We start from the raw sequence: 71,853 nt of genomic DNA, 5'->3' as shown, positions 1-71,853 counted from the left end.
ATTCATTCATTTACTCTAAAGTATAGTTGTTGTGATTTTTATCTACGGCAATGTATTGGGAAATGTGTTTCATCCACCTACACAAATTCTCATTACTTTGGCTTCAGAATTTGTAAAGTTCCTCACTTTCTGTTACAGAGGGGAAAATGTATAATGCAGAAGGACAGTGACTCAATTAAGGTCAGGCCACTACTTCTGATCCAGCCAAGAAGGAATAACACGTTAATTAACCACAAAGATTTGACTGATGGTTCTTTTTGTTACAGATGTAAAACGCTACTGAACAACCCACCCCTTATAATTAAACATCGAGTGCTAGCTTGTTCCCTGCACTGTGGCACATGGGTTGAAATTCTGCCTACTGAGTCAATGAGTTATACCAATGTCAGAAAAGCCAAAGTTTCAGTAGGGTCCACACCTCACTATCACATCCTGCTGCCCTAAAACAGGGCACGAGAGTTACTGAAGAGAAGACCTGGGCTCCTTGCAGAGCTGCTAACATCTACATGAACAAAGACGTGATATTCTCTTACCCCCTGCGTACTCTCCTCTCAATGGGAACATTTAGGAGCCAGTGTTAATATGCCAAGGAAAGGGTTTGTTCTCACCTCAGGGAATCTATCTTTTCCATTCCTGATAGTCATCTGAAATAATGGTTTATCTACTGTTCTTCTATTTTCTCTTAATGTTAATGACTGCGGAGAAGTTGGATTTTTTAGGTTTGGATATTGGGAGATATTTCTCTACTGAAAGAGTTGTGCGGCATTGGAATAGGCTGCCCAGGGACGTGGTTGAGACACTATCCCTGGAGGTCTTCAAGAAACGTGTAGATGTAGAGCTTAGAAGCATGGTTTAGAGGTGGACTTTAGTACTATGATAAAGGTTGGACTAGATGATCTTAGAGGTCTTTTCCTACCTGAGTGATTCTATGAAGAATTTCAAGATCAAGAGTTTAAACCAAAGAAAGTCCACAAAACTCTCTCAATGTGTATACAGAATAAACAGGGGGAAGGATGTAATTTCAGGAGCAATTCAAATTACAGATCATTTTAAATTATTTATTGATATTTAATCAATGAGTGATACACACTGTTCCATTACTTAGTAACTTATTGTAAAGCCTATCACAGAGTGTCTTAGCAGAGAGCTCTGTTGAAGGGTTTTAGATCCTGTAGTTGTTTTTGGTAGTACCTCTACTTTTTTTTTTTTAAGGACTAACTACTTAGGAAATGTCCACTGAATTGAGTATAAACAGTGCTTCTACCTTCTAGCTGACTTTTTTATTCTGTTCAGCTACTTTGAATCTATTGGCCACTAACCAGGTATGTACAAAGAATCTAAGCCCACAGTAGAAGTTGAGACTGTCCTTTGACTTAGCCAGATTTAACGTTAAGTGTTAGGGCCTTTCTAATCTCTCAGCTACAAGAGCCACAGAAAACTTGCTCCATTTTCTGAACAGCTCTGCTTTCACTAAAAACAAGTCCTCATGGTGACGTGCTGTATAGCATTCATGTGGCATCTGCTGTGAAATCCCACTGGTGGATGCTTCTACCTTTTACCATGTTTTTGACGTGTTTTAGAAATGTGGTAAGCTATTAGTGCAGAATAAGCTCATGGGTTTTTAGTGGTTCTCCTAGAGTCTGTAAACATTTTAACCCAAAATACCACCCCCACCACTGCTGAGCTCCAATGCTATGTGGTCCCCACAAGTAAAAACTACTGTCAGACAAACATCACAGATAGCTCACAAATATGAGAGCGTTACCAGAAAGCCAGGTTTTTGGGGGCTTTTTTCCCACACAGTCTGCTTTAAGCTAAAAAGAACATCAGGGTGGTTGTGTGTTCAGCATTAAAAAGCATCTTCTGCAGCACAGTACTCCCGAATATGTTAACGAATCCTTCTTCCCAAACCCTTTCCCGAAGAAATTGCATTAATGTGGAGGTTATGCTCCATGTGCCGTGACCTTCCAGCCCCCACCCTGTATCATTCTTACTACTTCTCTACAGATTTTTCCTTCCTTGCTTCCTTTCTTGCTTCCTTCCTTTTCTTTCTTTTCTTTCCTTTCTTTTTCTTTTTTAATTTTCCCCAAGAGAGGCAAAATTTTACCATATCTCTCTCCTTGCTCTCTTCATTTTACACCACGCCTGGTCCTCTACCCTAATTTCAAACACCTTTTAGGCCCCAGTTCTTGCAGTACTAATGGGGTACTAGTGATCCTCAACCATTCTGTGCAATTTTTCATCTCATCATTGCCTACACGCTCACATTGCATGCTGCTTGTGCACGTGCTTCCCAGTCTCTGATTAGAGATGGTTTGGTTATTTTTACAAATGGTGCATTATAGGAATTCTCATATTTTAATATTAAAATAAATAATTCATCTTCCTCACAAAATGAGCAGTTTTATTGCTGCTGATTAAATAATATACCTAAAATACATCATCTACAATATTTTTTTGCCCATCAATCATTCCATGTGTTATTCAGAAATATTCATTATTACACTCTGTCACTGGTTCTTTGGAGTAAGGGTTATAGATAAAAATATACTTTTAGCATAGTTTCTCTCAGCAGAGACTTGGAGTGGGAGTCTGTGAGGGAGGGGAAGCACCTAAAAGTTAAAAAAAAAAAAAGGAAAAAAAAGGAAAGAAAAGAAAAGAAAACAGGAAAATGTAGATAAAGGAATTGGCTGGAAAAAAGAAAAAAGGCTAAGATCAGGTGCTTATGATTCTATCTACAGTGTGACTTCTTTTTCTCCTTCCTTTCAGAGGGGGGAGGTGCTGCAGTTCAGTAATGAATTTGCTGTACGCTGAATCCAGACTGAATCTCCAGGAGAGGGAGACAATGAATAGGACAGTAGGAAGGACTGAATGCTGATGTCAATTAAACTGAAACCATGGAATAAATGAGGGGTTTCAGAGGTTGTTCTTCACAGCCATTTCAGTTTGGTATGCAAGGGACTGCTTCCGTTTTATTGCAATAGTAAATTTCAGAGTGCCGCGCGCGAGAGAATATTGGCATTTCAATCAGGGCAGCTTCACACACACACGCACAGCCCACTCAACTCTGTGTTGAAAGCTTTATGAAAGAAAGCCTGTAGGATATCCAAGAGATTACTTACAAGATTCTAAGGGATGGAGTTTTACAAAATCCTTATAACACAGCCTGGTGCCCTTGTTGAAGTGAATTTGAAGTATGCCCCTGAGCTCCTCAGAGTCTGCAGACAATGCTCACAGGTATCAGGGTATACATGCATACCTACATTTATTACAACACACAGACATACACTCGTTTCAAATACGAAGATAAGGTGTCAATCTTTGTGATTTTAAAAAATCAATGGTGTATGTAGGGGCTACTATTAATTTTCATTACCCCATCAGTCATTCAGCGAACAAGGTTTTTCCATGTTGCTCTAGCTTCTGAAAAGAGAAAGCAGCTATCACACAGGAATGAGGGTGTGACAGACAAAACAGGATTTTGCATTTTCATGTAACTGCAAGCTACACCATCCTATGTCTTAATATATTCTAAGAATTTTCTTGAGAAGCTAATATTGCATGAGAATAATATGTAATCTTCAGCACATTAGTAAAATATTTATAAACTACTTTATTTCTACTCAAAAAAAAGGGACCTATTCCACATGTGCAAAGAGGATTCTCAGAGGACCTGCAGATATTCCTTGGCCAAATTATTAAATCACAGTATCTTTAATAAACTGGAAATGCCTTTGCCAAATGTTGTGATAAAGGATGCTCCCCAATAGACTATGATAGAGAATATTTTCACTCTCACTAAGAGAGAAAATTAAATTAGTTACATTATTCAGAAAAAGATCCTGGCACATAAAATTCTGATAAAGTTCTGGAAACAGAAATGACAGTTAATTTTAAATTATAGCATGTTTATAAATAACAGGAATAGACCCTGATACTAATAGTCCACAGACTGGCAACATTCTAAAACCTTACACCCCATTGTAATTGCTACACAAATTAAATTATAATAGAGCTCTCATTTTAAGATGTATTTTTCACCACAGTTGAACTATCCAAATGAAGCTATTGCGGTGAAACAGGTTTCTCAGAGTAATTTGATAGCTGTATGGGAGTTAGGGAAAGGACCGGAATCTGGATTTAAGAAGATATAAAATAAAGCAGCCCATTTCTGTAGAGAGCCTTTTGCCACCTCTGTGCACAAATTGCCTCAAATCAATTTTCCTTAAACTTCTCCTGTAACTTAGAACACCTGTCTCAACGCCATGGGTTTGACTCCAGACTTCAGGTAGTGCTGAATTCCTTTTGATTTCGCTGTGCAATTGCTGCATTACTTGTAAAATTGTTTAGTCACAATTAGCCAGCTGATGCATCCAGTCAGTGACAAAATGCCATGTATTGTTTCCTGAAGGTGTGGATCTCATCTGTTGAATAAAACAGAAAACTAGTCTGAGGTTCATGTTTCCTAGTTCTTTGAAGACCTTTGAAGTTGTTTACGGCTATTTAAAAGATGAGCCAAGCTTGCCTGCCTGACATGAACCACTGAGCTACTCTACTCATTGGAGCTTGTGGATGAGCAAAGGCGGCGGCTTTGGACTTTGAATGTATCATGCAATTACTCTAAAATCCAAGCCAGAGCTTGTAATGTGACCACTGTTGTTTCAGTTTCCTTAAAGAGCTAATAAGTCTTCTGCTGTGAAAATCTGATGAGAAAGTTCACCTCCTCTGTGATCTTGCACACTGAGATCCTTGCTCTGACTGCAAACCCACAGGGCTCAATAGCTGTCTGAATAGCAACGTGCTTCTCTGCAGAAGTCAGTGTGGCAGACACTGGACCATAACAGTTCAAAAAAAAAAAAAGCCTAATGTTACTTGTTTAGATTTTTTATTTGTTTGTGTTTTTGTTTGTTTGTTTTTGTTTTTTTTTCTTGTTTGTTTGTTTTTTTTTTTTGGGGGGGGGGAGAGGGTGGAGTCAGGGAGGTAAATGAACTTTATTGGTTTAGTCCCTAAAAAAATACAGTGGCAAAGTAAAGGCAGGTAACTGCATGTAAATGTATATCATAATTGCATGTAGATGTATACAGTTAAGTCCTGCAAAATAAATTTGGAGTAATTATGAGTAATTATGATTGGTCTTTTCTAGACTAGTTGGTCTTGTTTGCATTGGTTGGTCTTGTTTAAATATCAAAATTCCCTATTCTTTTAGCTGCTTGGCATCTCCAGTTGGTGTTGAAGATATCACTTTCCATTGACACTGACAAAAATATGAAAGATGATCATATCTGTACTTACAGATCTGAGAAAGCAACCTGGAACAGTGGTAAGATCACATTCAAGGGAAGGCAGGAGAATAAACTTCTGAACACTTAGCTACACACTGTCACCTCCAGGTGGCTGAGCATAACTCAGAGCCAGAGCTGTAATCAAAGTGGTACTTCCCCTCCAGCACTAACTGAAGGATAGGATTAAAAATGGGAGGAGAAGAGGAGCAAGGAGAAGGGGAAGTCACTGCCCAACTGCCCTGCCTGGGGCACAGCAGTAATGTCTAATACCCCACCTGGCAGCAGCAGCTGTAAGGAAAAAAACGGGCAAAAGTGGGTATAAACATTTTGCTGTTCCCAGCAGTACTCTGTCCTTGGAAACTGCTTTTTGCTTTGTGACAAGTGCAGGTGACAATGGCTCTGCAGGGGGTTGTAGCTCCCGGTGGGAGGGAGCCTGCCTCCCTCTACATCTGGGGCACAGAGAGGCCTAGTGATGCCAGCTCGCTTTCTATGACAGCCAAGGATATGAATTGCCCAGCAGCCTTTGTGCTAGCACAGCCAAACAACCAATTATAAGCTGCAGATATGGCATACATGCTGTACTGGTATTGTTCACAATCCACATGCAATTCAAAAGCCACCATTTAACCACCCTTGTCATAACCTCAACCTTTCAGAGACTGTGCATTGTCACTGAAACAATTGTTTTCTCGTGGTTTCAGGTGCCAAAGAAATCAGCGCACTCCACAAGTTTTATGCCTTCTAGCAGTTCCATTCACTTCAGACAATTGGATCAGCATTGTACAGCTGCTATTCCTGCAGTTTTTCATCATTTGCCTGAGTTTATACAAGGGATAAAACAGAGGGCAATTCGTCTCTTAGCCAAAGGAAAAGAGCTAGCATTTCTCTCCTGTTGAAGCAATGCGAGTGTGATATAAAGTCTGTGGGATTTGAACAGAGATGCAATTCACTGGGGAAATTTGTAGGTAGAATCCAGCAGTTTCCTTGGACCGATTACATTTACAGTAATTGTTTGCACATTACAATCAATTATTATGCAACCACAAAAGGCAGCTCTGCATCAAAAAAAAAAAAAAAAGGAAGCAGTAAGACAGAAAAATCTAATTGAAGGATATCTGAGTCACAGAGCTATGGAGTCCTGATTTATTGATGATGGGAAAGGAGTCACACTCTACTCATGTTACAATTTCATTAGAAACATGATACAGCTATGCAAATAAAATTTGTTTAATGTAAAATCTATTATATTTTCTTGTCCTTATTGACACAACATTTTTCTGTTCATGTGGAATTTCACACTGCTCACTAAAAGGCTCACTATCAACAGACTGAAGATCTTACCCCACAGACAATTAGGAATATTCCTTGCATCTCTGTTGTATAGTCTAACAGGCACAGGGTAGTCCTATATTATACTCTGTCAACATTAATCTTGAGATGGCATATATAGCTTGTTTTGATCTCAGCCATACCATTTTTTTTTCAGTGTTGGAGTTGTTATTGAAGTTCCAGAATGAAAATATGGACTATGTCTGGTAAAAACAAACCTTACTCATTTGAGGCACAAACCAAGGAAAATGACAGATGGAGGGGAACTGCATCAGGGTTAATAAACTGTACCTGCTGCTCTGTTTAGTACATGACAGTTCAGAGTACAGTATTTCAGACTGCAAGCCTGGCTTCCCTGGGGATGCTCAAAGCAAGCCTGGGGAAAGCAGGGGAAAAAATATTCCTTTGCTTAACCACTTCCATTTAGTATTCAGTACAAGCCAAACAGCTGGAAATCCAGGGAATATTCAGGAAAGGTTTCTCCATTAGCCAGGTCCTGAAATGGTTATGATTCAACAAGTAGGAAAACTGCCCTGCTATAACATTTAACTATCAAATTTCTGTACCTTGTTAATTCAGGGGAAGGAAGAGGCAGGAAACTACCCTCTCCCTTAAAAACACTTGTGTGAGAAGTAGTGGCAAAATAGTCATTAAGATTCCTGTGGTGCTTTGAAGCAAATGTTAGGCATTAACCTTTGATATATTCATTAATTCTTCCATATTCTTCCATTTTCTTCTCACAGTAAATGAGACATTTTGACCTAAACAGTTGTGTAATACTAGTGTATGTTATTGAAGAAAAGGGAAGTGATTTCACAAAAACAGGGAAGTGATTCCTATGTATTACTTACCTTCATCACAAGAGGATGATAGGGCTTTATTAGTAAATCATCCTTAACATCCAGAATGAGAGATGTTATAGGAAAACACAGAAATGTATGTTTATTACAATGCCCTGGTAATAATCACAGGTCCTAGGGGTTTATTTTGACCCACTTGTTTAATTTAAGGTCATAGTAGTCTCCTGTGCTGTGAGCTGTAATGTTTAAATCCTCATTAAGCTTATGACCTTGCAGTTTACCTGCTAGCTCACTGGTTTTGTCACGTTCCTTCTCTGTGGTGGGTCTGGAAGCCAAGGTTTTAAGCACCGGAGGTCACTATATTATTACTGCAATGTTCAGCAGGTAGTAGAGAACCCCACCAACCCTAGCATAAAGGGAAAATGCGCAGAACAGACAAGATCAGGACAGACATAGGCTGTATGTGAACATGAATAGGTTGTTCTTGTTTATGTAGGCAAGCCTACTCATGCCCTGTTCTTCAAAATATTCAAGGAAAACAGCCTAGAATCTGGACAGTCAGTAGAGCCAGATACCTGGAAAGGAATACAGATCTGACCATAGGCAGAACACATGTCTTGGGAGGGACTTATAGTTTAAGACTCCTCAGAAACATCGTGCAATGTTTGATGACAATGCATATACTGGTTTTATGAAATATTGATAGTCTTTATTCAAATATCTCACTCCTTATCCATTATGATTTAATCTTGTTTACTACAGAGAACAAGTGAACGGTGATTTAACAGTGTTCTTGAAATCCATCCAAATACCATCTAAGAGATGCGATTTCTTAAAACAATTAAACTACTCCCCAAATTAGAGCCAATGAAACGCATCTCTGTTGTTTCATGACAACAAACATTGTTCTGCCAGAGTATAGCAGTACAGAATAACTGACAGTGTAATCTCATTGTAAGTAGTCTTCTACCCTGGGACTTTCACAAGCCTTAGCTCAACTCTGTCGGAGACAGCAGTACAGTACAATGGAAATTGCCCTAGTGAAGGTTTGATAATCCTGCCTCTGAGTAGCCCATATACTACACAAGTCCTTGCTATGGTAATCAACCACCCTTCAAAAAAGCCTGAAATCCTGAGATGTTCTTGTGAATTATGAAGAAATCCATTGGCTGCTCTTGTAAGGTTGGGTTTGAGGCCCTGCTGACAAGGGCATGTAGTACTGATCTGAATGGCAACAATCCTTTATCTGAAGCAGTACCTACAGTGGTAACTGTGTAAAGGAGCAGCCCCTGTTGGTACTTTCATATATTTTACTTTTGGAGATCACTGTTGGTTGATTACTTAATGGCAGAACTTAATAAGACCAGACTCACAGAAATCTTTCTTAATGATCTCCAACAATCTCTTGGTAGCCCTAGGCTCTGCACGATCATGTAAAGGTCCCCTGAAACCTCCCTCAGATTTTAGCCAGATAGGTCACAATAAACTACTTGTTTATTTTTAAAGCCATTTGGGGGTAACTCTTCTTATAGATTTATTCTGCAGAAACGCCAGAACTGTTTTGTACCCTGTGAAAGGCTCCTGTGTTTTGATCCTTCAGAATGTGACAGAACAAAATGTCACCATAATACACAGGCATTGCTTTATTTAGAACACACATACGTGTGAAAAACATCCCCACTCTGAGGCACTACACCTCACCCTCGAGCCCTGCTAGCAGCCCTGTCAAGGCCATCATCATACAATCAATTTGTCTGCAGCAAGTGTACTTCATAACCCAATAGTGCTGCTCTATGTACACAATATGAGTCATCAAATTATCTACCCACAACTTCTAAGAGAAAGAGGTGGGAATATGACCCTTCTTCATTGTTTCTCATAGTCATAAGGATTTATGTTAAACAGACATATGTGTGGAATGATCAACCATGGTAAACGTAAGGCATTTAAACTGAGATAGTTTGAATTTGGGAAACTCAGAGTGAGTCCAAGTCATGACTTGTGCATCTATTCTAGAAAAGCAAGTGGCTGAGGGGAAAGAAGGTGATACGTAAGGTGTAGAGCTGGTCCAGCTGCACAGGGAGGGAGCATTCATGTTTAGTAGTGCCATTATGACCAGTCATGAGGCTCATGAGTTTCTGTTGCTATAAGGCTCTTCTGTGATTGCATTTGTGCATTCAGGCTGTATTCAGCATTGTTGCCTGTTTAAAAAAATGTCAAAACAAACCTCTACCACATAGGACATGGAAGTGATAGAACTGGTCTAGGAAATCAGCAATTATGGCCATATATAATAACTACCAATGCACAGATATACAGGGTTCTGGCCATCCAGAGGCACCAGTGTTGCTTCACCCCCTGACACATCAGTTTCTAGACATATTTAGGCTCCTTGGCCACTCATACCTCAGCACGCAACCAGCAGCGAGTGTCTGAGAATGGCTGTGAGCAGGACAAGCTGTCACTGCACAACAAAAAGGACAAAGGGAATGAGTGCTGTGGCTGAGTCACAGCACGGGATCATTCATCTCTCAGTGCCTGCGGTGCTAGGATGGGCTCTGCTGTCACCCATGGCAGCGTCCCTTGCTCTGCCATGGTGAGTCTCACCAGCCTGGTGGGATGCCTGGCAGTCACTCACTCACACGTGAGTGTGGCAGCACAGCCAACTCAGCTAATGTCAGTCTCTCTAGATGGGGATCGTACGTGTACTCCCTCTCAGGAGCCTACAGAAGCACTCACTACATGGGGGCATTTACTTGAATAGGATTTGGTAATTTTTAAAGACACATGCTATTTGAATTGAAGGTTGATGTGCGGCATGCTTATTAAGATGAACCAACTTTAAGCATAAGCTCATATTCCAAATACAGCATGTACCAAGAAAAACACAAACTAATTGCTGTACTTATGTCAAAATGATGTTGCTGTTTGCTCTAATAGAAGCAAACAATGAAACACTTGACTTCTGCTAGCACCCTTGTTATTAAAAAGGATTTATTACTGTGACGTCTAAATCTTGTGGCTGTCAAGGGCAGTTTGAGGGCATGCCTGACGTGCAAGGCCCTTGAGGTTTCAAAAACCGAGGTGGATTTTTTTTTTTCAATTCCACAATTTATGACTGACAATAGTCCTAAATCCCCACTCTCGGGGGAACATGCTCCCTCCGGGTTAGCCCCGACACGTCCCTCACTCCAGAGGGATGGAGAAGAAAGGGTCACATTAAGCATCCCATTCACACCCCTTTCCCCGCTACTGCCCAGCCCCCTCGGCATGGCAGGAGAGCCCGGCCTCCCCGTCCCGCCTCCCTCAGGAAGGAGGCTGTAGGGCCGCGCCCGCACTCAAGATGGCTGCCGGCTTCCCATGTGTGGGACGGGCTCTGAAGCCGGGCACCAGAAGGTTAAGATGGCGGCTCTCTACCGGCGGCCTCCGCGGGGCCTGCCCTCGGCCAACATGGCTGCCGCCCCCTATTGCTTCCGTCGGCAGTGAAGCCAGCTCGCCCTTAGTTAAAATGGCGGCGCCCTGGTGAGGGAGCTGTGGTGAGGGGTCAGGGCGCGGGGCTGGCAGGGCGGCGGGGCCGGGTGAGAGCCGGGGACCGGTGAGCAGCCGGGGATGGCTAGGGGAGGCCGAAAGCTTCTTGCAGCGCGGTCACCGCGGCCCGGGCCGAGTGGGGTGGGCCGCGGCCCTTGCGAAGAAGGCGGCGAGGAAGGGTGCAGCGGCCGGGCGGCGGGCCGGGGGTTAGTGTCCGCAACGAGAGCGGTCTGCAGTGGTGGGCTGGTGCCGTGCCGAGGCAACGCCTTGCGAGTCTTGGCGTGGAGAGGGCTTGGGAGCTCACCATGCGCCTGCCGCAGGGGAAGTCTGAGGGTTTTCAGGAGTCAGGTGTATAGCTCCGTCTGTTCAACTCATTTTTGATACACTCAACAGTTTCTTCCCTTTTCCACACATACAGAAATGCTCAATTGCTGTACTTTGTTGTTCCTTCTACGCCCTGAGTTCAGGGGCTATTTGTGATACCGAATTTTAAGAATTCACCCTGGAGCTAACAGGCTGTCACTTAATAGAGATGGCTTAACTAAATATGAATCTGGTGGCAAGTGTTCTACCATGCCAGAATATATTTCTTAAGCCTGAAACACTGTTGTAAAGTTGTAATAATTTGGATGTTTTCACTGTTCCATGATTGGACACTGAAAGGGATAAGCGATGAAGCAGTTCACCTTAGTGATCTGTGTGAACTGTAAGAAAAGCTGAAATTCTTGTACCTGTCGTTTAACTGCTTAATCTCTCCTTAAAGATTGAGTGTAATAATAATAGAAATTGTGAAAGCTTTGCTGAAGATAAAAGTGGTGTATAATGATCCCAAAAGTGAGAGTTCTTGTCAGTTCCCTGTACTGATTTTAACAAGTAATTGCAAGAAACAGCATTCTGTGGGTTGTAAGAATTTCTACCAATTTAATTAATTAGTTATGAATGGCCTCTTAAATTTTTCTCAGTGCAAAAAATGAAATAATCTCATAATTCTTAAATAAAAATATTATTATGAGTAAAGAATTAGCAAGTTCTGTTGTAAAGGGAAGAAGACAGAATTGGATTATGTTAAGCATTTGGCATAACCAGGAAACTGAAAATCAAAGGTGAAAGTCCTTGTAAGTTATCAAGGTCAGAATACGGCGGGCAATTAGATATGTGTAAAACTTAAAGCACTTTGTGGAAGCTGTATGGGATTATTTGTTGGCTGCTATCAGAATCAAGTTATAAATTGTTCCTGCCTGCTGTTCAGGTACTAGCAACATTTAGATATGTTAATTTGATATGTGTGTTACTGCCAGAAGAAGAAGGAAAGAAATTACTGTCTTAAATTGTCTTTGTAAATCAAGTAAGTTGCTTTACCAGTGATAATTTGTCTGTCTTCTTTTGACAGATGTGTCCCAATGGTAAATGATACTCACTTTCCATGTGGAAACAAGTGTACAGGTTGAATAATCAGCTCCTGAAATGGCTTCTCTTCAGACCTCACATTTTTTTTGCCTATACTTCCAAAATGATGCTTAGCCAGAGGGACTTCTGAGAGTTTCTCAGTGTTTGCTTTACCACACAAACAGAGGTTAGAGTCATTGCTGCTGCAATGTCCTGGGTACAAGTTGCAGTCAACCAATCCAATGAAGATATATTTGATGAAGATGCAGACGAGATGTGTGTAGTACAGAAAGAATGGAACAGCACCATGAAAAAAAGATTGAAGGTATTTGTATAACCATGATGTTTATAGTTGTCTTAAGCATTTTAGATTTACTGATACATACCTTGCTATATATGTGGCTGACTTAAATGGAAAACTAAGAATGGCTGCATAAAAGTTACTGTGGCATGGTTTCTTCTGAATGTCAAGATGATTGAGCAGGGAGTTACTATTCTAGTATCCTGTCAGAACAAACTAGCATTTTACCTACAAGACGTTGCATCCCTCTGCACAACCATGCACATTTCTGAAAGGCAGCAGTAAACTGATGTGCACTATTTGTTTCATACTTGTAGGTATGCCACTAGTAAATGTGGGACAATGTAGTTAAACAATGCTAACAAAGAATGCAAGGTGTTGGTTTTTAAGTAGAGTTCTTAAGTACAGTAGAGAGATTTAAGACGTGATTCCTTGTGGAACCACTGTTGCTCATTGCAGTCTGTGTGGTTCTTTGGCTTATTTTTTCTCTTAGTGAAAAATATATTTTATGAAAGGAGAGAGTAAAACAAGTACACAAACCTGGGTTTCTTTGACAGATATGTTATTATTCACAGTGGGACCAGTAGGGTTCATCTGTGTGTGGGTGAATAACATTTGGCTGAAGAACATGAATAGAACCTGTTGTGTGCGCCATTGGTAAGGGGCGTTTACAAGACAACTCTTACATTATTCTCCAAGGAAAAGTTTCCTAAATTAGAGGCCCTTATAAGACTGGTTTTCTTTTGTTCTTACAGAAATTCCTCTGGAAATTTTCTGAGTAGGTACTACAAAAATCATAAAATTTCTTGAGGTCAGAGCTGTATGTTGGACAAAATAAAGCAATATTCCTATTCCTGGCTGTTTTCTTAGCAAGTCTACCATGATTCTCTCATGATCAAATAGAAGTTTGCAGTCTTACAAGTTTAAAAGAGTTAATAGTTATTCTACATTGTGTACTAACATGATTAGAGGATAAATAAATTAATTTGCATCATAATCATTAGTTGTTTCTTGCAGAAAGCAGTCACAATATTATGTATATTTGTATATGACTCACCAATCACCATCTTTTTTCCTGTGTAAATCTTGAATTGTTTGAAGGCTCCATAATTAGTTTTGTAACAGATAGGTAGATTATGGGTAGGTGAGTACCTCTGCTAATGGGGAGGTTTTGCAGCCTATGTATTTTTAGATGTCTAGAAATCTGTATGAACTCTCCAATGAGTTTTTCATAAGGGTCATCACAAAAGCAAGAGTGCTTTCCTGCAGATTTGTCTTATTTTTGATGTTTCCAAAAAATGCTCTCTATTTTCTGACCTAGCTGGGATCCTTTGGGAAAAGGACTGGATCTTAACAGATCGGTAAATGATAACGCACTGTGTGTTTAGGTTTGGCAGTGGGGGTATATCTGGGAGGGATGTTCAAGTCACAAAGCTGTAATTTAAGAGACTGACTGAGTACTTGTTTAAGCTTTTCTGTTCGTATGAAATGTTCATAGGTCCAGTTATGCGCAGTCTGAAAAACCTGTTTTACCACTTCTATTATAGGAGGGCTTTAGGGATGGTGTTGAGGCTGGGAAAGAACTTGCGCTCCAAGAAGGCTTCAATCAAGGTTACAGAGAAGGTGCTGAGCTGATGGTTACATGTGGCCAGTTCAGAGGAACCCTGAAGTAAGTTATGAACCTTTCAAGATTGTGTGCGTGTGATATGTGTGTGTGCAGTTGTGCTTTCTTTGTTTTGATTTAATTTTAAAATTGCATTGTAAGTCTGTCCAAAGTGAGCAACCAGAGAAGTCTCAGCTCAGGTCTTAAATACAGGCAATTAACTACAAGGGTGTGGAAAAATCCTCCTTCAGTTGCTTTTTGAAAACTCAGTTTACATCTTAAAGCTTAATATTCAGTTCAACTGTGTGAATTTCCCAGAAAATGCAAATGAAACATACATAAGCTTTTATATAGCAATGTGCTATATAAATATATAGTATTCAATATAACATATATAACATTCAATATAATATTGACTTAATATTAATTCACATTATATAATACAGTATTCAGTAACTGGAGATCTATGTGACTATTTGTAATGACTTTTTTTTTCTTCACTTTTCAGTGCTCTCTCATCCTGGTGTCACCTTAATGGACATAATTCTGCTTTAAGTAAGATAAAAAATCTTCTAGATGTGGTTGGAAAGCATGAAGATGATCTACTTAAGTGTCTGAATTCTATCCAACAACAGCCACATGTTGGAGACATTTTAAACGCTGTTCAGGACATGGACCTGAGTCATGCAGCTCCAGCTGGGACAAAGTATGATGAAGTTAACACCAAAAAACATGAACACGTTGGCAGCTCTGCTGAAAACTATTGTAGAAATATTGGTGAGGATGGTTCCTTGCAGTCTGAGTGCAACAAGGCAAAACTCTGTACAGATCCTGAAAGGTCAAACCTTGCTTGGGTTAAAAAGCAAACTGTTTCTCTAGTAGAGCAGCTGGGTTTGTCGCTGGACATACTCCATCATGTCCACCAACTGGAGCTTTAGTTTTTCTGTTTCATGGTATTTAAAATTATCTCAGCTGGATTGGATTCCCAATTTGAGGATCAGTTCACTTTAGGGAAGTCTGATTCCGATACTTCCCAACGGAGGTTATTTTTGTAAATCTTACCTTGCTTCAGCTCGTGGCCAAAAAACCTTGGTTTTCTTCCTAAATATAACTTTCACAGAAAGGGAGATAATCTTAAAAGCTCTCCAAAGATTTACTAAACATGTCTCTATTCTGTGACAGAATGTGTCATTTCACCCTTACTTTCTCTATTGGTATCCTTTTGGAAATGGAGCAGGTCCCTTAGAAGCCTCCTCAAATATACAAAAAAAAAAAGCCCAGTGCTATCGACAAGTTGTTATTGCAGAATAAGCTGCTGTTGATGACATTCTAACTGTGCAAAATAGAACAGGATCTGCTGATTTCCAAAGTACTGTAACTCTCCTGATTACTATATTTAAAAAAAAAAAAGAATTTTTCACCTTTTGTCAAATTCTTACTCTTGCCTTTTGTAACCCCTATGGAGTGCTCTTTCACAGTTAAAATGATTTTTTTCCTCTTCATACAGTTCTATTTATTTCAGTTTTGGTGGAAGCACACCCCTCTTCTCAAATGCTGAACTACTGACAATACCATTGTTTTGCTGTTCTAACAGCATACTATCTGCTATTACCCTGTTAAAACCCATCTATATATTCCTAGTCTAATGAATTTTCTTGTGTTATTTTGGTATTTATTTTGCAAGTCCTTCAACTCTCTTCCCTTCGTTCCCACAGTTTTCCCCAAACTCTTAAAGGAAGACAGGCTTATTCACCTTCTCTTAGAAGCATGGTCAGCCACAGATGCATCTGACAACTTTGTATTTCTGTGCCAACCTTTTGTATTAGACTCCTTTTCCTGTTGCTTGCCTAAACTATAGCTGCAAATTCCTTTGGTTAGGAAGTCTTGTCTTTGTGAATAGCTGTCTCTGTTTCAGAGTAATTAAACTGATTTACATTAAGTCAGAAGTTCAGTTGTTTTATGTTGCTTTTAACTTTCTTCAGTGTCTGAGACAAACCTAAATTTTGAACAACTGACTTAACTATAACTAAAGAAAGATATAAAACTGTTTTGTGATTATTTTATTTTTACTGTGAAGCTATAAAAAGCCAAGGCACAAATTACGTGATTTTTTTTCAGAGAATGAGTTTATAACTTTCTTATTAAAGACTATTGTCCTGCCCTGGAGTTAAGCTGTAAGTTTGGTTGCTATTCCATACCACTTCTGCATTAGGAGAAAATGGAACTGTGCAATTAAGAGTCTCACGTTGAACTTGTTACTGAAATAGTGGAATTGAATAAAGCTGTTTGCATGTATTACATATGTACAGAATTGTATATATTTTTCTCCATTTATTTAACATAATGCTGACATTGATAAACATTTTCTACAGGACATATGTTATGTTATAGCCTGCATCATATAAATCAAACTGAAATTTCTTCTATACAACAGTAAGATATGATGCAATCAAAAATAAAGGTTACTAGAGAAGTGTTAAACGTTCCAAATTTGGAAGTTTAAAAGTGTAAATTCAAAACTATTACTTCTCTGTAGTTAGTAGTGTATAAACAGGAAACTCCATTCAGAAATCGCTAGGTAGACAATGACCTTGCCAAGTTCTCTCCAACTACTTCTGCAAAAGCAATCTACGCCTGAGAAAGTATTTCTTTCTTGTTTGATTATTAAACAATAGGTTATGTGTTTCACATATCGTTCATAACAGCTTCTGTACTAGCTGTGGAAGTACTTTCGTCCACTCTGCATGAAGTTTCCATGCTGACTGTGGGGTTACTTTTTTCTGTGTTATCACCCAAAGTTTCCGATTTGGCTGTGGAGAGATTTTCTTTTGGGCTGTCCGGAACACTTTGCTTATCTGTTACTACCAGATCTTGATGACCAGCCATAGAAGGACTTTCTTCAAGACTATTTAAATCAGTAATTTGCTCACATGCTGGTTCAGGTTTTTGTTTTGTGTCTACTTGCATGTCTTGTGTTTCACTGTCGGCTTCCACCTTGGCAGCATTCCTGAAAATAGCTCTCATGACAACTGGGACTGACATGCATCTAAAAGAGGAAATGAAACATTAGTCACTACTACAGACTTAACCCATTCTTCAAATTAGTACTTCTTTTTTTAAACTGTGGCTGACACCTATATGATATCCTTCATGACAAACAGCATCCCTCCCTCCTTGCTTTTTGTCTCTATAACCTAATAGGATTATATTGTAACTACAATACTACCTACATATGTTATACTGGAAACGTACTTTGATGTAACAAATTCAAGCGCTGAATCTTTCAGCTTACCAGTGCAAAGACATTTTGACAGAAAGAGTAAGAAGTGTTTGGAAAAAAAGTTGTAATGAAAAATCTCATAATGTTGAAATATACTCATTTTCACTGAGATTTAATTGTAACTTTCATGTTTTGGATGAGATGGGTACAGAGCCTTTCTTCTCTAAACTGGTATCTACACTAGAGGGTGTTTATTTTGTGTGTTTTTTTTTCTCCCCTATTCTACCAGGGGAAGTATGTGGTTCTAGGAATAGCATCTAGTGTCTTGTGACTCAGGACAAGGCATGTTAATTAACTAAAAGGATTTGAAATCCAACATGCATTGATTTTGCTGTCAAATACTTGTGTACTAACCTATGCAAAATGAATTTGTGCTCAGTCCTTTCTCTAGCATATGCTACAGCAGCTGGCCTTTCTTGGAATTTTGGTTTCAGGAAACGTGCCAGAGATGGTGTTGTAGACATACATTTTTAAAGAGAAGCACTGGCTGATGTTAGGTAGATGTAGAAAGAGTCCTTTTCATGCTATTCTATTTGTTGTACTACACACAAATTCTACCGGAAAGAAACATCAATGATGAAAAGCATTTGTTTTTGAAAGAATTACTTATGACACTAAACTCATTATTATAACCTTTTACTAAAGTGAATTTGTCTGGTCAGCTGAGTCTATGGCATTGTAAGTGCACATGGCATTTCCACTGAATGGACATAACATTTATTCTAACTGCTGCGAAATGAAACTACTTACCGCTTCACAGCTCTGGATATAAAGCCATCACTAGAATTCAGAGTTGGATCTCGAGGATTTAAATGAAGGCTACATTGGACTTCTCTGGAGGTTACAACATCAATTATCACTAAGCAAGAATAGAATATAAGTATTTCAAAATAAACATTTTTATAAAAAATGAACACTTTCCTTTGATTCTGATACTTCAAGAAAGGTAAGACTGGCCAGTGGGTAGGGGGCTTGCAGCAATGCTCTTGCACAAGGCTCGTTTTTTCCTAATATGCTAACAATCAGTAATGGAAGTTGATTATTTTTTTTTAATTAACTGCAGGCCAAGACAGATACTGGACTTAAGTATTTGCATTTACTTTGTTTTGTTCTAAGTACAGAGCCTTTTTAGTAAGCAATTTATACAAAAGTGCTACTTCATGTTTTTCATGGGGTTGCGCACCATTAAGCGTAGCCCTTAGAATGTATTTGTAACTGAGAAGCATAGTGCAAGAGCCTCTATAAAACCAGCCTTCTTGTCAGCCTAATAAAAAGGCCAATAACAATTATTTCACACATACCACAGGCTAAATTCTCTTTCATAGGATGAAGGAAGAAGACAGAAAAGCTGGTGTTCTTGTGTGGTGCCACTTCAAAATAAAGCAGTTCTGAATCATCTAAAAATAAAATTACTAATTAGAGGTATCCCCCCAATGAGCCTGGGCTCTTTTTGGCTGAATCACATGCCAGAATTTTAAAAATAGTGATACAATAGAATCTAATCATTCATTACTTTAGCAACATAATTCACCCTTCTAGAAGTGTCAGGCCTAGCAGAAGTTTGTGGGTTTTTTTTTTAATATTCAACAGAGTATAACACTAGAATTAAGGATTTTTGATCATTTAAAATACTCTGCAAATAAGACAGCTTTGGCAAGGGAGCAGTAAATCTATTAACACCCAGTTTAGAGCTAGTTTCTCTCTCATATTCTGTCATTACTTCCAACCACACAATTTACCTCCATTTATATGCTTCTCAGAGACACAGCTGCTAATAAGACTGTTGTATGCCGTTTGATGTCGAAGAATTTCTATTACGTCAGGCACGCACTTTGGATGGGTAAATGGGATTTTACTGACCAAGGCTCCTGCTAAATCTGATTTTGCTGAGCCCGTGTTTATGAAGTAACAGTGCTTTGGGCAATCTGGAAGAGACTGAAGAACAAATATGGTGATATTTGAAGCACTGGAAACAAGAAAATAACAAGAAAGAATTAAGGCCCAATGTTACCAGGTGATTGCACAATCTGACAGCAAAAAGAATTTGGGAAGGCACACTTCTAGCAAGCCCATCACCTGTCTCTATATTTCGATAGAAGTATAATCTATAGATAGAAGCTAAATGAGATCCATTTCACTCGCAAATGCATCCAGATTAGGGAAATATACCTTGAGCTACAAGCCAAGTACTCAGGAATTCAAGTCCAATTCTTCCAACAACTCTTAAGAGACCTGTAGACTGTAGAAATGTTAACAACTAAGATATTTTCTCACAGGAGAATGCCATAGTAATGCTATTTGATTGTTGTACAAATAGGATAGCAGTTTTGCTCTTCAGGGCATCATCTGTTGGTCCTTCCTCCAGCACTGCTGCTGTCTTTAGAGAAGCATATTTGGCTAGAATATCTCCAGATGATTCAGTTGAAGAGGAGAAGTAGAGGACATAGTAAGAAAAATCTGCCACCTGTTTGTGTTGACAGTGATTTTATGATAAAATTGGAAGTGCAATATTCTGTTATTTACTTCAGGATACCAAATGGGAGCTATCACCTTAAGAACAGGTCAGGGCAGTTAATTAGCCAGGTCTATATTAAGAAAAGCTAGAGAAGAGAATAGAAGAGCTTTTCCCTGTGTGTCTACAGAACAGAAGGATTTTCTCTGTTTCTTTCAAGGTTAGACTTCTATTTAGTAACTTATTTCTAGAAATAAAATCTTTAACTCAGAGAAAAAAATCTCTCATCAAGTATTAGTATTTTACAGAACTGTTGAAGTTACAGAGCTTTTCATGTTTCACTAATAGAAATAAAAACATCTTCCTATCTTACAGGTTATAGAAGAGAACTTTACTACTTTATTTTAGCATGGTGTAAGCTCACTACTACCTTCAGTATCACCCCAAAGCACAAAAACTATATAGGCAATAAGCTTAATGATGCTGCTAATAGAAGAGAAAGAGGTGTCCTTCCATTGCCATTAATTGTGTTTACTGTCTATATAGATACATATCTCTTTGAAGCTTGTCTTGTACATGAAAACTCTTAAAAGAGAAGCCATCTACAATTAAACAAACATGGCTCCAAGTAATAATTGACATCACAATTGTATTGCTTTACACTTTTCTTCCTGCTACTTCTACTAAAAGAAATCGATATTCTTGGTGTTATTCAGTCAAGAAGCCTGTTTTTGTTAAAGCAGTGATAGACATGTGGTGTGATAAATATCTTCAAAAGTCTAAGTAAGGACCATCTTAGGATTTGCTTCTCACACTAGCAAGTTTCCTTCTTTTTAAGGATAAAAGTTTTGAACAATATATAGAAGAGTAAATATCCTGAGTTATACATAGATAAATTAGTATGACTTCAGCAGCTATGAATACAGTGTCTCGTTAATGAATATGAGAAGTTCATTTACTTTAAAGAATTTAATATTATTTCCTAAATAATTGAACTATTTCCTAAACAGTATTTAAATGCCACTGGTATTCTGGGAAGGATTCTGCATTGTTTGCTAATAGAAAAATATGTTTCAGGATATTCATTGAAGAAGGGTAGCGTCTTTCAAATAGTCTACTCACCACAAAGAAACGGGATTTGTGTGTAAACAAATCTTCACTGCATTTTTTCTTAAGGGTAGACTGAACAATCAGCTCATATAGAGGAGCTAGTTTCAAGCCAGTAATCTGAATTCCTGAAAACAGATGACTTTTATTAGCTTTTAGATTATGTCTGGGCATGAAAGCTAGTATTTAAAAACAAAAGTTTTGAAAATGCACAGACATAAGTAAGATGAAAACATTAACCTCCCATCTTATTTCCTCTTTTGCTGATGGTAATCAGCAACTATGAGACATTTTAGAAAGTGCTAACAAGTTTGCCTCAGCTGCTAAAATGTTACACGTGGGTTGATAGAAGACTTCCTAAGTCATCATCCAGTTCTTACTCTTTATTTCCATACGCTAATGTAGTAAGCAAGCAGTGAGCAGTCACAGAAGCACTTAGTCTTAAAAATAATTGTAACATGCCTGTGAGTCTCTGTATCTCTTCAATGCTGGATGAGGACATAGGAATAGGCTGGTGAAACTTCAACAGAAAATAAGCAGACAAATCCATGCTGAGTTCATCAGTCAGTGGCAAAAAAGCAGGGTTGCTGGAGGGGGAAAAAAAAAAGAAAGGTTGTCACAGAAATTGATATAACAAGGACTCAGTGCAAGGCCACAGTCAGGTCTCTAGTGGTTTACTATGATCCATACTTTTTCTGCTTCGAGAAAAGTTTGACTTTTAAAGTGCAAGTACAGCCCTTGTGTTTTAAAGCAAGCTTAATGTGAAGACTGGCAGAAAGGTAGAGTGAGCCGTGGGAAACTGAGGAACAGTGCACAGGAATGTTTGCTCTAAATCAGTCTAAGGTGATTTATTTTGGAGAATTACTTCAGACTTTTCCTCCAGGCTCGTACTGAAGCAGTGAGAGATGAGGTGTCAGTATCCGTGATGGGATGACAAACTATATGGTTTAGGTATAATATCCCTCGATACATGCTTCATTTATTCTGAAACTGTGTGGGAGTTGCTTGTTGAATACTAGGAGGTTAAGTAATATTACCCCAATAGCTCCTTCTGGCTTCGAATCTATGAACAAATCCATAACTCTATGTAGCTGACACAGTTAAATATGAACACAATTTTTAAGTCCACTTGGGAAAACAGTAAAAGCCACAGGTATAGCTATGGTATAGCTATGGGAGATAATGCTATCAATAAAACAGAGCTTCCTGGGCTTAACAGCGAGTTGTGTATCCATTCTATTAGCAGAGACTAAATGTAAGTTACGCTGGGGTTAGTACCAACAATTTGTAAATCCTGGGGTTAGTACCAACAATTTGTAAATCCATTTCCATATTCAGAAGTATCCAGAACCTCACCTGTCTTCTCCAGGTTGAGAATCTAGTAGTGGAGAAAGAGGAAGTTTGTGGAGCATATCTGTGCCTTCAACAGTTACATCTATTTTTGCTCCACATACCTGGGAACCTGGGGGAGAAAGGCAACTGCATTATTTTCCCCATGGTGCTGTAGATTAACCCTATGTGTATGAAACACACGTTGGTAAGTTCATGTAAAGATCAGGTCCAACCAACTGGCACAATACCTGGGCAGCAAGGAGAAGCTTGCACAGACCACACCTAAATGGCCAAAGTTGCCCAGTGGTGGTCGCAGCAATACCTGGGGCATGTCATGGAACAGATCAACTAACCAGCACTGGTTTTTTTTTGTTTGTTTTTTTTTTTTTGCTGGCTAGGTGGTTATTTTGTTTGATACTGCTCTTACTTCAGTCTGTGTCAACAGGAAAGCAGTTTGCTGATGGATGTTATAACTGTCCTGAAGTGCTACAAATAAGTCATTCTACTAAGCTAAAATTTGAAATCAAACTTGTTCCACTTCACAAGAAATGACAGCAAAACAAACAAAAACAACATTCTAGTTCTGCAAGGAAACTCTAATATAAAGCATGGTTTTACTAAAATTTCTGACTTATTTCTGAGTTTTATTAATGACCTTTGCTTAATCAAACAGGTAGTGCTGAAAAAGTTGTTACATTATTTAGTTATTTCTGGTTTTCTAGCTTTACCAGGATTGAGCTCTGCTTCCAGAATTTGATATGGAGAAATGTAAAATTCAATGTTCATAGGAGTTCCTGAAGAGTTAAAAAAAAAAAAAAAAAAAAAGTTACTACACACATCAGTAGAGGAAATCTGTTGGGTATCTTGATGCAAAGAGAAAAAAAGAAAAATGCAGGATGGGCAGAAGGGGATGCCTTATAACAGTGTATCTCTAACTATAGCATATGTTCAAATCACAGCATTTTACAGCTAAACCCTCAGCATATGAAGTCATCAGACATCTTTCAAAAGATTAGATTGTTTCTCTCTTGCACAATAACCTATTGTTCAGTCTTAAAAAAAAAATATTAGCTGAACTGCTAGCTTTCAGCAACAAGTCTGAAATACAAGGGGAAGCCATAATACTTGCATAAGGGACCTTCACATCAAGCTGTGCAACGGCATAGTAATAGCATGTATTAGAAGTACCTTTATGAACTATAATACATCAATAATCAAAGCTCACTATTGGTGGGACAGATGAGACAAAAAAAAAAAAGAAAACTTATCAGCTGAATGTATTTGACTTTTAGGCAACATCAGGGCTGCCACCACTGCCATCTCATGGTTACTCCCAAAATGTGGTTTCCCACATAACCTCAGAATATCGCTGGCTTTGTTTTTAGGTTTCCGCAACTCGGCGTTGCAGTAACTGATGAACCACCTGGCTGCTTTGTATTTTCTCCTTGTGTATGTCTGTACAGTATCAGAGAATACAAACTCAGCAAATCCATACAACGCACATTTATAATAGAAGATATTTTCTATAGCCAAAGATCAATACAGTGTTTTTTTTTAATTATAATTTTTTTGAAGAAAAAAAAAAAAGTCACCTCCAGTTCTTGGCACCAGGTGTCCTACTTTTCCATGAAGTACTTCAGTAACTCTGTTTACATCCTGTGTTCTAGTGCAAAACACATCTTGATTAATGTTTCCTGAGTTGCAGTGCTAGCTAGGTTAATGTAAAGGATAATTTACACCCTTAATCAAAGGGAGATGGTGCTTTCTTGGAAGTAGATCATGTCTCCATTTGTTATGACAGCTTCCAAAACACTATCGTTCCACTCATGCATTAATCCTAGAACTTGGGTTTCCAGCTTTAACCCTGCATCTCAGCTATTTCCAGTTGAAATTTGTTGTGCTGTTTACCCGAAGTGAAGGGTTACAGAAATATTGAAAAGGCTGAGCAAAGAGAGGAAATAACCTGGATAAACTAACTCAAATGGAGCCAATCTCTAGCCTCAAATATGATTGTACTGCTGAATACATATAGACATACAATTATATATAGGTGTGTATTAAAGCTCAGCATACAACTGATGTTGTAGAAGGGACAAATAATCTATTTAACTCATAATATTTACTGAGATATGCATGATTAGCAAGGACAGTGCATTTGTTCATGGAGTTAGTATGCTTCATATGGGAGCACCGTACAAAAAACAGGCCAAGAATATGTTTCGAGTTGCAGAAGGCCATGCTTGTTGAGGGTATTTTGTAGGCAACATACCAGAAAAAAATATATATATACATATCAAAGAAAGCACTACCTTCAACTCTACTTTTCTGAACAGAATGAAAATCACTGTAGAATTACCAGCAGTTTTAAAAGAAATCTGTGCCCATTTATCTATAACCCTGCTCCTAGAAAGGAGAAATGAGAAAAGAAAGAATATATGTAAAGTTACCACACCCCCTAGTCCTGATTTAAAACTTGATTAGAAAATGAGATATCCAAAGAGCAGGACCCCTAAAGATATATTTTACTTCTGCCAAAGGGTGATTTAAAATGACTCCTAACTTGATGATGCACCGTGTGCTCCCAGTGGGTGGTCGCATGCATACACACCCAAGCTGGGCGACCAACCAGTTTCACCACAAACCTCTTAGATAAAGCACAGGAGCTCAGCAGATTATCTTGTTTGGCATGCCTGGAGCTGGCAAACTGCAGAAAGGCTTCCAGCTTTCCAGTGGAAGAAAACTCATTAGCCTTCCACATCCTGCTCTATAATTAGATCAGCTGCCTTGTTTTTTTTAGTGAAGTGAAGGGGTGGAGGTAGAGGAGAAGGGGGGAAGAAACAGTCTTTGAGTTACCTGTCTAGAAGAGACATTGAATAAAGATCCTTTTCAAGGGACTGCAATGCAAGGTATCCCTTAGCCTTCATTTCACTGGGAGAAAGAGAAGTTAAATTATTGTTTTTTTCACTAAACAAAAGCTAGACTATGGATTTTTAAGTTTTTCAAGTAAAAACTAGTTGCAACCTGTTTCCTCGAATTTGATACAGATTTGACAGGTTTTCTAGAATCTTTTCAACGGCATCATAGTTCTTCATCCTACCAATAAAAAACAATTACTACCATGCTACTTAATGAGGTGAATAATACGTCTTTTATATTTAACTTGTTAGAAAAAGCACTATTTCAAACAGAGTGACATAGGCCCCCTCCTTATCAGATCTGGCATGTAGCAGTACTGCTTTTAAGTTTTCTTACAAGATACCAGGAAATGTGAATCCTTGGTTCTGATGCAAAAAGCAATGTAATTATAGCTGACACTGGTTTAATATGCATTACTGAAAGCAATAAATGTGCACAATATACAAATTTGACAGCTTGATATGTAGCTCATCAGCTGCAAGCACTGTCCCTGATGTTCCAATAAAGCTAGTCATCTAGTTACACTTCCCTAATAGTATGCACTCATACATTGTTCTTTTCATCAAAATATCAATGGCTGTATTAATACTGCTCTTCACAGCACCCTGTGAGAGAGGAAGATCTTAAATACGATTGACAGATAAATCAAGGGAAAAAAAAGAGACACCTACCCCACACCCCCCCCCCCAAAAAAAAAAAGAAAAAAGAGAAAAAAAAAAAAAGAGAGATGCATAGGTTTGTTAAGGAGCAGTTCAAACTGCTCAGATACCAGAATTCCTGCAGGTTCTGCCTAGCTGGTTAGATACTGCTGTGACAGCATGGGCTTACCCCCCACGTGTTTACTCATCCACTTAAATGGATTCTACGTGCCCTGCTGAGCTCCCCGGTGCTGCAGTCACACAGAGCTCTGTTCTCAAGTCATGCTTTCAGTACAGGTATGGCTGCAGTGCGGGTCAGCAGACAGACAAAATAAACCTGCCTGGACTTTCACATTGGGACAAATTCCGTCCACACATAAACCTAAGCAAGTCACTCTGCTTCACCCATGACTCTTTCCAACTGGAAGAGTGGGGAAGCAGGGGAAAGGGAAGGAGGCAGGCATGTAGGTACAGGCGCACGCACAGTGCCAGCTTGTGTACTAGGCATAGTTCCTCAGGAGTTTGTAGTTACTTTGAGACTCCCGTGAAAAATTACACATACAACAAACTGCCTTAGGACCAATTGAAATATTACAGCAGGAGGTGTAGAGGTGATATTTGTACTACATGCCATACTCCAATTAAAACAAGAAGGCAGGTAAGCGGTACCCATAGTACCAACAGTAACTATCTACCACCACTCAGAGAAAAACTGCTGGTAGTTAACACTTATCAGAGTCTAAAACCTGCAAAAATGCAAGTTAAACCTCTAAGAGTTAGCTGTTTATACATATAAGTCTAATATAACTTCATTTAAGAGGAAAGACAGGAGTGGAAAAGATGATTATGCATTACAGGCCCACGTAAAAGAGCTGAAATATGCAAGACCAATGATTATTCTTTCCTCTTTATCTTCTCTTTCAATTGTTGGAGTTGAACAAGGCATTTAAATAATAATTCAGTTTCTTAAATATGCTCATTATAGTAAACCTGGAACCTTGATAAGACTGGCTGGGGAACTTCTAATTGGACTCATATGGTGGAGGTCTGATTTAGAACTGCAACTGTTCAGACAGAGCAAAATGTGGTAATAATAAAATCAACACATGTGGGAAGAAAAACAGGTCGTGTATTATCACCTTGCTTTCATTGCTGTGACAGAAGCCTGGAGAATGGGTAGTTAAGACATTTGCATAGGGCCAACACAAAGGATATTTCATATTTGATGGAAGGAGAAGGGGAAAAGTACTATATGGTTTGAATTTGTAAATCTGCCAGTTCTGAGCTGCCATTATTAGTCTGTTTCCAAAACTATGGGTCCAAGTAGTTGTGTAATTCTTGCAGTCAACAGAAATAATAGTATTCAAAGTCTGTGTTTGACTGGCAGCTAGAGTCAATGTACTGGGAACTACTCTTTGCCCACTGCTGCTCATAGAAGCAAATGGAATTTAGCTGTCTTCAATGAAATGACCTAAGAAATAAGTGATGTCTGGAGTACCTTTTCAAAATTGTATTTTATCCTTGAAGTTGCAAATTGGAAGCAGGTAATGATGATAACAATAATGAACAACATTCCAGTGTGGAGCACGGAAGCCAACTTCCCACATAAAATCCAAAAAAGTGTCACTTCGTCTGTTGTTTTGTGGACTCCTATTATTATTTCCCAATTCTTGCATTGTTTTTTTTGTTTGTTTGTGTTATTGCACTTAGACTATTTTGTCCTTGACTTCTCCACAGCACTCAGAGAAACAAGACTCAGGAATTCCTTTGCTTTCAAGCAGAGATTCTGCACGTGATTTTTTACCTTAGATGCTCCACCAAGTCATCACAAATCTAGGGGAACAGGAGAGAACAGTTTCATGTTTCTTACCATCATGTATGAAACATCTCTTAAGAATACTTCAGTAGTAATGATAAGATTAACTATTAATTTTAAAATAATGATTATCTTTAAACAATAACATTATGATAGTTAAAAAATATTAATATAATAACTACAAGAACAAAGACTCTAAGGAGAGCATATAATTAGCACAAACAGTTTGTTTATCTATTTATTCCAGGAAAAAAAAATGCATCTTTGCCAGTTTTTCTTTTATTATCAGTTACTGTGCTAAAATTCTCTGGCTATGTATTTTCATCCTAATAGTATTGTCCAGCACTGATTTATTTTATTATCAATAAAATTCCAAACTGTTACATTAATTTGAAGTTAATTTAGTTCATTTTTTCATTTGCAGGCATCCCAGGAATTTCAAGTTTTTCTGTTTAACCAGCACCAATTGTTTAACCAATTGTTTTAACTTTGATCCAAATGATCACCTGTAACTTCAGACAACTGCTGAACATGGTATATGAACTGCAGAGTGATATTTTGCCAATATTTTAATTATAACTTTTGCAAGAAAAAAAAAAAAGATCCTCATTAGCAGGAATGAACATACTTGTAAAGACAGAAGAAAGAAAAACAGAAGCTCTGGTAACAGCTCCAAGGCATCCAAAGATGTCCACTGGGAACATACAATGCACTACATCTTGGTAGGAAAGTATTTTAAGACCCTGTTATTTACTGTATGTTTATACCATCAAGTATGAGAATACAAATATTTATGCAGGGTACAACAAACTTCCTACAAGTTGGGCATGTCAGCTGAGTTTTACTGTAACTTTTTAAAATACAGTACTTAATATCTGTAGCAAGTTGTAAGTTTAAGTGAGAGATTCAGGTGCCTGAAAAGGCATCTAGTGTCATGCAGAGGCTAGCAGGTGTGACAAGAGCAAAAGAAAGCTGAAGACTTTCTTCATGGCAGCTGGAGGCCAAGTGAGAAACTACAAGGAGGTGATAGACAGAGAAAATTAACTTTACCACGGGAGCCTCTCCAAGGTGAGCCAACTTTGCATCTATCACATTTCCATCCTTCTCCAGTTGCACTTCAATATAAAACATGTCTGATGTTATGTAGCAAGTAGTCCCGCTGGGGCTAACATGAGAGTTAAGCCTAAGGAGAGAGTTCAAAAAAAAAGTTTGTGTATCTAAAAGTTCTGTCACATGAAGAAAGGAAATGAGCATAGCTTACTTGGTCATGGGAAGAGACACCAGGGATGCTTCAAAAATAACTCTTCCTTGGCTCAGCTTCTAGAAACTATCCAACTAGGCAATATAACCTTGGTCTGTTCTTTGCATTATTATGTCAGTTTGCTGAAAACTATTTACTTCAGTCTGCTGCTTTGGGACCTAGACATGAATGCCCTCTCTTCACCCAGCAACCTCCTCCACAACAAGCTAATCAAGAGCAGCAGCTATGTCCACTCCAAGTAATACACCCCAGTAAAATACCATGCTACAAAAACACTGTTGACAAGCCATCCAGATAATGCTCCTGAATGGACTTGGAGGCATGCTTGCTCATTTGCATTTATTCATAAACAAACTTACCCTTTTTGTCTGGATAAAGATTCCAATCTGTTCATCACAGAAAACAAAGATTTAGCTGTAAGAAGGGAAATATTATTTAATTAGGTTGCAATTATCAAGAAGGAGAAACATTATTATCCTGCTTTAAAGGGAATGCTTTAGGTAATAAGAAAATAGTATCTCTTGCATGAATTCTTGTTATTAAAGACAAGTATGATTAATGAGTGCTGTGCTGGGTAGAACTTCTTCTCAGACTTGGAGAGCAGCTGTAGCCCAAAGGCTTAACCCAAAGATGAGTCACAAGTCTCGTATCATATCCACTTCTGTGTTTGTACATTTGGCCCCATCATGCAGAACATCACCAGTAGAAAGGGATGGGCAGTTTTCATAGAATATTAAACAAACACTCTCAGAGATATCTGATAGCTTGTTACCATTTAACGTCCTCTGTATCTTCTCCATGCACAAGAGCAGTGGACTATCTGGATCATTACTAACAGGACATCGAAGTGGCTTATCCTAGCACATTTATGAAAACAAAAAACAGAGAAAGACCCCATAAATTACCAGCCAAAGAGGAGTATCACTGCCTATAGGATACAGAACGCTGATGCCCAGTCCAATAAAACAGTTTTTCTTTTTGTCAGACACAGAGGTGAGCTATGCTTGTAGATCTCTCTAAAGGGGCAGCACTGAATGGATTTGTGAAGACCCTATTGTGCAGTAATTACATACTGGAGGCCTTTGGTGCAGAAAGCAGCTTTCTGTTCCATTTGCTTTTAGGCTGAACGCAGGCTATGTCTCCTGATGTGAGCTGTTTTACCATGTTACTGGAGATCAACTGAGAAAATATGTAGGTTTACATTTTAGGAGAAATCTGAATGAAAACAAGAGATCAGTAAGCACCATAGGCACCCTTGGTTGGAGTCAGGGTGTAAGTTCTAGTTGAAGATGATATAAACTTCAGTGTTAAGTAAAATCTCCAAGTTTCTCCTCTAGTTCTTGTCTGAAAACTCCTCATACTTCACAGTTCAGTTAACAAAGAACAGTCACTGCTGAAAAGCTTTCAACACTGTCAAAGTCAGGGCATCATTTTCAGAGGAACGCTTTAGTTAAGCATTAAAAAGAGAAGCATGGAAACAAGTGTGACTTTTATATTAAGCTCATAGCACTCGTGCTAAACTGCCTTTTACAAAGATGACTCTTTATATATAATTTGGCTTTATATACAATCAGTGGCTAAAGAAGGACAGGAAGCATGGACTAACTTAGGTATATCACACTCAAAGAGATTCCAAATGGCATCGTAGGCACATCAGGACAGTGTCTGAAAAAACAGTCCTACGGTAAGAAATAGACTTTACTCACTATGCATATGCTAGTGATAATGTATAGAAACAACCTGAAGTATCAGGCAATCAGTACTAACCCCAGGAGAGTTAAAATAATGCAAGAAACAATTACTGAAGTATTAAAACAATGCAAGAAACTTTTTCATCACTGTTGTAAGAAAAATCAGAAGCCAGCCTTTAATAGGCACTGATTTATTTATTTATTTTTATTGTTATTTTTCTAAGCTAAGCAGTCTTTGAACCAACTTGGCAACTTGCTCTTAGATATCATTCTCTCACCTAACCTGAGATTCTTACCATGCAAAAATGGACAAGTTTCAGAGTTTCAGTCCATGGTTTTTGTTGATATTTTAGATATAACTGTTCCATTAAAGCATTTGTAGAGGTAACTGTCATAGCACCTGAAAAATATCATAGAATCATAAATAATGTTCTAAATATAATCCCATCTACTTGCATTGGCAACTGGAAACGTTGGAGGAGGAAAAAATTTAAAACTTGCTAAGATTAATGGTGTTATGCTTCAGAAGAGAGGGCAGGAGAAAATGTTTTAGATGAATTTTGCATATAAATTTCTAATTTTTGTAAGATTTCTGGCAGAAAAAAAATAATGGGGGGAAAGTGTATAAGCAAATAATATTAAATACAGAGATACTGCCAGATCTTCAAGTTGTTCAACAGCTAGCCTTTCTTTACCTATGCATGATCTCATATGCGCATTCCTAATAAATAAAGCAAAGTAAAGTTCCTGATGCACAGGCAGGGAGATTTGAGAGTGATCAGCCAGAGGAAATCAAATCCCTGCAACATGCCCCACACCATGCTCTGCCCCTTAGCACCAGAAGAACCATTGCAAGGTTCTTTTTTGACCTAGGGGGCACAAGAGCTACAGACAACTGTCCCCTTTGAAGCAGCCTAGGACAGGAACCCTTACACCCATTGCATACACCAAGAGAGGAGGGTGGGTGAGGCCTAGCAGCACCTCCCTCCTGCTGAAAAAGCAAAAACCACAATCCCTTAGAAAGGTCATCTCAAAGCCAACCAGAGGAAGGGAAAATAGTGGAACCAACTAGCTCTTGCAAGCACCCCCACCAGGGGAACATTCCCACACATATTCCCACTCACTCATGCCTTAATGCCTGCAGGAGAGCAGCAACTCTAAGCCACCCTGGACCTCCATCTACACCACAAGAAACCAGGGCTCCTACTTGTAGCACCTGCACCAGAGCACTCACAGGTGCTTTGCAAGGCAGGAAGCTTTCTCCCTCACAAAATGGGTTCTCAGGGATTAGTGTTTGAATGAAAGAAGCTTGATAAGCACAGCAGTATCACCTCTGCTAATGTTTTAGAAGGGGTGAGATACCCTGTCAGTAATGCTCTTCAACATCTTGGTCCGAAGGAGAAGACAGAATGTCTGTCCCCATCTTTTCAGAACATGCAGCAGTCTCAGGGAAGTATTTAACTAAATGCAGGCAGAGGTACGATAGCAAAATTCAATCAGCAAAGTAGGGAAGTGCTCCAAAAGGGAGCTTTCAGTCTAGCTTAGGGCTGTGAGGGGAAAAAATGACTATGGTTTTCTATAATGCTTTCCTTTTGTGACCACCTCCTGTGGCTACTTTCCTTGTACACAGGTATCAATGTACAATGGCCAGGTTAAATCCTGGGCCTTTGTACAGGCACTAGCTTGAAACTTGGTCACTGGTGAATGCCAGGTCTATAGCAAGAAGAGTATGTCTCCTATGTAAACCCCATGTGGGCAGTGTTTCAAGCTGTTTTACAGCATGCTTTCTGTTTTCAGCTGTGTCACCAGTCATGCTGCAGTGCCTGAGATAGTCACATAAGATGTAAAGGAGATTACAGAGAAAACTACACATGGACCTGGGAATCCCAGGAGAGTTACAAGGTATGTGCAAAAAAGAAGGCGTTTGTTTACAAACAGAAGGGTGTCAAACATGTAACATGCTGTCAATGCAGCTGAAAGAATTAAATATTTTAGCATTTCAGCTTTTACAAAGGAGGTGAGAGGTGATCAAGTAAATTGATGATGTAATTGCACACTTGGGGTAGATTTCACAACCCTAAAATTAGCCTGGTTTATGCTTTTACATATTCATTTGTTTTTAAACTGACACTAGAAGTGACAGCAGGTATAATCATGAGCTTTACCTGTGACGTGGCACGTCCATTTAATATTGTTCTTAGCATCTTTAGAGAGGCATTTTAGTTTAGTTTTGTTTGAAAAATGTATCAAAATGTTTTCTGCTAAGGCAAGATCATGTATTATGGCCCATGTAAAATAAGCAGGTTGCCTCAGTCCCAATCATGTGAACGCGTGTGCACATGTGACATACCACAACTTGGTAGTATTTAGTATTTTGGGGGTTATTTTCATAACCTTCTGCCCAGTTCCAGAACTTATTGAAGTCTCTGTGAATGTGACAATGACTTCAGCTGTCCTGTGAACAAACAAGGGGTTGAAGTTTAAGTATTCACAGTCCAGCACGGTTGATAAGCCTAAAATTCACTTCACTTTTTAGGTATCGAATAATTTTTCTATTGTGCTCAGATGTATATATTTAGATAGATGAACTGAAATTGCTTTGTCAGATAAGGGATAGTGCCAGTTTTTCATAACAAGACAAAGATTCCAAGACAAGTAGTAGCCTTCCTACCTATATAAAACTGTAACATTGACTGAGATCATACATGAGAAACATCAGCCTAAGTACTGTCAGAAAGTTCCTCCCATCAAGGTGTCGTTCCAGTATTCAGAACTGTTATATCAAATTTCCATGCTCCAGAGGAGAGTGTTAAATAATTAAAAATGTTCTAATTATAGCATCTCACAGCTATTAGATACACTAATCTTTAACTGGGTCAGTTCATATATATATATAAAAAAAAGGCAATTGGCTAAGCATTGTTATCAGAGTACAAGATAAGAGGAATTGCCACACGAATCCCGCGTGCCTACCTCTTTTAGATTACTCTCTGTGTGTTCAGCAAAAATTGTATCTGAAAGAAACTTTAATGTGCACAGTTACAAAATAAGTTTTCCCCAGAGAAATTTTTCTCTTACTCTCAAATAATTAGAGGTAATATGATTCCCTTTGGAAGGGTTAAAACTGGTATGCTTCCTTAGAGACCTCTTAAGAAATTCATTATTATTGCTACTTTGTTTATTTTTGTCATTCGCTTTCTGCATCCTGCTAAATTCCTCACTCAGTAAGTAATATGCTTGACAGTGCATACCATGGGAACATTGTGATTCATGTGAAAAATAACATTTTCTGTAATTTCATATTTCTTCCATTTCTGTTTATTTTTCCATTTCATTGAATGGTACTTTGTTTTTCTAAAAAAAAAGGCCTGATGGACTTTCAAGACATATTCCTGCATAAATTCAAGTTAACTATTTGTTTCACTGACAATACTGTAGTCTTATTATAGAACAAGGGAAAACTTTGCATACTGGTGATACTTTTCAATGCCAGCAGTTTAGAAGATATTCTCTGAATTCAGTATTCAGTGCAAATTGCTTTTTGTTTTTTGTTGTTTGTTTTTTTTTTGTGTGTGTGTGTGTTTGTTTCACTTTGTTGTTTCGTTGTTTTTGTTTGTTTGGGGGAGGGTACTTTTTCTATTAATCTTACATCCAGTGATCACTTTTTTTCTCCTCTGAAGAGTAAAAATCAAAATAAATCAGCAGCAATATCTTCACTGGTCTGTTTCCAGCACTTTCTTGGGATTGCATCTTTCCGGAAGCCCTCAGCTGAACTGTAGATCAGAGGAAACAGCAGCTCCCTAACAGCCTGCAATAAGTCAAAATACAGAATTGGGGTCTGGGACAGTGAGTGAAAATCAGTGTTTCCAGTTAGAACTACAAGATGTATAAAAGGTGTTGTTGCTGTGATTATCTGAATTGTTGCTGTGATTATCTGAATTGATGATTTGTCAGGAGATCAGAGGTAATGTGTTCTTTCACAAAGTGCCATGCGACTTTAGAGTAATCAGCAGTGATACACCTGTAAAATCAGCATGTAACTGGAACGTGAGTAAGAGCTGATGTACAAGTGATGATGTATTCAAACAATTCTTTTATCTACCCTGGCTGATCTTCCATCTAAGGTTAGCTAAATCCAGTGCTGCTTAGCTTTTATGAACCAAAAAGTTCTAGCCTAGTTTAATATGGCCTACAGTTTACGGCTTTACAATCCATAAATACTATGACATGTTTTTTCATGTTACCTTAACGCTCTACATCATTTCCACAGTTATGGAGTATAAATATTTTGTTCCAGAGAGTAATATCAGAATAGTGGTATCTGCATTTATTTTACTACAGCCATAGAGACCAAGCCAGTTCTACTTCACAACTTACTGAATAGCACTTCTGGCACTGTAGTCCGAGGCATATAACACTAACAAGCTTTGATGGTTTCCTCCTCTTTCACTGAAAGTGATTAAGATACTCTAATGCCAAAGGCTGTGTAGACAGAGATAAAAAAAATAGGTTCATAGCAAACAGTCATGTATGTAGAAATGCATTGATGCTGACAGTGCATATCTTTTCCTCAGAGCATAGTGGAGATATGTCTAACATTTGATTTCTGATTGATGTTAGCATTATACTCCCCAAGTGTTCATTATCTGAGTCTTTTCCCAAAAGTATTAGGGACACACGACTTAAATTCACCTCATGACTGGATGTTGGAGGACTGGCTTCACATGCACACATTTTCCATTTACAGGGTTTCATAGGACAGCATAACTGGCATTCATAACTGGACATTCTTTGCTCAACCCACATCTCTCATCTTTCTAAGATTCTTCTGATCATTTTTATAACTAAAAGCAGATGTTGCACCATCATTCGAGTTCTTTGGTGATCAGAGCTGAAATCAGTGGAACCATGAACTGTTCCAGCTTCCCTTTAAAATAGAGACAAAGTGCATGTAAAGGGCCTATAACCCACATACTATGTGAATATCAGTAATAACTATGATATGTTGAAGTTCCACATTAAAAATGTTACTGTTGTAAGGAGAAAAGTGGGAAGAATGAGAGCTAAGAGTTAGCTGAGGAGCTGAAAATAATGGAACTCATTAAGAAAGTAATTAAGGTAGAGAAGAGATGAAATAGAGAAAGACAGGAAAACTGTGCTTAAACGAGCTTTCTATTGGTATGTCTCAAAGCTCAGGAGATCAGATTACTTATCTTGTCCTTCCAGATAAGGAAGCAGAGAGCTGGGGAGTGAAGGTAACTGCTGAAGTTTGACGCAGCAGCAGAACCAGCAACCAAACTGCAGCTTACCTGACTCCACCATAACACATCCCCAACAGAAGTAAGGAGGAAGCATTCAAAGGAGAAAAGAAATAAATTGGGAAAGAGACTAGTGAAACACAAGAGGAGAAACTGTAAAAACGCACACAAAAAACTGTGAAAAAGCAAAAGTATGAAAAATGGGAGCAAGAGAAAAGGAAGGGTATGGAAAGCAGAAAAGATATAAAAGGGAAAAGGTGAGAGAAATATTGATATAGACAACTCTAAGATTGGAAAAATAAATTACAATGGGTTTATGTTATTCTCATGACAGAAGTGTGAAATGACTTTAGATCTACTTTGAGCTATTTTGAACCAATATTGGTTTGGATGTGATTGTTAGGCTTAAGTGTTCTGACTGTATATATATTGGGAACTGAGTAATATAAAATGCAGTCTGAAAGAGAAGCAGCACTCAGTGGTAAATACTGATTTCAGTAAAATAGTATATGTGGGAGGGACACATTTTTCAGGAAAGGCAATACCATAAAGGACCTCAGTCCCAACACAAGCCACTTAAAAGTGTTACACCAATGCCATGTGGATATGTTTTCCATGTAAGCTACATATTTTATATTATCCTATTCTGGTTAAGTATTTTGATACTGCTTTTCATATCTTACTATTGGATAACTGACTGGGTAGATGAGGGGAAAGCAGTGGATGTTGTCTACTTTGACTTCAGCAAGGCTTTTGACACTGTCTCACAAAACAACTTCATAGGGAAGCTCAGGAAGTGTGGCCTAGATGAGCGGACAGTGAGGTGGGTTGCGAACTGGCTGGATGGCAGAGCTCAGAGGGTAGCAGTGAAGTCTAGTTGAAGGCCTGTAGCTAGCTGTGTCCCCCGGGGGTCAGTACTGGGTACCGTCCTGTTCAACTTATTCCTCAGCGATGTGGATGATGGAGCGGAGTGCACCCTCAGCAAGTTTGCTGACGACACAAAGTTCGGAGGATTGGCTGATATCCCAGAGGGCTGCGCTGCCATTCAGAGGGACCTCGACAGGCTGGAGGGTTGGGTCGAGAGGAACCTCATGAATTTCAGCAATGGCAAGTGCAGGGTTCTGCACCTCAGGTGGAATAACCCCAAGCACCAGTACTTGAGAGCAGCTCTGCAAAGAGAGACCTGGGAGTCCTGGTGATTAACCACGAGTCAGCATTGTGCCTTGGTGGCCAAGAAGACCACCTAGGTGTCCTAGGGGGTATTCAGAAGAGTGTTGCCAACAGGTCAAGGAAGGTGATCCTGCCCCTCTACTCGGCCCTGGTGAGGCCCCACCTGGAGTACTGTGTCCAGTTCTGAGCTCCCCAGTACAAGAGGGACATGGAGATACTGGGGCGAGTACAGAGGAGGGCTGTGAAGATGATCAGACGACTAGAGCACCTGTCGTACAAGGAAAGGTTGTGAGAGCTGGGCCTGTTTAGCCTGGAAAAGAGAAGACTGAGGGGAGACCTCATCAATGTGTATAAATATCTGAGGGGAGGGTGTCAAGGGGGTTGGAGTCAGTCCCTTTTTGGTGTCTGCAACTGACAAGAGACAATGGGCACAAAGTGAAACACAGGAAATTCTGGCTGAATATGAGAAAACTTTTCTTTACTGTGAGGGTGACAGAGCAATGGCACAGGTTGCCTGGAGAGGTTGTGGAGTCTCCTTCTCTGGAAATACTCAAAACCCACTTGGATGCAATCCTGTGCAATGTGCTCTAGGTGACCCTGTTTGAGCAGGGGGCTTGGACCAGTTGATCTCCAGAAGTCCCCTCCAATCTTAACCATTCCGTGATTCTATGATAAACTTTTCCAGTTGGTAAGAAAGTTGTGAGTGCTAAGTGCCATGACTAGCCCAGATGGAGTATGGAGAAAAATGTAATTCGTAAAGCTACCAGAGCTAAGCAAATGCAAATACGTCATTACCCAATTGTTTATTACAGTAATCCCACTATCTTGTTTTTAGGGAGTATGTATCTGTTTGCAAGTGTAGGGGGATGTGTGTGACAGGTTTGGAGGCGGTCAATGATGATTGGAAGCTCCTCAATCAGGTGACATTAAGATGTCCTTGCATTGAGCAAGAGTAGTAGGAGCAACTGCCCACACAAACTTCTTGTGTGTATGTGTTCATTTGTAGTGTTCAGAATCTGGACTGGATTGCTTCATTTTGGTAGTAGCTGATGTTTATCTGTGCACATCATAAAAATATTCGCTGGGTTGCATATGCAGTGAAAGCATAGAAGCTTTTTCCCACACTGTAGAGTTCAACCTCTACATACAGAAGGCAGATGAAAGTTGGGATGGGAAATGGTTACAGAGTGGACTGGCCAAAATCAGGGCAGACTAATGACAACATGAGATTAGAATGAAAATTACTTGAATCCCAGTCCAGTAAATTGTCCACTAAGACCTGCAGTTGTTCTGCCTAGCAACAGGCACCACAATAAATTTGGTCATGTCACATTATCCTGCTGGTTTTTGGAGAGAAACAGGCACATTCAGAGGGATGCTCAACCCCCTGGTACATGCACTAATCCCTCAAAGCGGCCATTGCCCTCCCGTGTGTAAAGTGGGAGCTATGTACCAAGTCTGCACTTGAGCATGCCAGTTATATACCATAAGTACAGTAAGTTACTAAAACCTGTCAACCCTTACACAAACACAAAAGCACACAGTTATATAGTTGGGACCTATGAGTATGTGTATAATTAATCAAGCAATAGTTTGCCATACTCTTTACTCATTGTGACTTACTATTGCTCATAACTGGTACAAGATGGTGCCAAGTGAAAATTTCTAGCTCTTTCCTTTTGTTGGTGTGTGATTCTCCCCAGAATACATGCTAGATTTGAGCTTGGTGGTTTCTATTCTTTGGTCCTGCTACTTAGAAACTCCATTAAATCACACATAAATTTCACACATCCTTATGCATTGGCAATAAAATGTTGTCTAATAAATTCTAATACAGTTGTGCAGCCAGCATAAAAGAGAAGAAATTACCCATAATACCAAGAAATCGTACTAACCCTGTATTGATTTCAGCTCTGGAATACTTCACAACACAAAGGCCTACACACCCACAGGCACAGCAGATGCCAGGCTAATCGATCCTGCGCTGAAATTGGAGGGTGGGAGTCCTCAAAAACAAGCAAGTGGTTTTGTTCCCTTTCTATTTTGTCCCTTAGAAAAATGAAGTCTCTCTCACCTTGGAAGATTTATTGAGGTTCTGAAGGAAGAACAAACATTTTATGTGTGGTAAGGTGGTAAAGACTGCCTTTTCTAAAGGCCATGATTCATGTCAACAGTAATCTAAGATAAAATTACAGTGTTAAATTATGTATACTATAGATATATATTGTGTGCTATAAAATGTATGCTAGCATAAAGAAAACAAGTATGTTTTGCTTTTAAATTTGTTCTCTGGGTAAGGAAGTTGCACATCAATTTTTTTTTTCCCCCCAAAGATTCGGGCTTGTTTTGCATATTCCATCTTATCTTCAGCTTTTTAAAATAATTGAAATTCTTGCATCAGTTGATTTCTTAGTTTATTATGATACCTAATGAATATTAGTAGCATCTAATTAATTAAATCTCTGCTTAATTACACTTTGTAATTTTTCTATGCAAGTATTTCTTGTGTAGAGCTGTGCTGGCACATACACTAATACATTAAAAAAAAAAAAAAAGAAATGACAATTAATACATATATCCTTAGGGCCACACAGCAAGTGCCTGCTACATCATCTATACGGTTTTAGGTGCCCACTGTAGCATTTAAATACCAGAGAGCACTGAGTTATTCAGACATGCATTTACCTTGGGCTGCACAACCCTGAGTTCCTGTGCAGTCAATGAAGAGGAATAGTAGCAAAATGCGCTCTCCTCTGACATTCCAATTGCTCTCTAACACTGAAAAGCCAGAATAATGCCCTAAAATGTCATGGGTGCTGTAGAGATCTTTCACTAAGGCCACTTGCTAGCAACTGAATGGGAAATATTCATGTAATGCATTTCCATGGAAATATTTATGCTAGTTTGGGGTTAAAGAGCTCATTTTTTTCCGCTTGGTTTAGGCAAGGTGCCAGGGGACGTTCCACGCACAATGAGGATTTTGCTATAAATTGTTTTTTATTGCATTATAATACGCAGCTTGGACCACAGGAGAAAAAAGAAAATCAGAATAAAATGACATTTGTTATCTCAAATAAGATATCTCTAAAGGGAGATCAAAAGGACAAAAGCTATGTCTATGCTACCAAGCAGTGTAGTACAGAAGGAGCACATCTACAGAGTTGGTAGATATGCTCCTTCCAAGTTGGTAGTTGGTTAGAAACAGTTGGCATCAAGGAGCTGACAGCCACACTGTATGTATTACGGGGGGAAGGTTATTTTGGACCAACCTGACCAGCTCCAGTCTGGTCCTGTGGACAGAATGCCCATTAACAGTGGAAGCACACTCCTGCAGTGCATCTTAGTCTTAGTGTCTCATCCTAAACAAATCCAGTTTGTGTGTTCCAGGGCGTTCTTCAATCTAAATCAAATCGAAGTAAACCAGGACAATCCAGAGCTTAGTTTCAGAGGTGCACTGCCAACCTGAACCATTAACACTGGTGACCAAAAGAATGTATTTGATATTTTTTTAGTTATGATCCAAACTGCCGTTAAAATCAATAGAAAGACTTGGTTGATTTCAGCAACAGGGTTTCCCTTTCCTCCACACAAGGTGGAGGTAAAGGATACAATTACTAGACAATAAAATATGAAGGGAACAAGAAAGGGAGAATAGGAGTGCACATGCATTTTGTCATTCACCAGAGATGCCTTTTCCACAATTAAGGATCTTTAAAGCTGTGTGATTTCAGGGCATGGTTGAATGTGGATTTTGAAGATGGGGAATAATCATTAGAGGCAAATTTAACATCCTGATCTTGGTGTCTCTGGACACTTGGAAGTATTAAACAGCTGCAGACTACAGTATTAATGACACCAGAACTATGACTCAGCCGCTCTTCCAAATAAAGTGTTCTGGAATATGTATTAGGAATTAATACAGTGTAGAAATACTCAAGGAGATGCTGAATTTGGACCAGGATTCCATGAAGCCCCCTGAGTCAGTATGTGTAAAGAGTCATGCTACCACTCTTTCAACATTTTTATGCTCTCATTAAAAGACTAAGCGTAGCTAGCATGCAGATTTTCCCCTGTGGTGAAATATCAAAAATGTTTTGTGTCTCATTTTGACTGTTCTGTTGGTTTGGTATTATCAGCTTTCCTTTTTTTTTTTTTTTTTCCTCCTTTCTTTGCATAGATGAATGTATTCTGGTAATAAATTGGAAAGAACTGCATCTGGATTGCTCTTTTATTGCCAACAGTTTCTCAGGCTCTGTGGAGTATGCAGAAATTAGCTCATACTGAAACATGAGGCCAAAGAAACTAAATCCTAGAGGAAGAAGGCCTAAATACGGGCTAAATGTTTAAGATGTCAGAACCTACAGAAAGTTGAGCACAAAGGACAACAAAGAAGGTTTTTAAGTGCACCTGTTTTGCAGATTGCACACAAAGGCTGCATTATGCGAACGTAGAGGTGCAAGATTTCCAGCGGAGGTGATAAAAACAGGAGCTTCCAAACCTGGAAACTATGTGCCACCAAGGAATCGCAAGGAGGAGGGATGCAGTCAAGACAGTTTGTGTAGCCCCTGCTCACATTCTCCCCTCATTCTTATCAACATTTTGAAAAAAATAGTCAGCTGGCTTGAGTGCCGATTGCCACAGGTATTTTCAGTGAGGTGAACGTTGGAGTGGTTACAGCTTGTAAACCAAAAATAACACACTGAGCAGTCATTTTGTGCATTATGCTTAGGTGACGTTGCATCACTCACAGTACGTGCTTAAATCACTCTGTGTTTACACAAAGCTCCCCTTTCAGTCACTGATTTAATGGTGGAGGATGCAGTTACTGAGGGGTTGTTGTTGTTATTTGAATTATTGTTAATGTGGAAACTCTCCCCTATCTCCCTGGTTTATTTGGCAGCTGTAAAGCCCTTCATGCACTGATCCAGCTATTAAAAACCCAATAATCTATCAATCTCAGTGCTTCGTGTTCCTTTCAGCTGTCCCCTCGGGACTGAGGGGCACGGCCCGACCCTGTGCCAGCCCGGTAGCACCGCCGCCCCCTCAGGCCGCCATGACGGGGCCGCGCCCCGGCGGAACCGGCTCCCCCCTCCCTCCCGGAAGCGGGTTCCGCCCGGCGGCCGGCGGGCGTGGCCAGGGCTCCCGGTAGCCCCGCCCCTCGCGTCCCGCCCCGCCCGCTCGCCCCGCGGGCCCCGGAGCTCGCCCCGCGCCGCCGCCGTCGCCGCAGGTGAGGGGAGACCGGGGCCGGGGCCCGGCACCACCGCGACACTGGCCTCCGGCCTCCAGCCCCTTCCCGCCCCTCCCAGGTGCCCCGGGGACGGGCGGGAGCACCCGGGGGGTGTCGCGACGCGGGCGGGGTGTCGCGATACGGGGGGGTGTTGTGACTCGGGAGCGTGTCGCGACATGGGGGGGGCGTCGCGAGCACCTGGAGGGAGCGGGAGTGGGCTGGGTTGGCTCCGGTGGGGCCCCCCTCATGGCGGACAAAAGGCTCGCTGGGCCACCCGCATAGGAGCACCCTTGGGTGCTGCCGCGGGTGGGCGAGCCGCCCGGTGGTCACTGCGGGGGGCTCCGGCGGCAGCCCCCGGCCCCGGCTCCTTCCCTCCTCGTACGGCGAGCGGGCCTCGGCACCGCCAGAGCCCCCCGCGGGGAGACCGCTGTGCCCCAGCTGAGTGCCCGCCTCGGAGCACGCCTGGGTGCTCCTGGCAGAAGGGACGTGGGCTCGAAACGACCCCCGTGTACTAATTCTCGTGGGGAAGGGACTTTGCGTTCTTCAGTGCATAGCCTCGCGTTTCCCCAGCTGGGAGCGGTGGGTATCGCTGCTGGTGGTTTGGGTTGATAGGTTATGGAAAGGTCTGCAGAAAAAAAAAAAAAAGAAGAAGAAAACAAGCCCAGCAGCTGTTCTTCATCATTTTCAGTTAACTTTCAGTTTTTGGGAAAGAGAGGAACTGCATTAACTTGGAGAAGGTGCTGACATTCCATTAGTTATCAGCACAAATAATAGTGATTCTTCACTAAAAATCATGTTTCTTCTTTTCAGCCTGCTAATTGACCTAATAGCATGCACCGCAACATTTAAACCCTGGGAAGTTGCGTGCATTCTTAATAGGTGGCAGAAGAATTACACGACACCTAATGGTAGAAGTTACAGGGGTTACCAGTGCTGGTGATGTTTGCCTTTTTTTCCCCTTCCATAAAAATGAAAGAGGTATGCTGTTGCACAAAACAGTCGAAAAAAGCCTTCAGTACCCTGCATGAGAAGTCAATGGTGGGACTAAATATGCTGTGACACTAAATAGTGAGCGTGCACCTTTACTATTACAAATTCCTTCATCTCAGTCTTCGCTTTGCCATGTTCCTCTGTATTTGAGGAAGGGAAGATACAGCTGTTTTAGGATGAAATCAGTATTCTAAGAGTTGCTTGCGCTTTGGCACTGTTCAAATAAGGTCTTTTTTTGTTTCCCTAAACCTTAAGGGAGAGGGTCTCTAGCCACAGAAGAGAAAGCTAGAATGTCGGCTCGGCATGCATTTGTTGTAATCTGTTACCTGTGGGCATGTTCTCTTTATATACATAATCCATAGAAATTGGTTGTTTGGGGGAGAGGGTGGAGTCGGGGTGGTGAGAGATGTGGCTGTGCAGATGAGGCAATGCTGGCTAAAAGCAACCAAAGGGGAATACGAGAGTGTTAAATAAGTGTTGTTGGAGGCCTTGCAGCAGCCCAAGTCTCCCCTGTATTCAGACACCCATCCATAAGAACAGTTCTGCTCTTAACTGGCGCTAAGCCATCCTCTGACATCCCTGCATTGACTTTTTTTAAGGGGCTGCCCTGAAGCAGGAGTGTTCTGTCTGAGATGAGCCTTTGCCCCTGTTAAATTTCAAGTGCGTCTGACTTGGAAGGTAGAATTGCTGAAGCAAAGGATGTTGCCACCTTAGAAACTGATGTAGTCCGCTCTTTGGTAGCAAAGAGTAATGTAGGTACGGTGTCTGGTTACGTCAAAAGTTGTCCAGGCAAACATTTCGGCTGATTGCCAACAGCATTGTTTTCCCCGCAGCTTCACAATTGAAGAAGAAATAATTGTACAAGAAAAGTCATGTAACTTGGTGATTAGATTTGTTTGTTTTGCCAACCAAGCAAGTGCTATAGGATGTAGTGGTCCTGGTGTGTTCTGGGCAGGGAGCTCCCCACCCCCTGGAGAGCGCTTACAGCCAACTTCCAGCAAACTTCAGATGGCTCCAAGCTATTGAAATTACTTTGCATCTAAATTGAGATCTACTTTAAGTGAACAAGGTAGTTTGGTATGCTAGTGACAGCTTTCTAGTGAATATATTATGGCCTACCCACATCACACAATTATGGGACGACTGTTTTAAGTCTTCTTCCTACCTTATGAAGAATGGATGTAAGGAACCAAGAAAATAGAGCAGTTGGTATAATTATTGTAACTCCACTGAACGTTCTGCAAAATGTTGTATGAACTATTAAGGAGGGAAGAATGGCTATATGTTATTAGTCTGCCTGATGCAGTGTTTAAGAAAGTCAGCTCTTGGGGTGGTAGGTCTAAAATGTTACTGTTAGGTGTTACTGTCTGCAGAATCTGAAACTTCCAGTCCTTGTGGATATAGGAAATTTACAGTCCCCTAAACTGTAGCAGATCTGGCTTGCAGACAGCCCAGGGAGTTGTCAAGTCCTGGTTTGCTTCTTATGTTTTCTCAGCTTTTGGGAGTGGGAGCGAGCACCTACCAACCGAGGCTTTTTCGGTGGTCACAGCTGTTTGTCAGATCACTTTGGTAGCCACAAACCCCACAACCAGAGCATTAGGCTTATATGGCTGAGGCTTAGGAGCCCTGCACAGCAGCAAAATAAAATCTGAAATTCCCACAGAAAAAGCAGTGCTGGATTTAGGAGTGGAAGAGAGTAGGGAAGAAATGTGGTATCAGCTAAGTAATACTGCACTAGAACTTCCTGATGAGAGAGGATTGATTGCCCTTGCGTACAGGCTGGCTTAGTCTTTGTTACTAATGTTTTGTTTTGGATTAGTTTTATGTCCATCAAGATTTCTAGCACCTCTCGGGCAACAGATTGGTATGCTGTGCACAGAGGGGAAAAATGGAGAAACAGGTGTGTAGGAGATGTTAGGCAATGTAAAGAGGAAGTATAATGAAGGACAGTTACTATAGAGAATTCAAAATAAGCTATGCTGTAATCAGTTTATGATGGTAATATGGAGAGGAGCCAGGAATGCAAAGAAGGTAGCACAAACAAGATATGGAGTTGGTTGCGTGGTAACTCTGCAATCGTTACTTAGTAGAATTGATGATGCTTATTTTGTGATATTGGCTCCTTAGTTCAGCAATTACAATATAAATTGAATTCCTACCAGTACAGTTCATTTAGCACATTGTATTTTTTCTCTCTAACAGTAAGTTTACTACTACATCATCTGATGCAACAGTGTGGGAATGCCTGGTGCAGTGGCCCACAAGGTTTCGATAAAAAATTGCAAGTAAATGCACTGTATGACCAAACTGGTACTTCCGCAAATTATGGAAAATGTGACTTTGCAAAGGAGCTTGGTACCTATGCTTGGTAGGTGGGTAGGAAGGATCTGCCACATGTTCAGGCCTTGGTACCTGTTTCATTTTACTCTCTGAAATGCTAGCTGTCCCCTTCTGTGCCACTGTTAGACTTGATCTTTAACTCTGATCCTTGTCTCCAGCAGTCTGAGAATGTTTATGAGTAATGCCCACATCAACACTAAACAGAGTGCGGTAAACATGGAAGTCTTCCAGACACGGAGCTTCTATTGAGAGCAGTAAGAGCCAGCTACGCGTTTTGTCGCCCGCTCTTTGCCAGTACTCCTGTTGAACGGAGCACATCAGGCAGCACACAGTAAGGCTAACCTGTCGTTTCAGGGCTGTGCAGTCCTCTTGGCATAGCTCTGCCCTTTCATGGGAAGGGCAGTTAGTGTGGAAGTAATTAATTCCAGCCAAACTTTCCCCAGTGGGATTTATTTCAGGCTTTAAAATGAAATAAGCTATACAGACCAAAAAACAGTGTTAATGTGACTGACTTCTGCAGGCATGCTGTGCCAGTCCCAAAAAACATCCTTGACACCCTTGACCAAAAAACACCGCCTTGAGGTGGTGCCGTCGAAGCTGTTTGAGTAGATGGACCCGAAGGCTCTACTTGAAGTAAGGGTGGGAGAAGCTCATCCTTAATCACTTGTCACTGTTTCCGTGGATGTCAAAGTAAGCAAAATCAGATACTGAATGAAAGCAATTAATGTGTGCCAGAGCTGTTTTGGTACGACATCACTAAATTAGAAAGTTTTTATGTACTTATTTATGTACTTAACCACCTAAATTAATTCCACTTTTGTAGTGTGACATGCAAGTAAAACTTCATTCCAACCCTCAGGACTCTTGGATTTTAAGAAATAACTTTAAATTGCACACTCTAACAAGTGCTTTCTGTGAGGTCAAAATTTGCATTTAACAATATCTCAGTTAAGACTTTAATGCAGTGCTCCAGTGACTGGACCAGTGTGATTATTACTAGACATATTAGTAGACATTATTGCAACTTAAATCTCAGAACTTTTATACATTTACATTTTTGAAGTTACCATCATTTTTTAAACATATAATACAAGGATGGTTTGGGGCTTTTTATTTTTTTTCTCCATTGATGTAATTTAGATTGGGAAATCAGTGATGCAGCACTGGTCCATATCAGTATTAATTGCTGAAGCCTCTTTTCTTCATCTTTTGGTTGTGTTTTTTTTTTTTTTCCCTGCTACTGATCAAACATGATGGCTTTGAGATTCTAGTTCATTCATATGCACTGGAAGTAAGGTATATAATAAAATAGGAAAACTTAACCTAGAAAGAAAACACTACAGTCTGGACTCCTTCTCTATACAGACCTGCATGGTCATTCAGAATTTAGAGAGTAAATGCATTAGGCTAAATATCAGAAATGACTTTTCATTAAGCAAGTTCATCCTCTAAAATTGTTAAACAGCATTGCAGTGAAAAAAAGATGGCTTACATGTAATCTTCATCATGAAATTCAGTGTGGCCTGGAACATCTTGGAGAACCAGAATAGGAAGATATGCACTGTAGCTTGTTGAGATGCATAAAATGGTATTACTTGATTGTTTTGTCCCTGTTAATGGAAGACTACAAAAAGAACAATAATGACTTTAAGAAAGCTACTGGTCTGAATTACTACTTTGGTTTGCATCAGTACTAATTTAGTTTTAACTGTAGTTCAACACAAGGAACCATTTTTAGAACAATCCATTCAAAAATACAGTTGCATTTGTTTCAGAAGTATTAAAAAGGGTGAAGTTATCCAAAGGATTTGTCTAGCTGCAGTATTCTTTCCGGGAAGAACTTGGGTCTTTCAGTTGTGGTTGTGTAGCAGAGCTTGAGCAGGAGCTATCATGGCTCTTTAGACTTAGAGGAGTTAAATTCTAAATCTTAATCCAAAGTACACCTCAGTCCTCTTGTTTAAATCTTGTTTTGATAATAACTTGGCTCTTACATTGTGATCTGTGCTTTTTACCCTTCTGTTACTGCTGTGAGGGGGGAAGAAACTCACTTTTAACCCATACATATGGTACATCTTTAATGTCTCTGTGCTTTGTTAAAAAAAAATCCCATTGCAGACATTGCTGATGGGTATTTCCTGTGTTCAGAAATAGGAGGGTTATGAGATTGATGTTCTTCAAGGGGCCAGTAGCTGATCCAGAAAGTGTTATAGGAAAGCCTGTATGTGTATTCCCATGTAACTGGCTCCCTGTCAACCAGTAACTCTGAATGAGTGCTTATAGTTATTAGCTTTACTGGTAGGTTTACAATTACAATTACACTTAAAAAAAATGATTTTGTAGGGCAGCTGCTCACCAAAATGCTAGTATTTCTCAACCAGTTTTTGTCCAACCACTAAAGAGTGGGATATGCAATGTTTCTTGAAATCATTCAAAAAGCTTAGAGGGTCCTACTTTTTTTTTTTTTTTTTAATAAATAAACTTCTTTACTGTCCTGTCTCTGTCTCTCTAAAGGTTTCAAAAAGTTTTTCTTTTTGATCCTGTTGCCAAATTTGATCTTCTTAGGTAATCGTTGGTTTGGCACATGTTGAACTTTTGTAGTAGAAAAGCATCTGTTTTTCTGAAGATTGAATGAAGGCTTAACCCTGTTGTATTTTGTGTCTTGCAAGGGCTGTGCTTAATAGCTCTCAAATTCAAATGGGACAGAAGAATGAAATAATCCAAGAAAAGTGTTCTTCTCTGCAAGGCAAGCTAGTTAGGACTGAGACCATGTGTGTAATATGTGCATAGTTTAAGTGAGTTTCTTCAGGCTGGAGTATTTTGAAAAGAACTGCAAAACCAAATTAGTATTAGCGATCTTATGTGTAGTTTGGCAAATTTGAAGAAAACCACCTACTGCTTGATGAACAAAGTTTAATATTGTAATCTTTCAAGTACTTTTTTTTTTTTTAACAGACTTGGGGGAAAATGTAATTCTTGGAGGAGAAGCTGAAGCAGGAAACAGTTTTGCAGCCAAATACTAGGATTTTTAAAGAAATATGAACAGTGAAATACAATATAATACAGTACTGAAATGTTCATAACTATCCCAGTCAGGCTAGCATAGTTATTTTTTGATTTGTCAGTAGTTTAAAGGAGAGATTTTCAGAAACATAATTTCTCTTTCTCAACAGACTGAGGTCTTTCCTGCTGACCATTATCTGTGAACAACAGAACTGGGTTTTAACAAAGCTAACTCTTCCAGAATTTATGCAGGACTCAGCCTGTATGTGTATTAAGGAGAAAGAAAGAAATCCCTGAGGGAAAAAGACTGTGGAATTAGGTTCTGACTCTGCAGAACTGACACTGTTAGAAGTTATTGCAGCTGAATCGAAAGCATGCAAGTGATCAGCTGGAAAGAAAATGTTTTCATAAGTCAGCAGTAGGGAAGGTTTTTCAGGCCAGAGGAAATCCTATATTACACCGTGCAATGTTGAAAAGGTGTTAGGTCATATGCTTCTCATTGGAATTCAAACATTCGTGGGTACTGAAAGGAATACAGCTCACACTTAGTAGCGTTTAGTGTTGCAATGTGTAGATTTAACTCAGTTAAATGTTGATAAAGATATCAGATTTTGCCATAGACAGTTCTTCCCTGGAGGGACTGACCTTTAAAATAAACTGGCTGTGGTCAGTGAGCGCTGCTGGAATGCCATTGTAGCTGTCGTGTCGTGTGGCTGACCACAGGAAGAGAGATGCTTGAGACCCATCTAGTAGTGATGTATACCATCCTTCCTGTTGCTTGTTCTAAGATTTCTTGAGTTTGCTGTGCAATTGCAAAACTACTACTTATGTTTTTGATATCTGCTTTACTTGGTTACCCAGAAACTCTGGAGTACACATCATGTTTGCTTCTGCATTCAGAGATCAATCTGTGATTTTTATGTGCATTTCCATAATAGAAAGAACACCTTTTTAGAGATTGTTGTGTTAAAACTTAACAATTTTTATTCTTGTTAGTCATTTAACAGTTCTGCAGTGTTTTGAATTATGTGCGTGATAAGAGCTGTAGGAATTCAAGTGAGGACAAAAAACGAATTTTAAAGTTACTTTATATTTTAGAGCATTTAACTTGGAAATGTCTTCTGCCCTACTGCAGAAAAAAAAATCTATCAGTATTTTAAGCAGGACAAGATCAAAACCACTTTGCATGGGCACTTAATGTGGAAAGTGATAAATTGACCTGAATATTAAAAACTTAATGCTAAGTTTGTGAACCAATTGCCATCCATTTCTAGCGACTGTTTTATGCCCATAATACGTGAAATAGCCATTAAACTCTACCATTGTCACGTGACTGTCAAGTATACATTGAACTAAAAGGCAATTAATTGCCGATTGGGTCTTTTAGGTCTACCAGACTGACTGCCAAATTTTCAAATGATAAATCTAATAGTTTTAGGATAAACTGTATCCAAGATTGGGAGGGGTCAGACTCAGTGGTGTTTCAGCTTCAGAAGTGTCGTATTAACATGCAACATCAGGTCTATAACCACTTGTGCATTTGAATCACCTTCTCAAAAGGTTAATTACAACTCCTTATGTATTTGCAAACCAGTCTCATTCACTGAGTCATGCATATAAAATCTTCTTGCCATGAATAAAACAGAAAAATTATTAGGCTTTTAGGCAGAGAAATTTGTATAGAATGTAAACAGGAGGGGGGACTTACTGGAACATATATGGCTGCAAAAGTTATGCTCTTACAGTACTACTACAAAAGAGTACTTACACATTTGCAATGGGGTGGTACAACAGATGGCGAAGTCATACAATGATGAAGTAACTTACTTTGCCAAGTCAGATTTCACTAATGAAATTTGTTTGCTACAGCTGGATGATTCCTCAGCGGAGTAAAAGGAATTTTTTTTGAAATGCAAAGTCCAACACACTCCTATTTTGTTAGGTTCCAGTTGGCTGGTGCATTGATGCAGTCTGCCTGTGGAAAGGGAGAACGCTTGCTTGTATTTGTGAAGAGGAGACAGAGAATTTAGTGGTACCGCCGTCTCTTGCTAATAATCTGTGTTTGGTCCTGTGTGCTTGCACCACTTGTGCTGTGGCCTTTGATGTAAATGTGCTTGTACCTGCTGGAGCACTTATTTTCCTGCATCTGTCGTTGCCAAAAGCCAATTAAGAAAAAGTGGGGGATTTCTTGTTAGGATAAGTTGGTATTGTGACTCTGCTTTTGTTGAAACTTCGTCCAGCTGGGCACTGGCCACACAGAAGAAGGTGGTATCTGCCTCAAATGCTTTATTTGAAAGCTTAAACTTTTTCTATGTCAAGAACTTCATAGGAGTGTTATTCAAACAAGGCTTCTGTGTTCATTCTTTCTGTACTAATACCTTAAAGGATTTAAGGGTGTCCATGTGATTCTTTTACCATAATACTATATGACTGGCTAATGAGGCAAAATAAGTTGTTTTGAGCAGGATAAATTCCCTGAGCTATCAACATCAGGATTAGTGTCACTGTGCAGCAAGGTGCGTGCAACACGCAAACACTGATGGCATCCCTTCTATGGATCAGCCTGAGAGTGTTGATGCAGCCTGCCATCAGCCTAGAGGGAACTTGTTTTTGCTTTGCAGATACCATTGTTTTCTAGATTTCTGTGTAGCAAGTTAACTTTCCTGCCTATAGACCAATGAAACTATTTGGCTGGAGTTTCAGTCTGAGTAAGTGGGGATCTTAAGTAATCCTTTCTGGCCTTAAAAATGACTCTATTGATATTTGCTTTTTCTCAAAAATGCACATCTGACATTCTGAACTTCTATCTGAGGAAAGAGTATGGTGGTCTTAACAGTAAAAGTGATACTTGTGTTAGAGAAAATCTTGATTTATGGACTTGTTCTGGCAAACCTCTGTTTTTCAAGTACATCTTTTGGAAACCTTCTTCATTCTTTGTTTAAGCACCTTACTTTGTCAAGCCAAGTCAGAATGCTTGCATTTTAATCTTCCTTAAATATGTTTAATGGATGTTGAAATGGAAGTGTACAGGGGCAAAAAGGGCATGCAGATATGGTTGAGTTTTCTTTTGAAATATGGTTGACCAAGGGGGGAAAAAAGCTGTTTTTATGATACTGAATATGCTGTGAGTAACTTTCTGAAAGCAGAGCTCTTGAACTGCTTTTAAAAGTGAAATGCTGAGGCTCTTGCTGGAAGTTCTGGCATAGTGCCTTCTAGGGAACTCCATTTTTGCTGCTTTCCAGAACAGCTGAAAAGCGTTAGCTCTGTGCAAGTGTGAATGATACCTGACTTATCCCAGTCAAAAAAAATCATAGCTTCCTAACATGCTTTCTTGCCCTTGAAATGTAGGGTGAAAATGTCTGTGGCTAGTATGTCTTAAGTGATACTAGTTTAACCATGTCCTTGAAGTGCTTCCCTTGGTCCTTAGTCAAATAGCACTAACTTATGGCCCCGATTTGTTGGTTCTGTGTTAGGAAAATTCATCCTTGTAGGCTATGCCTTGTTTCTGACATTTATCTGAATGGGAAAAAGGTGATTTTGTTCTCCATCAAATGCTGAATAAAATTCAATATTAGCAGCTGTTCTACATGGCATCTCCCATGACAGTAAATTGACTTTTGTCACAATACTTGATTATGGGTATTTGGTATGCAAGCTTTGTCTGCATATGTCATCATCTTCAGTTTTAGTCTTTCCTTCTTCCTGAGCGTTGCTTATGCTAGAAAATGTAGTGGAATACCTGTTAGTGTGTCTTGCCTCTGAATCTTTCCTAGATGAACCTCTCTGCAAGTCTCTAGCGTCGATGAATTTCACATAGTGAAATGGCTGTTTAGTCTCCTGTCATGACTGCTGTTACTGTTAATGCTCTCTTCATGCTATATAAAGTTACATCAATACAGAATGAGAACCTTCTGTTAATATTCTAGGTTAAGTGTCTAAATGTGTAGGTTTGAATTCTAAGAGAAGACGGCATTTACACTTTGTGTTAAAGCAACACTTCAGTGCTGTCAGTGTCAGAAAGCTCAGGTTCCCTCAGTGATTACAATAGACTGAGGTAGGATACCAGCCAGGTAATGAACTAGATTCTGGTGTAAATGTGTATTTTAACAAAATTACTTCAAAGTGTAACTTCAGTCATTTGAACTATGAAAACAAGCTTGCTGTTGGTTTTAACCTAGCTGCTGGGCTCGAGTCTGTTTCTTTTTTGCGCTGATCTCTGGATCAGTCCAGGTGAGCTATGGCAGGTACCTAGAAGGCTTCCAAATGTTCCATGGCAACCGTCATGTAATTTACAAAAGGTGAGGAATCTTCAGCAGGTACTAAATTATAGCTGAGGGACCTTGTAACACTTGCATTGTGTGTAGGCTGGAGCTGCTGCAGTCCAATGTTTCCCATGTTCAGTCAGGGAACAGTTTGGGAGTATTGGTCAGACTGGCAGGCTCTGTTTATATCAGTGTCGCAGGCACGCAGGTGATATCACGTTGTGTGTTTTGCCAGCTCTTTATGTGGACAGAGATGTAACTTGTTCACTTTCTTTTCAGTACACTGCAAGGTTTAAAATCTTAAGACCTTGATTTTGTTCCAGAGTATTTCTGGTGTTCAGTTCTTCAAGGCTTTTTTGTGCTGTTCCATATGGGTTTCAAGAAACTTCTTTGTGGAGGCGCCTCCTCAGAAGTCTACTTGCAGGATGCCAAAGAGGCTTTTTGATAACCAAATGCTGAAATAGTGACTTAAAACCCATAGAATATAGATCTAGTGTCACTTCAAAAGCTGCGGCTTACTTCCAGGCTGTTCCCAGAAGCTGGCACTGAGGCCCGGTGGAGCCTCAGGAAGACTGCAGGACAGCTGGGAGCTTGGTTCCTGTTTAGTGACTTCTTGGAGGGATGTCAGTTCTTGTGGTGATGTCTTCAGAGCACAGTGCTGCTGGCATGAAGGGACCTGCTGTTCTTTATAGCGGTGCAATATAATTTTTAGGAAGGATGGGGCCTCAGTTACTGGAGGAGCTCACTGGTTGACTCCTCTCATTTCAGCGCCTGGATATGGTTACAGTTCAAAGTACCCATCTCAAGAAGCTGGGAAATACAGGTCTCTTGCCTGAGGAGATTTGTTGCTGCTGAGAGATTGAACTTAAGTTGTTTTTTTGTTCTTTACTTTCCTTAGTAGCTGTGTAACCACCTTAGTAAATTTGCTTTGTGGGTGTGGGAGAGACAAGTGCTTTTTATAGTGTGCATTAGAAAGCTTTGGAAAGAAGAGTTCCTACCAAACTTTGAATGTGGTTTGACTGCTTGTTAAAGTCATGGGAAACCGAATCCTAATTCCCAGTTTAACAGGTTTATGTCAAAGGGTTATATTCAGGAGAAAGGAAAGGACTTACTGGGAAGGTGTTTCTGAAGGACTGTTTCTTTGTATAATGATACTAGTTATTTCCAAGATAGGTTTGATGTAAAATTGGGGTTCAATTTCATCTTTCTTTAGGCTACTACTTAGAGTTTATAGTGATTATTTAATATTTGAAATATTTGTTCTACCTTAATACAACACTGATGTTACTTCATGCTGAGCTTGACAGATGTTGCATGTTTAAACTGCAGTAAAAACACAAGTCAAGCTTGAGACATGGAATGTCGCTTATTAAAGTAATGCTGATATAACCTCAAAAACTTCCTTACTTTACAGTTCTTAAAACAGCTGGCATCGTGTATCCTATCTTGTGTCCTCATGTATCCTGTCTGTTCCTGGGTCATGGGGTGATTCTGCTGATCTGGTTTAAATATTGTAATTGCAACCAGCTGTTGGGAGGGATGACTAGTTAGGCTCAGCCTGCCTGGAGTTGCCTCCTTCCATTTCCAGGAACATTTTTGTTGCAGGAATATCTGACTCATTCATGAGTTGTCTTCCAGATACTCTGGATCTAGTATGCTGATCTGTGCTGATCATTTTCAAACCATACATTCTTGAACATGATTTTGCTATTGTTAACCAAAATGAAGCTACTAAAAATGAAGTAGCTTGATGAAACGGTGATCTTTTAGTAACAGATAAGGTAGAGATAAGGTTAGATTGCTTGATGATTTCTGGAGACAGGAAATGCATTGGCCCTGTTGTGTTTTTTAGTTATTCTTGCTTCTGCACTTTTTCCTCAGAACGCTGAACTTTTGCAACCTGTAGACCATATGAGACAACAGAGTTGCAAGTTGCTTTGCAGGAGTTGAGAAACTTCAGCAAATGTTCAAACTCACTTAACATGGGGTTACTGTCAAGTAATTACTATAAATTTTCACTTCAGAATTAAATAGAAAGTTATAGCTTATGTTTCTGGAGTTGATAGTTTATATTAAGCATAAAGTACATAATAGTGCAGGTATTCGCTTAATGAATAAAATGAGTTATTTGTTCAGAAGATCATGGGTTTCCATTATTAAATTTCCTTTAATTGTTCAGTAAGCAATCAATAGAATATTTTGCCTTTCTGGATGTATTCTGGTCAAAGCACGCTATTTGTAGTTCTTAATATTGTACCTATAGCTCACCTTTCAATGAAATCACTTCTGTTCCTCCAAATTTATCAAATTCTATGTCACTGAATAAAAAAGAGTAAAAAAAAGTGCTGTGATGTATGAGCTACCAGTTATAATTGATGTTCTCCATATGAAACAGTCCTCAGGGAAAAAGTTGGTCATCATAAAAATGAGTGGGTAATGAGGTTAATATTATAGTCTTGCAAATCTTTATGCAGTCTTCCATTAAGGAAGAGAATAGAAACAAAAGACTAGGAATTCAGTTTTCATGTCATAGTTTTAAGAAAGCTATACTAGTAAAAGAAACTGTTTTACAATTGAAGAAAGGCACCACTATCTCTTATTAACTAGAATCTACTATACTAACTGTACCGATTATCTTTAAACACAAAGCTATGTTTAACTAGTCCCCTTCAAACAAATGCCTGCAGCAAATCAAAGTTCTCCTGTTAAGGACAACTGCATTTTCACAAAGCCTGTATTCAGCTTTATGTATAGCACTGCAGAAGATGCCAGCTGAATTCTTGCCTATAGTGATGCGACTTTGCAGTGTAATGCTTCTCCTTCCCTGCTCTGCTCTCATTGACATTGCATTTATGAGACTCGAGGGGATCAAAATGGACAGAGTAGCTTCTTGACCCCTTTTAGTCAAATTCTTTTAAAAATGAGTCTGGCTGATCATACGCTCTGTTCTTTCTTAATTTGTGGCCTGTTGGCCAGTTTCAGGTACATTTTGACAGGGCTAGGTGCATTGAATTTGATTGTTCCTGTAAGTTGCCTGAATATATCTGATGCTGGCTAAAGAGGAAACATCTGTCAGTGTTCTCTCTGTAGGAAAGAAAGCAATGTGAGCTGGGTTTGCCCTGCTTGGGTTGGTGTGCAGCTACTCTGTTGGCCATGGTTTTTCTCTTTTAACATGAGTATGAACATCAGGATTATGGCACTGAGGAGGGATGTGGAGGACAATTGGCACAGACCTGTAAGGAAGCATGCTTCAATTAAATGTTTTGGAGGAGGTTATTCTGTAAGAAGTCATTTCCAAAGAGCATCTGAGAAATTGGGATAATCTAAGAGGAGTCTTCTGTATGAGCAAGACGACTAAGGGGATAAAAAGCATTTTTTTTTTCACCCATAAATTTATTTTTAGGTCTCAGCTTATTTGGCTGAAAAAGTAGATAGGAGGACAAAATAAATATGTGTAGTAGGGAGGTCAAAGATTCCTACTCATTTTTTTTCCCTCCCTATCACATATTTTAAAAGATATCTGGCCAGAAAACATTGTCCCTGGAGATGAAAACCTCTTTTTGTCCTGGTAGTTGATCATCCTACCTGCTCTTGTGGTTCTGAATGACCAGTCTGCTCCAAGACTTTATGCAAGAGTTAATGTGATGCAAACATCTATAGTTTCCTTGTCCAAGACCCACTACAGGAGCACTCTCCAGCTTGCTCCTCAGGTGAGTAGAGCTGAATGTCGTGTTTGAATCCACTGGCAACTAGAGCTACCGCAGTGTTTCTTGCACAGAGGACCTACCATGCAAGGTGTGGACCTCTGGAAAGGTCAGCATTACTACAGGTAGATACCAGTCGCTCGAGAGAGGCAGCAATTTTATACCTCGAGTCCCAAGTATCTTTTGCTACACAGAATGATGTTATTTTCCTGCCTGGTCTTCTTCCCCTTGACTAGATTTCTGTGCTGTTGGACAAATTGCTGTGACTGATGCTAATGTGAACTATAGTTGCTTCTCCTGCAGTTCTCCTGATTTAATCTAATCGCTCCCTTACCCAGCTCCACAAGAGTGATCCTGGCTCCAACTGGAAGCCTGCCATCAGATGGAGCACAGAACTATGGGGGTGGCTATCTGCAAGCAGGTAATGAGCAGCTGTAGGAGCGTAGAGAACTGCTTACTTTGGCCGAGCAGCCACCGAGAGTCAATCATTTGTGCCCTTATTTGCTCAAGCATGTTGGAAAGGGCAGTTTCCTAGGAGTTTATCAGCAGCGGAGGTGAGGAGTGATCCACAGCATGGTGGTTAGACAGCACTCTGGCCCTTCTGAGTAAAGGTATGGAAGTACGTTGTTGAGTCAGTTAAGCTTTCACTTCCCTTCCAACTTGTTAGGTTACACAAAGGACTGTTTAAAAATACTCTCGTGTATGTCATCAGCATTATTGCTGGGGTGGGGATTACCAATGGGTGTGGTAAAAAGCTGACCTGTATGAATGGATTATACAGCTACTGACAACACCCTGCTTGGTTCTGTGTGAGCCTTTCTCTGCTGTACAGTAACATGGGGTTCTGCTGCAGGAGGGGCCTGCGCTTATCTTCTGGCCTCACAACAGTTTTGCACTTTCAAGATTGGAAAAAAGTGAAAATAAAAAAGTACTGTAAACGAAACATGAAAGTGTCCTTTTTTTTTTTTTTGAGCTACGCACTAGAGGATTTCTTCCAGTCTCCGTTAATTTTATCATAATTATTAAGTAGGACAATTAAAAAATTAGGTATGACCCAAATTTATACTTTTTTTTTAATGAACGCTTATGAAAATAAGTCAGGCTACGTGAATTAGGGATAGAGAAATTTACTTTGCATGAAAGATCTTAGGTTCTTTACTGTTAAAATTGGATTCTATGTTCCGCTTTGCTTTTAAAGGCAGACTGAAATAGGTAGAAGTATGTGGCAGTAACTTAAAATTTACCACTTTCAAGGTCTGTCTTCTCTCAGGTGGAGTACCTCCTCTGAAGCAATCTCTCTAGATTGAATGCCATTTGCACAGAATCAGACCATTCCTGTTTGGTGTGTAGCTCATTTCTGTCTCTTTTCATATCTACTGTTCAGCAGGCATGAATTTGCTCATCTTGTATCTTTATTGGATTATGAAGAACTTGAAATCAACTGACCGTGATGAGCCTCCTCCCACTGCAAAATGGGACAGAATATTTATGGCAAGCTTATCTTTAAGATTTGGAGTATGTGGTAGCACGAAGTTTAGCTGTCTTCAGTATCTTACTGGAATGTTGTTCACTGATGGTTATTGATGACTTGATGACTCAGGATACTGCTCTGACTGGTTGGGTCAGGTTTTTTTTTGTTTTTTTAATTCTGAGTTTTTCTTTGACTCAATCTCTTATGCTTCTTTGAAAAGATGTTATCAAGGCTTCTGAAAATGATTGTCTGCCAGAGATTCTTCCTGGTTAAAGACTATTCAGTGAACAGGAGCATCTTCACTAGTTTGAGTGTTTATAAAGATTTTTCTGTTTGGACATCAGTGTTATGCTTTCCGAGTTTTTTGTCAACTGTTGCACAAAGTTCAAAAAGTGGCAGCTTCTCTTAGCTACCCTGTGATCCTCCCAGTTCGATTGAAGCTTCTGGTAGAAGAGGAGTATTCCCATTGCTCAATCTACCAAGGGACTGTAGGTTAATTTACAACAAATATTACAGTGAAACATGACTCTTATGTATCTGAATGTTTTCACAAATTGTAGTATTGACTTTGCAGAAACACACCAGAGAGAGATCCTGCTGAATTCCTTTGAATTTGCTGCAGTATTGGGGTTCTTGTAGAAGAATACTGTTTTCTTGCTTAGTAAGATGAATATGGTCCCTGTCTGTGTATACTGGTGCTCCGGTATCTGTGCTTCTGAGAGTATGCATTGTAATCTAAACTTGTCAAACTGAGCTGTTCTCAGTTGATAACTGGAATTCAGAGGAATGCTACTTCATATTACTTGTCTGAAATACATATTAAAAAAATAGTAAGTGTGACTTTCAGTATACGTTTATTCTCCTAAGAAACAAGTGCAAAGCAAAACAATGTGGAGTAGTTCAAAATGCAGTGTAGCAGGTTGAAAGTGTACACACAGCTCGGAGATATTTTCATTTTCTTGTACTCCCTCTGGAGTAAAAATAAAGCTATGGTTCTTTTTAAGCCATAATGGCCAAAACCAAAATGTGTTTTGTTCTCATGCTACTTGGTCTGTCTCCTCTTTGGACTTCGGACTTTGTAACATAATGTTAGTTATTTCTCTGCTATATGTCTGTAATTAGTACGGCAGCTTACTCATGCTCGTTTCACTTAGATAACCTTTCTGGGAGAAACAATTTAAGCCACCTAATATTCAATTGCATTTTCAGGATTCTTTGACAGCATAACGGGTAGTGTTATTGATGTGATCTAGAGAATTTTTCATGTAGGTTTCTTCTTCCTTTTCTAAGTTTTTTTGTGTTTTAATTCCAGGAAGGATTGGCTTAGTCTCTAACGAAGCTTCAGTCAGCATGCTTTTACAGATAACTGCCACACTGCTAACAAATCATAGTGCATGTCCTCAACTAGGGACTTTGATACAAGTTTTTAAAAAACTGTCATGCTTGACGTTCCTGTTGTTTAAACTGCACACATTGGTGATTCATTATGCAGGAGGATGTAATTTTAGTGTGAGATTGTCAGATGATCATGATGGGTAAAGGTAATGAGGTAATGGTATCTTGTTACTATGCTGTGTTATTATCTGGTAGTATAAAACCAGACTGCGTTGTCATGTGACTGTGTTCTTTCAGAGCTTTCCAGTTGGCAAAATCCAAGTTATGTTTGGTTCTTAGTTGCTGCTGTAGATGTCTCTTGTGTTTATACCCTCTGTAATGTAGAAGTCATTGCGCTTTTTGGATATCAGAGCTTGTTTTGACCTTAATATATACAGAGGGAGATTCTGGAGAAAATTTATGCATTCTTACAAATATGTGCAGTGAGTTTCCTCTGTTTTAAGACAAAAAGTTCTGTCTTCCTTTAAACAGAAATATAGTAGTAATACTGTTGGGATAGGCAGGGAATTAAATGATGATGTGGGATGATAATAGTTGGAGCTCTGCTAAAACTGATTATTATTTTTTTTAAGGCTAATGGGATTGTTATTTTTCTACATGTGCACACGCACATTACAGTGTATGTGAATGACCTGTCGCAGAGCTCTTTGGTATTACTGAGGTGCAGAGATTTGTGTTTGAGCAAGCAGCTGTGGGACTAGGACAACTATTCCAAGTACAGTGGATAACTGTGTTTGTAGTCTGTGAAGGCAAGCTGAATCGTTCCACTCTGCTTTAACTAGATTGTTCTTTCGTTTTTCTGATTGACTTGCTGAAGCTGATTCATTGTAGGATTTAAATGACACATTTGCCTGATTTTCTCTGAAAAAAGTACACTAACCAACCCTTGCTGTTGTGTCTTGGTGCCTGCTGCTTAAGCTGGAAATTCCTTCAAACATCTGTTTTCTTTCCCCTGTAGCTGTTGTATCTCATGTTTTCTTGTGTGGTGTTGACTCAATGTGGTTTCCTTTTTCAGTTCTTGCTTAGTAAATTAACAAGAGTTTGTGACAAGTACCATGTCTCTAAAAGAAAACATTACATACCAAAATGTAAATCATTTTTCCTAATTGCTGTTGGTGCTGTGAACCCACCTGTGCCCATACCAAATGGTGAAGGCTTTCTTTGCTCATGCCACAAAAAAAAAGATGGGCTTGTTATAATTTGTGAGATGTTTTCCACAGTAAAAAAGCTCGCTGCCTTTTTGAGGAACAGAACTGAAATTTAAGCCCTTAACTATGCAGGGATTTGAAATGGATCAATTTTAAGCAGTGTATGTGGGATGGGAAAAAGAAAACTAATGAAGCAATATTTTTTTATTCTAGGTTTTTTCATTTTATACCTGCAAATTTTCCGCAATCCAAAGATGGCAGCAAATAAGCCTAAAGGGCAGAATTCATTGGCTTTGCACAAAGTGATCATGGTAGGAAGTGGTGGCGTAGGAAAATCTGCTTTAACACTACAGTTTATGTATGATGAGGTAAGAATGTGTGCTAGAAATTATCTCATGCAATGTCTGCTACAGTGTTACTTAAGCATTTAATTGGTACAGTTATTTTCTGAAATGGTCTAAATGTATATGACGTGATACGAAAGCCAGCTATCAAACTGAGCAAAAATATTTTTGTGCTGGCACAGGTTGTCCAGAGAAGCTGTGGATGCCCCCTCCCTGGAAGTGTTCAGGGCCAGGCTGGATGGGACTTTAGGCAACCTGGTCTGGTGGGAGGTGTCCCTGCCCATGGAAGCGAGGTTGGAACTGGATAATTCTTAAGGGTCCCTTCCAACCCAAACCATTCTATTATTCTTTGAGATTTCAGATTTGACCTCTTAGAGACACCTGCAAAGGTATAAATTGGCTTTTAAGCAAATTGATGGCATTTTTGGAACTTGCTCCTTTACAGTATGTTTTCTTATTATTTACTAGACCTATTAAAATTTATGTAAATATTATAGCTCAAAGCTTCTTCAGTTTGGTGAGTAGCTTGATGCCTGAAATGATGACCAATTTTTCTTTTTTTTTTTTTTTTGCTGATGTTGGAGAAGAAAAAAAATCTGTTTCTTGTGTCCCTGCTTTTTTGCCAGTGAAAGTTATTCTTTTTGTTTAAGTAGTAGAACTTATGCCTTCAGTGTCCCTTAAAAATTGATACTAAATATGTTTAAAGTCAGGACTGCTTCATAGCATAATGAAATGAAGCCAGATGTTTTGGTTAACCAGAAACAGACACTTAGTTTTGCAGTTACCTCTAAAATTTCCTTATAATGTCTGAATAAAGCAAAAAAAAAAAAAAAATTGTTTGGGCTGATGGAGAGCCTGTTTTAGCTATGAAAACATCCATGTTGAATAGTGTGAGCACTTCAAGTAGCCTAAATACATAAGCTTATTTATTTGTTACTGTAACACTGTAAGATGTTTGTTTTATCCTTATATGCAAATAGAAGCATTTGCTTTGTACAGGCATGATTTTTTTTATATAGTAAAATTTGTGTTTCTAGTTTGTAGAAGATTATGAGCCCACCAAAGCAGACAGCTACAGGAAAAAGGTGGTTCTGGATGGAGAAGAAGTCCAAATTGATATATTAGACACAGCAGGGCAGGAGGACTATGCTGCAATTAGAGACAACTACTTCCGAAGCGGAGAAGGCTTTCTTTGTGTCTTCTCTATTACAGAGCTGGAATCGTTTGCAGCTACTGCAGACTTCAGGTAAGTTACAAGGCAAGATAGTTATTGTAATTATAGTGACGTAATTACAATCACTTTTTTTGTTGTTCTGTAATATCATTACCATTAGTCCAGGTTAGAGGACTGTAGTCACACTGTTTTCAATAGATGCCTAGCCATGCCTTTACTATCTGCATACCACTTCAGATATCTTTGCTGCTGTGTTTCTAAATACCAAAAAGGTTACTGCTACAAAGCAGCTACACAGCAACATTCAGAAGGCTGCTGCCCTTTGTACGTTGCTTTGCACTGCAGTGCAAAGAAGCAGTATTTGTGAGTAGGCATAGTGCTATCCAAAGTAATGGATCTGAGAAAAATTGCTTACTGACTGTATGGATATATATAATGTATGTGCAATACCGCATACTCTCTAGAGGTGTCTTTTTTAGTTCTTGCTTGGTATGGCGGATTATGTTGCGTTTCTTTAACCTTTGAAACACCACCTAGAGCAAAAAGGTAGCTGTAGCATGTCCAGCTGTCTTATGCTAGGCTATTTCATAGTTATAAAGATGACATGACCAGATTCCAGCTGAAAACTGTTTAGAAGAGCTGGATCTGGTGATGTCTGTCTGCAAAGTCTTAGGCTATGCAATCTGTGTGCGTTGTAGTCTGGGAAGACTGAAATGGGTAGTGTAAGCAATACAACTTTTCTACCCCATAAAAATGTTTTTAATAGCAATTGAGAAGTATTTTTGACTATTCTGAAGCAGCTATCCGTTTTGTGTAAAGGTCTGCTGTAAATCTGTCTATTCAGTTTTATATGGACTGAATTCTTCTCTGTAAAATATACTGATGTAAGTTTTTGAATTTACAAAGCAAATGTCAGTGGCTTCTGTATAGGGTTAACCCTTACCATCAAAGTTAGAGAGAATATCACTTAAGAAGCAACATGCAAAATAGAGGCTGGATCTTTCTGCTGTAATGAGGATTTCACAAGCATTTTTTTTGTTGTTTGTTTTTAAATGCTCTTCACACATACAACACATTAAAACCCTTGTTTTGAGTGGGGAGTTAGCAGAGAATTACAGATGTTTGATATTGTTTGAAAGATAAAGCCAATTTAAAATGGTCATCAGTATACATATATGCATATATAATAAAATAGGTAAATCAGTAAAATACCTTATTGCTATATTATATATAGTAAAAAGACAAGACCAAAAAAAAAAAAGTTCAAAGTTAAGCAAAATAGGAGAGGGGATCATCTTTGAGATAAAAGTGAGGAAACAAATATAAAAAGAGATAATCTGCATCCCACTGAAATAAGGTTTCTTAGAGGTATCATCATAGTTTTAGTTAATTAGTCCTAAGTATCTGTTGTGGTTTAGCCCGGCTGGCAGCCAAACACCACACAGCCGTTCGCTCACCCTCCCCCCTCCCTCTCCGGGATGGGGGAGAGAAACGGGAAAGTGAAGCCTGTGAGTTGAGATAAAGACAGTTTATTAAGACAGGAAAAATAATAACAATAATAATAATAATAGTATTAATAGTAATAATGTGTACAAAATAAGTGATGCACAATGCAATTGCTCACCACCTGTTGACCGATGCCCAGCCTATCCCTGAGCAGCCGGCCCCCCCTCCACCCCGGCTAGCCACCCCTATATGTTGTTCAGCATGACGTCAGATGGTATGGAATACCCCTTTGGCCAGTTTGGGTCAGCTGTCCTGGGTCTGTCCCCTCCCAGCTCCTGCTGCATCCCTAGCCTGCCCGCTGGCAGGACAGAGTGAGAAGCTGAAAAGTCCTTGGCTTGGTGTAAGCACTGCTCTACAACAATTAAAACATCAGCATGTTATCAGCGCTCTTCTCATTCTAATCCAAAACATAGCACCCTGCCAGCTACTAGGAGGAAAATGAACTCTGTCCTAACTGAAACCAGGACAGTATGAGAATACATTTAATATCACATCTAAGGGAGGAGGAGATGGGGAGAGGAGAGAAAGTGAGCTTTTCCACTTCTGTTATTTTTTCATTTGTGTCAGTATGTGTATGCGTGTATTTATATATTTAAAGAGAGAGAGAGGGTTGCATTACAGGTTGATGCTAGGTATGTCAGTCCTGGAGGGTTATTTAGTATAGTTGAGCTCTAGAGTGCAAAATGACCTCTTCAGTCTGTTCAAAACCCTGTTAATGCTTCAAAGTGCATGATCTTCTGTGGACCTAGAAAAAGTCCTACTTTTTAAGCAAAGGTGAGAGTTGACAATATACATGCTAAAAGAGGAAAAATGGAAGAAAAAGTCCCTTCAGTGAAGAGATTAAAACTCCCAAATCCAAATCTTGAAAGTGCCTTTCAAGTTGCCTTACAAATTGTCGAAGCCTGAGTGCTAAAATATATCTCATAAAAATGACATTCTTTCTGCTCTGTGTAACCTGTATCTCTTGAAGGTACAGTTACAGTACGTTTGGCATTGTTGAGCAGCCAGAAATAATACTACTTAGAGACAGAAAGAAAATGACAAGAATCTGGATGTTTTAGTTTTTCCATGGAATTTTGCTCTTCTGGAAGGGCAGGACTCCAGCAGAAGAGTTGTTTACTACTATATAGCATCTTTGGGTTTTCCAGTGTGCTCTGAAATGCCACTGCTCTTTGTCATTTTTTCAGTAGAAAGCAGACTCGCAAAGACTAAATTTTTAAATATTTGAAAGGCAATTTGATAAAACGTGCTCCTACTTTGAGTAGAATTGGTGTGGCTCTAATGATTTTTTTTTTTAAGTTTTAAATTCCAAGCCAGTATATCTAGTTTTTAGCTAGAAGTCTTATTTGCACAGATACTGTAGTGGTGCACTGAATTCTCATCTATCCACCTATCCTAATCCACAGACTATTCAAACTACTTTCGGGTATCAGCAAACACAGTTAAAAAATTTTGCTTGTTTGGCAGAGAGGGAAGTAATATGGCATTAATTATACCTGAGAGAGGAATGTGTGTGTGTTACAAGGTGCCTCGAAGACTTATTTGTTGGTTTAAAAAAAAGGATTGAAGTGAGGGGGTGGGTTGGAGGGCTAACTCAACAGAACTGCATACTGTAAAAAGCAGAGCATTATATAACAGGAGGAGGATCCTGACATACACCAAATCAAAGCTATTTAGAATATCAATTAACTCTTTCCAATTTCTCTTCATTCTGCATTAAAATCTGGCAATAGGGTTTACTTCAGCCAGAAAAGGGAATTTGGTTCCTGGAGCTTTTTGTTTATCTTTCAAAAATTGCTCCATGATAAAGGGCTAAATTTCACTACTAACTTCATACTCTCTGAGACAAAAGAGAGAAATTCTGTTCTTCCTCTTAAATGTATTTCCAATTAGAAGAAAACTTCTTTTTTTAAACAGTCTTGAAGGTTGATGTACCAAAGCATTTGCAGTACTCACTTTTATTTACAGCTTTAAACTCTTCATCCTAGCGGTTCAAACAGAGGTAATGGTCTGTCCTCAAAAACCTGATGTATGTGCAACTTGTTATCCATACATTGGCTTATAACCGAATGAAGACCTCTCTGCAGAGAGTGAATGTAATTGACTTCAGAAAGATTTGTCAAAGGAATAGATTTTCTCGTTATGCTGTATCTGTTTACTACCTAAGTAGATAATTTTATCAGCTTTAAATGGCACATGCATTTTATTAGAAAAAAAATGAATGCAAGACTGAAGTCTGGGTAGAGCAAAAATTGCAGTTGGAAGTAGTAACATAAAGGCAATGGGAAAGACTCTCAAGTAACACCTTTAGTAAAAAGAAGACTTTATTAGTGTAAATTTTTACTTAAACCAATCTTGTTCTACTCTGTTTAATCTGTTACTGATTCACCTCCTTCCTGCCTGGAAGATTAGTTACCTGTCTTGGTCTTCATTGTGTATAGTGTCATAATGAGGTTTAAGATTTTACTGTTACACAAGCTTCATAAAAGGAATAAGTGGGTTTTCATTGTAAGATGGAAGAGTATTTAGTCTGAGTTCTTTTGTCTGTGTTCTAAGAATAGTAGTCCATGAAATACTCAATTCTTTTTTCCCTTTTATTTTTTTTTTATCTCCAGGGAGCAGATCTTAAGAGTAAAAGAAGATGAGAATGTTCCTTTTTTGCTAGTTGGTAACAAATCAGATTTGGAAGATAAAAGGCAAGTTTCTATAGAGGAGGCAAAAAACAGAGCTGATCAGTGGAATGTTAACTATGTGGAAACTTCTGCAAAAACACGAGCTAATGTTGACAAGGTAATAACTCACCTCATAATACAAAGAATCTCTCCATCAGTTTTTACTTTATAGCTCTCTTCCATGGGCCATACTTAGTGTTCAAGTTATTTTAGCCTTTTTGTGTGCGTGTAAAAATTCAAATCAAATACGTTTCTCCCTTAGCTTGCGATGAGTGCTTGAATAGGTCAGTTCATGTAGGACAGTAAAAATGTTTGCCATAGCAAATCTATCCTATCTGAAACTGCAAGGAGTAAGTCATTAGACAAGACCTCTTTTCATTTAAAAATTTCTTGAGGCAGCTACTTTGGCCTAGCCTTGTGTTTTCTGTAATTACAAGACAATCTGCTTCTCAACAGTGAGGAAAGCTGTCCAAGGAATCAAGTAAAAGCAGGTAAGAGAGGGATTGGAACCTTCTCTACCCTCATCTAACCAAATGCTTGGCTGGATGTTTCTTCGATGAAGAATGGATGAACCCTTCTAAGCTTTGAATGGCCTAGAAGTGCCTCATGAGTTTTCTGGGGTAAAGCCTGGTTCAGAAGGTCATGAAATAAGACACAAAATATTTGTCTACAAAAAGATAAATTATTGATTAGTTGTAAGCATTTCAGCTATAATTTCAAAAGACAGGACCTCTTAGAACGCAATTCAGAATAACTGTCTTGTAGGCTGCAAAAGTAATGGTTGTATGGTAAAAGAAATAAATAGTTTATAGTGATAATCTTTCCTTTCAGACCTATTGATACACTTGATCACACATTGAAAAATTCTCTAATGTAAATGCTTACATCTGAGCAGTTGCAGCATTACAGCAGTAATGGGAGTTCTGTTCTGCAGTGACTTTAACTTGACTGTTGTCATCTGTCAGTTGTCTCCCTGAAGAAATGGCTTGTTCAGTACTACAGTAAGAACTTCATGCTTTTCTGTAGGGAACGTTAAGTCAATTAAATGCAGCATAATTCAGATGTGTTGAGTTCAGCTCTGATTTTTTTTTTTGTTATTACAAAAAAAATACTTTATCTTCAATTTTGGTGCATAATTACAGTTAACATCCACCTATTTCAGTCATGTAGAAATTCCCAGATCTTCTAAATCTACTTCACTATTCTTTAGCAGCTGGGAAAAAAGTATTATGCAGATAGATTAAAATATGTATCAAGCTTTTGCAGACACATGGTAGGCTACTACAGAGCTCCAAGTTTCTTTTTGGAGCAGGTGGCATAATGGCAAGATTAACGCATTATATAGAGTTAAGGTTTAAAAGTCCATAAGTTAGGTTTTGTTGGCCCTAGTAAAACCAGATATTCTTAGTTCCTTGTTTTCTTGGAGCATCTGAACTTACATGGTTTGTTAGGTGGACTTAAGTTAGTATCCTATAAGAAATCTACTTCTCTAAATTCCAAAATGGTGGGTTGCTCATTTGGGAAAAACACTGTTGGCCTCTGCTTACTTTAATAAAGGTAAGCAACTGAGCACTTCTCGGTAGGTTATGTACCCCAGATATGTAGTACAGTGTAGGGCTTAAGCAAGTTGCCAGTTGCAGCATACCATTAGTAAAGATTTAAGTAAAAGCAAGTAACTTAGTCCACACTTATAAATCTAAAGGCAGATATATTTCTTGATGGAAACATTTAGTTGCATTGATTTTCCTCAGATCCCGTGTAATAAAGGTTTATGCTTTTGCTGCAATCAATATGAGATTAGTGTAATTGCAAATAAAATCCTACTGCGCTCTGTAGAGGAGCTTTTCAGCCCCTGCACCGTCTGTATTGCACTGAAATGGACCAAGCCCCCTGATATATATCTCAAGGAGAATTTTTCTGACAGAAGTTTTAGAATTCTTCATCTGAACTGCTACAATAAGATTATAAAGATTATATTGATTTGCTGCAGTCCATTGGAAGTCAAGATCTTCTCTTCTAATGAATAAAGTAACTTTAAGCAGCCCTGTCACAAACTTTAACTGGCAGTCTGTTCTCTCTTAACCAATTTACTAGTGTCTCCAACTTTGTCGCTTTTGTTTCCTACTAAGCCACTTGATGAAAATGAAGTTTATGCATACTTTGAGATAGTAATATGGCAGTTGAGATTTCTAAAAAATAGCTTATGTAGTTGTATGGTTGATAACTTTGTTTTAAGGGAAATGCTGATGTATTTTTGTGCACTAACTTTGTGTTTAGACTTGCATCATGGGACATGCAATGAAATGTTCAGTGTGTGCTACTGCTCCATTAATGTACTTCTAGAATTGGTTATTGCACTTCTTCAGCCTTTACAGTTCATTACTAAAAATACTTGAAATATAAACTGATTTCCCTGTGTCTCCTCAGTGAGATGTAGATAATAAAAATAAATAATCCTGGGCAGTAATAGGAGTCTTGTTTCAACCCACGTGGAAAATTGTCTGAGAGGATTCATAAGCAAGTTCCAGAAGACAGGAGAACTATGGTACCATGAAAGAAGCATGTTTGCGTTATATGGACATGGCCTTCCAAACCAATGAAAGACTTGTTGGATTAATATTTGTTTGCTCAAACTGGTTTTGTATAATTGACTTTATCCTAACCAACGGAAATGGCTATCACCAGTGATAGCTTAAATTAACTCAAGTATCTGAGAGAGTTTTGGCATTTACGTTCTTCCATCTTTTTTTTAGGTGTTTTTTGATTTAATGAGAGAAATTAGAGCCAGAAAAATGGAAGACAGCAAAGAGAAGAATGGGAAGAAGAAAAGAAAAAGCCTAGCTAAGAGGATCAGAGAAAGATGTTGCATTTTATAATCAAAACCCTGAATTCCTTTCCTACCCTGACCATACTAATAAAAAACATAATTTATAAGCATGCCATTGAAGGCTCAAGTGACTGAAATTACTCTAACGTGTTGGAAATCGTAATGTACCACTAAAAGCATGAATTGGAGCTGCACTGAAAGTCAAATTCACTGAAAAAAATTGATGTGGCTTCAAGAGAAGCAAAGTTCAGTCCATTTCATAATTGCCTACCTTCTCACATTTCTTCTGAATGTAGTGTTTCATAGGCAGTCTTTTCTTTAATAGTAAATGGGGATGGGGAGGGAGTACTACTTTGTGGTTTCTTGTAAAGCATACATTTTTTTAATCATTGATAATTGTCACTTCATCTTGTCTTTTGTTGCCTTGAAAAGTACAGTTGTGAACGTGATACCTAACAAAGCGGTATGCAGTTGTTTTGCCATGGAGTTATGCAAATTGGAAAAGAATAATGTATATGCGAACAGTTATGCTGGGGAAAATTATATGTGGTTCTGCATTACCTGATTAACCTAGAAGAGTGATGTAATCTTTTACATTGAAACATTTGAATATGCCTTAATTTTAAAACCTAATCATAGCAGGTTGCTTAGTCAAGGATGTATTTTTCAACTTGTTGCATGGAGACTGTCCCTGTGCATCGGTGTGAGACTGCCCTCCCTGTAGAGTGCAGTTACGTGAATGGTTTTGCTAACTAGCTGTCTGCTAGCAGTGTCTGTTCTTTAAACGTGTGCCATACTCTGGTATTGTGAATAATACAGAGCATATTCAGTCATCTGTAGCTTGGTAAACAATATGGTATCTTAAAGCTAAATGGTCAGAATACATGTAAGATGGAGGTCATAAGGCTATGGCACATCTATGCCTGGAATGGTTGTTTAAAACTTAACCCGCTGATACCTTGAAACTTCCCTTTTGTGAGTAGTTTTCTGTCTAGATGTTGCTTGGGTTTTAACTCCCTGGAGTAGAGTGGAGTGGAGATGATTCAGTAGCGCTAATGTATTTTGAGTTAAGATGTTGTCCAGGAAATTCTGGTGTCATCAGTTAATTTTTTTTGTGTGTTCCTGATACTCAGCTATGGGAACACACTGTTATGCTGAAGCTCTTTGCAGGTTTTGTACTGTTTAGTCTAGTTTATGTTGATTTTAAAACGGGGAACATTGTAGCTACTTTTTCTAGTTAATGTTGATATTAAACAATCAAACATGCTTTGCAATAGAGAAACATTTACCATGTGCATCCAAAATCCCCAAACAAAACGTACTGCCTCAGTTGCTTCGGAATAGCAAGAATAGCACACGGATAGCGTGCTGCATCTTAACTAAAAATATACCAGAACGTTTGAGGGTTTTGGACTCCTCTGGGGTAAGACAGGCTAGATCAGTTCCACAAACTGTTACACTTTTTATACATGTGTAAGCCTATAACTGACAGTTTAAAATGTGCTCAAGCAAACTAGGTAACAAATATTTAACTTCCATGCTAACAGACATCTTAGGGACTCAAGTCTTAGAAGTTATATTTGTCATGTTAAATATTTATCAATAGGAATTTTGTATGTGCGTTTAGTAGACTGCCAAGTGCAGAATTAAAGTTACTCATGTAACTATGGCAAATAAGCCAGTCTTCATCTTACTGTGTACTCATTTTGGTCTGTTTAGCCAGGGAGTGTAACCACTAACATTGTGACTTTGCTTTGGAACCTGTATGCTGGGAACTGAGGTGTTATGAAGCCACCAGACACGTGAAACTTGTCTTGGCTGATGCCTTACCCTGTCCTTTTATTTGCTATTTGAGCCATTGAAAGATGAATAAACTTCCACTTTTTTTAAATCCTTGTGCAGTGTCAATTGATAACTATAGCATCTAATATAACTTTGCTGTAGCTGAGACCAGTTTTCAAGCAATTAAACCAAAATATTCCAGAAGTTGTTTTAGTGTATGTGAACAAAGTAAAACTGGTTTGATAAAAGCCACTTTGTGAAAGCTGAGACTATGCTTGCGTTACCTTTATCCAGTGCTAATTGATCCCCTACTTGCTGTAACAAGGAATATCAGAAAGCAGGCACACAAATTGAGGTTGAGGTAAGCTATTTCCAGAAGTACTCTTCCATAAGAATGGAAGGTGAGATTTTTTTTATTTTTATTTTTTTAAAAGGAGAGCCTGTATTAGTTTAAGGGGGGGATGCTTCCAAAGTCTTATCTTCTTTTAGCATGCTCTGGGAGAATGTAAGTTTGCTTCCCCAGCTTGCAAAGAAACTAGCTTGAACCGCATATATAAGATTTTGGTATGGCCAAACAAGTGATCCATTTGCATCATAAATTCATGCTTTAGCCTACTTCTGTGTCTGAAACTGCTAGGTCTATCTGCTTAAAGAGCTTCTTTGCCTGCAGGCGGTTTTCCTCTTGTTTCTCCTCCAAAAAGTTGAAGATTTTTTTCTCAAGTTGGCAGGATCAAAGCCTTCCGTGGGTTTTCACTCCAAGTTAGCCAAATATGCCAGTAATACTATTGCTACCTTTTGTGAAATACATGGCATTTTAAAACTGCAGGCCAGACAGAGTCCTTAATTTGTAACAAACCATAA

At 39.1% G+C, this 71,853-nt stretch overlaps 2 protein-coding genes across 9 annotated transcripts; both read left to right on the top strand.

Moving 5' to 3' along the window:
* Positions 1 to 10,719: 10,719 nt before the first annotated feature.
* On the top strand, positions 10,720 to 16,527 carry YAE1 (YAE1 maturation factor of ABCE1). 6 transcript variants are annotated; one of them, XM_035552602.2, is made up of 4 exons: positions 10,720 to 10,933; positions 12,330 to 12,650; positions 14,174 to 14,295; positions 14,738 to 16,527. In XM_035552602.2, exons 2-4 carry the CDS (start codon positions 12,534 to 12,536, stop codon positions 15,165 to 15,167), a joined length of 669 nt encoding a protein of 222 aa, XP_035408495.1. In that variant the 5' UTR covers positions 10,720 to 10,933; positions 12,330 to 12,533; the 3' UTR covers positions 15,168 to 16,527. The 6 variants fall into 6 exon arrangements, with proteins under 6 accessions (XP_035408495.1, XP_035408496.1, XP_050564519.1 ...); XM_035552603.2 differs by having other exon boundaries at positions 10,739 to 10,947; XM_050708562.1 differs by having other exon boundaries at positions 10,749 to 10,989.
* A 25,745-nt stretch (positions 16,528 to 42,272) lies between these two features.
* RALA (RAS like proto-oncogene A) lies at positions 42,273 to 71,101 on the top strand. 3 transcript variants are annotated; one of them, XM_035552423.1, is made up of 5 exons: positions 42,273 to 42,377; positions 60,901 to 61,055; positions 62,069 to 62,277; positions 66,327 to 66,501; positions 69,137 to 71,101. In XM_035552423.1, the coding sequence occupies exons 2-5, from the start codon at positions 60,942 to 60,944 to the stop codon at positions 69,257 to 69,259; spliced, it is 621 nt and encodes a 206-aa protein (XP_035408316.1). In that variant the 5' UTR covers positions 42,273 to 42,377; positions 60,901 to 60,941; the 3' UTR covers positions 69,260 to 71,101. The 3 variants fall into 3 exon arrangements, with proteins under 3 accessions (XP_035408316.1, XP_035408317.1, XP_035408315.1); XM_035552424.2 differs by having other exon boundaries at positions 42,332 to 42,456; XM_035552422.1 differs by lacking the exon at positions 42,273 to 42,377 and adding an exon at positions 43,188 to 43,355.
* The last annotated feature ends 752 nt before the right edge of the window (positions 71,102 to 71,853 follow it).

Source organism: Cygnus atratus, chromosome 2 (assembly GCF_013377495.2).
Source record: "Cygnus atratus isolate AKBS03 ecotype Queensland, Australia chromosome 2, CAtr_DNAZoo_HiC_assembly, whole genome shotgun sequence".
Lineage (NCBI taxonomy): Eukaryota > Metazoa > Chordata > Aves > Anseriformes > Anatidae > Cygnus > Cygnus atratus.
The sequence above is the reverse complement of the archived record's forward strand: the minus strand, read 5'-3'. Positions and strand labels throughout refer to the sequence as shown.

What these genes read in the sequence shown, in the direction of transcription:
- RALA (XM_035552422.1), top strand. Translation starts at nt 43,283, where the DNA reads ATGGTAGAAGTTACAGGGGTTACCAGTGCTGGTGATGTTTGCCTTTTT. An exon ending in TACAGTTTATGTATGATGAG is followed by an intron (nt 61,056 to 62,068) that starts GTAAGAATGTGT and finishes TTGTGTTTCTAG; the next exon opens with TTTGTAGAAGATTATGAGCC. An exon ending in GCAGCTACTGCAGACTTCAG is followed by an intron (nt 62,278 to 66,326) that starts GTAAGTTACAAG and finishes TTTTATCTCCAG; the next exon opens with GGAGCAGATCTTAAGAGTAA.
- YAE1 (XM_035552602.2), top strand. Translation starts at nt 12,534, where the DNA reads ATGTCCTGGGTACAAGTTGCAGTCAACCAATCCAATGAAGATATATTT. An exon ending in CCATGAAAAAAAGATTGAAG is followed by an intron (nt 12,651 to 14,173) that starts GTATTTGTATAA and finishes CTTCTATTATAG; the next exon opens with GAGGGCTTTAGGGATGGTGT. An exon ending in CAGTTCAGAGGAACCCTGAA is followed by an intron (nt 14,296 to 14,737) that starts GTAAGTTATGAA and finishes TTCACTTTTCAG; the next exon opens with TGCTCTCTCATCCTGGTGTC.